This window comes from Lygodium microphyllum, chromosome 15 (genome assembly GCF_053477565.2).
Source record: "Lygodium microphyllum isolate KBCC chromosome 15, Lygodium_microphyllum_v1.1.10, whole genome shotgun sequence".
NCBI lineage: Eukaryota > Viridiplantae > Streptophyta > Polypodiopsida > Schizaeales > Lygodiaceae > Lygodium > Lygodium microphyllum.
In genome coordinates this window covers 64,379,261-64,451,349 of record NC_141149.1, presented here as the reverse complement: position 1 = coordinate 64,451,349, position 72,089 = coordinate 64,379,261, and the positions used below count along the sequence as shown (strand labels likewise).

The following is a 72,089-nucleotide window of genomic DNA, read 5'->3' as shown; positions in this document are numbered from 1 at the left end:
TTCCATGTATCCTGTGAGGTCTCACAGTCATCCACATGGTGGATATGGTTGTCGTCTAGCTCCAGTTTGATAATGGCCTGGGTTCTCTCATCATTCTTTTGCCAAGTAGTTGCAAGGTTGGCATCCTAAGGTTTCTTCTCTTTGCCATTTGTGATGGCCCAGAGACCCTTCTTCATCAAGATGAGCTTGATGCGGGTTTGCCAGGTGTGAAACCCAACTCCCTTGAATCGAGCCGTTGGTGAGTCTTTTTCCATGCTAGAGAGCTGGAGCAGCAGCAAATCAGTTCCAAGATTCTCAGATTTTACAAGTGAAAGAGCAGATTACAGTGTGTCAAGAGACACAAGTAATGGAGTGTGAAAACATAGTATGTCGACTTGATATTAAACTTGAATCTTCAAGTGAGTTGCCTGATCTTCAGGTGGGTGCTTGGATCTTCAAACACGTACTCCAAATCTTTTTCTTGAAGATTTATACTCACTTCAGATCTGAATAATAAGTGCTTCAGTTGATTGGGAAGAAGCAAGATTTAAAATGAGAAGCTTGAGTTAAAGTGGCTTGGTCTTCTCTTGAGTCTTTTCCTTGTTGATTCTTCAATCTTCCCCTCCTCAAATCATGCACGACACTTCAGTGCTCAGTTTTGATTTGAATATAAAAAATGTTAGTGAGTTGGAAGTGGGAAATGAAGTAAATAAGAGCTTGAAAGAAAATAGCTATGGTTGACAGTTTAGGGTTTCAGACAGGGGCCTGTTTTTTTTATATCTGTGGGCTGTATTCTTGATCATCTCCCAAACTTTTTACATGTATAGAAATCTTATGTCATAGCCTTCCAAAGCCCCATGGTTGCAGCCTAGAATCCATCGTGTGCTGATGGCGCAGATGGTACGAACAGGAAGAGGCGCAGGTTTGGCAGCGATAAGGAATTTTCACAATGCTGCTCTCTGATGCGCCCGATGTTGAGGGATGACATGCCACGATGAAGCTCCTTGGAATGTAGAACACTTTTGCAGAAGAAATCGATTTGAGATATGGCCTGTAGATGCAGATCTAGGTCCTCAATCAGAGATGGGTTATCCTATCTATGGCAGACAAGGAGCTTGAGAGAAGTTGGAAGTAAGGGATGAGCTCATTGGCTGGGACCAAGCTGGTGATTTGAGGTTAAGATGAGCTGAGAGAGATCAGAGAAGAACTAAGCCAAGCTGAGCCATGCCGGACTGGGCTCCGATACCATGTGAAACTACATAGATCTAGAGCATGGCTATGGTGGTTCAAAGATGGGAAGAAGACTCATGTAGACATAGACTTAGACACTGACTGTCACACAAGTGAATTAGCTTTCAAGATTGAGACTTGAACTCATAAACACAATCTTGTGTATGTGGACAATGACACTGGCACTTTATTGAAAAGAAAAGAGTACTATCATTGCATTTAGAAAAGGAAGCAAGTACAATGCTTTATAGGAAAGTAGTAAACTGCAATAGGCTCCATTGTGCATATGGGATAGGTAAGCCTACATGTCCTTAGCCCTGAAGCTCCATACAAAGAGGCTGCTTAGTAGGTGTGATTGTCTGAATCTCAATAGGTTCTTTGTAACCCGTCACACTAGCCATATATGCATAATGGTGGGCTAAATAACTAGTGTATGTAAACCTGTCAACTAGTTTTCTAACTCTCTCAGATCTCCGTAATTATGGCTCACTTTGAGATTGCCTCTCATGAGATGGTACATAACGACTCTGCCTTGCTCCAGGTGTCATAACATATTGAATACCCAACTCACTATCCAAACTGTCACTATTAGATGACTCATAACTTGCTGTAAGTGGACCTATCACATCCTCAACCATATTTTATTTTCCATTATCCAATCTTTCTCTTACTAACATATCCGTGTTAGTGGATGTAGGAGTATGACTCCACAAGCATCCTGACCAAGGACTTATTGGAGGTGACCCATCACCTGTAGGACCACTCATAGATGTACTCACTGTAGGTGTATTTTCAGCAATACTAGTGCTGTTGATCCATCAGTAACCACTGTAATAGGATTACCATACCATGATGCCAGCTCATCAAAACAACATCTTTGCTAATTAATGTCTCATGTGTAGATGGTACATAACACTTGTAAGATTTTTGGTCTTGTGCATAACCAAGGAACACACTCTTGAAAGCTTTAGGATCCAATTTCTTCCTCTTTTCATAAGGAATATGCACATATGCAATGCTTCTAAATACCTTCAAGTGTGAAATATTAGGTTTATGACCATACAACCTCTCATATGGAGTTACATCATGAATCCATGTTGTAGGGGCTCTACTCAGTACATAGACATTAGTCACTACTGCTTCAGCCCAATAACCATTTGGCAAACTCTTCTCATTCAGCACAGCTCTTGCTAATTCCATTAGTACCCTACTTTTCCTTTTTGCTACACCATTTTGCTGTGGTGTATAACTGCAAGTTAACTATCTTATGATCCCATATTTAGCAAGGTACCTATCAAAGTAATTAGAGACATATTCTCCACCCCCATCTGATCTAAGATAGGAAATTATATAGCAGCTCAACTCATTTTCAACATGCTTCTTGAAGTCCTTGAATGCATCAAACACTTCATCCTTATGTTTCAGTATGTAAAGCCAAGTATACCTACTAAAATCATCAATGAAAGATACATAGTAACGAGCACCACCAAACGAAGCATTATGAGACGGACCCCATACATCTGAATGTACCAAATCCAAGGGTCGTGAGCTATTCTGTACATGTCTCATAAATAGAAACTGTGCTTGCTTTCCAAGCTGACATGCATCATATACATGTCCAAAGTCATGATACTTGAACTTAGGCAGTCCAAGCACAATCTCCTTCTACTGCATAGATTTTAGCTTTTGTACATTCACATGGCCAAAGCTACTTATGCCATATCTCAGCATCCCATATAGCACCACCATCATGTGCAAACATGGCTGATTTCAATTCTGGAATTGACGCATCAAGAGTAAACATTCTACCATCTCTTCGGCCTCTAGCAATCAATTTGCAGCCATTACCATATTCTTCAACAAAGCATCCATCTCTATTAAACCTCACCTACAGATTCTGTTCTGCCATCTATCCAATTGACAAAATATTCTTGGTTATTGTAGGTACATGTAGTACATCATGCAGGCTCTTTTTCTTGCCATCAAGCATCAACAAAGGTACAACTTCTTTATTGTGAATAGTACGCTGGGTGTCATCCCCAGTACAAACATGTCCATGCAAACCTGCAACCATCTCATCAAACCATTCTCCATGGGGTGTCATATGATTTGAAGCCCCTGAATCAATGTACCATCTCTCATCTCTATTCTGCCTAGATGCATTCTTAGACACATGCTGCATGGCAAACAAGGTGTCACACCGATCATCAGGAACTCCACTAGATGAAGCATAATTTCCATGTTGACTACCCTTGGCTTTTATGTTCGCCTGCTTCTTATGATAATCTTTGGCTATATGCCCATATCTACCACAATAATGATAGTCCTTATCCCTATTGGATTGATCATTTGACTGCCAGGATCCTCCTCTATCTCTAGAGAATCTCCCCCTGCCTTGAAAACCGCTAGATCCATGCCAGTTCTGTGTATTCGTGCCATGCTAGGCATTCTGTTGTTGCTGTCCCATAAGTGTTTTGAGTGTCTCCTTGACCCCAAAAAGAGCCAGAGCCTCTGCCGCCTCTACCACGCTGGCTAGAGTAAAGAACAATGTCTCTACTTTGAGACGTACTAGAACCTATATTTAGCCCAAACTTAACTTCCTCATGCAACAGTAAAGCAATCAACTCATCCCAATTAGGGGATTCATCTCTCACAGAAATAGACATATCAAATGCTTTATACTCTTTGCCAAGTCCATTCAATGTCACTACAATCATATCATCCTCAGACATTGAAGATCCAATGGTGGGAAGCTGATCTGCTATGTTCTTGATCTCTATAGTGTAGGCCTGAATGCTTTGCCATTCCTAGACATGTTATTGAGCTGTTGTTTCAACTAAATCTTTCTTGCATGTGTTACATTTCCATAATTCTTCATGAGTATGTCCCATACATCCTTTGGGGAACTGCATCCAATAATCTGTATAACCATAGCATCTAATATACATAAGAAAAACCAATGTAACACCTTGCATGCTATTTCAGTCCATAGCTTATGAATGCTTTTTTGATCATTTGCCGGATTCCTTTCACGCATTTTAGGTTCAGCCTCATCACCTGTACATAAGTCCCAATAACTTGTGCCAACCAAAAAATTCTTCATACGAAACTTCCATAAAGCAATTTTTTGTTGTCCATCTTTTCTCCCACAATTTGAGTGATATTTTCAGTGCCTTGAGCATTTGCCATAGTTGCAGCTTAGGTATTCTGTGATGTATACAACCTATAAGTATCTGACTCCTTTTCCTATAGTTCAAGACTAGTTTCCTGCTATTCAGGACATTTTCCTGCAATTCAGGATAGTTTCTTGCAATTTAGGACAGTTTCTTGCAATTCAGGACTTCAGGACAACTTCCTATAATTCAGGACAGTTTCTTGCAATTCAAGACTTTAGGACAGTTTCCTGCAATTCAAGACAATTTCCTACAATATTTTTTTGCATCAAAGAAACATGGTATTTCAGCCCTTTACAACCTCAGAAACATCCACAAGCATGTGGGATAACCCGTAGGTATTTTAGTCAATGGATAGACTCTACAAGTACTGTATCTCTATCTCATGTATTCTTACTGCAGTGAAGAGAATATGTAGTCTAAAACTTGCAAACATGGTATTTCAGCCCTTTACAACCTCAGAAACATCCACAAGCATGTGGGATAACCCGTAGGTATTTTAGTCAATGGATAGACTCTACAAGTACTGTATCTCTATCTCATGTATTCTTACTGCAGTGAAGAGAATATGTAGTCTAAAACTTGCAATCTGACATTCAGGCACCTTCCTGACATTCAGGAAATCAACTCGTTTGAGATCCTAAGTGATAAATGATGATATTTTCTTTAGGAGTGTAGAGAGGCAATGTCATACACTGCATTTACTGTAAATGACTAGCCAAGTAGATTTCAAGGCATTTGTTTCATCTCCAGATTTCAATCCTTAATTGCATCTAATGCTCTCTTTAGTCTTCCAAGCATTCAACATACAAATGACAGGAGCTCCAAAATGATATGTAATGCTTCAGTAAGAGACAATGCTTGTTGCCTACATTCAGTGACAGTTTCCAGCCATTAAAAGATTCCAAATTTGAATATTTTTCAGCATAAAATCTTAGCTCCAATGCATGACATCAAGTCCATATGACTTCCTAGCATATACCTATGATTCAATGGTACTCCTTAACAAGTTTGAGAGCTCCAAGCTCATGTCAGAGATGCATACATGCTGTAGGTTTTTTCAATGTAGCAGACCACTATTATTTTAGATCTGTAATCAATTCTTCAAGCTCCCAGATGAGCTCTCAGTCAAGCAATGATGCTTACAACAGCAAGATATTGCTCAGGGATAATCAGCAGTAGGTCGTGTTGATTTGGATGAAGATGAGCACTCAAATGTGCTCAAGAATGCTCCCTGAAGCTCCCTAACAAGTCTCCACCACTGCCATGAAGCATAGAACCTTACACAAGAAAATGCATACCTTTCAAGAATAATGGTTGCCTGCATGTTTCTTGCAATAAACAACCAGTCTGCACAGGTGTGTGTGCTAAATATCTCAAAATCTGTGAGGAATTTGAAAAAACTTTCTTCTACAAAGTTGTAGATCATGTCGAAACGGTCAGGTCTAAGAGCCCGTTTTCTCCAAAAACCATTTTTGTAGCAAGGTATAGCTTCTGCAAAAAAAAAAACAGGCTGCAAGCACAGACTCCTTTGATGATGTTTTCTTCAAATCTGATGTCTTGATGTCAAATGACCACTGGCAAGCCTTCAGGCTTCAGGCATTCAAGCTCTGATACCATGTTGGAAGAGAGGGAGAGAGACAGAGAGGAACAAAAGATGAGCCTCAGCTCATTGTTGTTGTTCTTCCATTATTCTTCCATCATACTCACTGAAAGAGACTTACAAACATAGGTATGACTAACCAAGACTAACTGTGGTTAAGTCACTGACTACACCAACTTATTGAATGTCACACACGTGTACAACTTTATCTAGCTAATATCGCTCACACACAAAAAGATAGACTTACTGAAGAGTAACGGAAGCTTGATATTCTAACACAACAGAAAGGGTATGAGGATCATAAATTAGAAGCAATGGGGCTTCTAGAAAAAACCACCGACTATCATGAGACCATCAACACATTTTCTAGAACTACCACCCTTTGATGATTTCAAAAGCAAGGCCTAGTAAAGAACAAATTGCTACACAAAAAGAGGGCTATGATGTTATGTTAGAAGAGCTTAACACACAACCCCAAAAAGTATGAAACCACCCCATTTTTCCTGAGCTCATGAAGAATGAAGATGAGAGCATCACAACAGAAAATCCAAAGGAGAAACTCTAGAGGTATAGGGCACAGGAAGAATCTAGCAAGCAATGATTTTTTATTTCAAGATCAAAGAGGTCAATAAGTTTAAAGAGGCCCTACCGCCACAAACAATTAGATTCCTTATCCGAGCAGCTAGTAACATAGCAAAGTAATAGATCCACAAGGTGGACCATGATGCCTTCAAAGCATCCTATTAAATCAAGGGAAGTGCAAAAAAATATCTCACTATGAATCCTCAAGAAGCGTGGCCAAGATAGCTAGAATGAAAATACCCAATCCTCGAGTAGGACAAAGTAGCATGGATTGTATTTATCTACTCTAATGAGATTGAACTAGCAAATCCGCTTCTATATCCCTATCCCCATCAACATGGTAGGGAGTATGACAAAAGACATCATGGGAGGTACAATTTCTCAAAGATTCTAAATACAAGGGCCCTTAGGAAGAAGAATATCTATCTATTTCAGCCCCTCGACCTCATTTCCTCATTCATACACTTGGTGAACTACATGGACTCTTCCTTCATCACTATATGTAATTATCTCCACCTACATGCACCCATGGACTGGGTCTCTGCCATCAGCACAGGACACGTCACTCTGTTCTGTACACTGCACGGTAAGGCTCCTTGGCCTTTCTCCTTGCACCTATGCCAAACGAGATTGGACGCACTGATGCACCATCAATTGTGCACCCTGGCATACTCTCTCTGCACCATTCCCTTGTCGATTCCTAAACTGGGTGTGAGCTCTAGGTTTCATCATTATTTCCTCGAGTGATGTTAGTAATGGGGCGAGTGACTGCTCTTTCATTCCCTTTGAGTGATCGTGAGCTGAGTGCAATATCCCTCATCATCGACAAATTTCCTATGATTTCTTCAACCAGCTACCTCCCTGGGTGCTGCTGCGTGGTCCCTGCCATGAAGAACGTATGATGTGAAGACACCTGTTACCTCCTGCAGCCGACAACGATACAAGACGCAACCTCGATAGTTGACATTACTCCTCGACAATATGGGCCAAGTTTTTCTAACCCTACACCTTATGTTTCTCAGTGATGATCATGTCTTAAGTGTGGGGACATTCGTGGTTGGTCTGATGTGTGGTATTAGGTCCTCGATGTTAGTTTACCCTTCCTACTAAGGTTTTAAGTGTGGGGACGCGTCCTTGCGTGTCTATGTTGCATACCCCCAGGCATATACCTTGCTCTGATCATGCATTTACACCATGACTTCATTTCACCCCGATGGGATCCCTTCCCCACTCTTCCATTCTATTTCACCCTATCCTCGGAGTTGTTCCTTGACCATTTGCCTCTATTATTTGTTTTGTGATTTTTTTCATGTGAACGCACCCTATGTTTACTGAGAATCACATCCAACCTTACAGCCGTGTTCATCCCTTTGAACCATCCATTTTTCCTTTTTACCAACCCCTGTTCTGACAAACGGTTCTAAAGTTATTAATTTTTGAAGCAATTTACGTAAATTGGATGGTTTTCCATGTGAATGCATCTTTATTGCTTCGGAACCCTAGTCTGATGTGCCACCCAAGTCATACCCATTCCCCCTGACATTTTCCCTTCTTACTCCATGTCATTCCGATGCACAGTTGATCCGTTATTAATTTTTGCGGGTTTTTCGGGCCTTTTTCGTGCCTATCTTTCATATTTTTCCATCTGGATTTGCCCTCTTTTCACCAGAATTCCAGCTTAATTTGACAATCGTGTCTTGCCAGCCTTTCCCCCACTTTTTCCTTTTTCCTTCCCCCTCTTCTGATTGCTTGTTTTTTAGTTATTAATTTTTTCGAGTGTTTTCGGGTGTGTTTTTCATGTTTTTTCCATGTGAACCCCTCCTAATTTCCCCCAAACTGAGTTTTGATACACCAGCCCTATGCATCCTTTTCTTTTGGACATTTTTCCTTTTTACTGTCCTCTATTCCGGTGCACGGTTCTTCCCATATTAATTTTCGAGTCCATTTTTAGGTCCATTTTTGGGATTTTTCCCATGTGAACACATCCTATCTTGATCAGAATTGTGTTTTGCCATGATAGAGTTGTTGGATACATTATTTTGCATATTTTTCCTTCTTTCCACACTTCGTTTCGATGCGCTAATTTTCCGATATTAATACACGCAAGTGTTTTTGGGCTTGTTTCTTGCGTTTTTTTCATGTGAACACCCTGATTTTTCCCCAGAACCCATGTCGCATTTTTCTATCCTCTTCCCCTCGTCTCGCAACACATTTTTCCTTTTTACGGATTTTTGATTCGACGTACGATTTGCGTTTTATTAATTTTTATTCTTTTTGCCGTGTGACCGCGTTTCTCGTGTCCCACGTGAACGTGCCTGTTTTGGGTTTTATGAGCCTCGGGACACCCCCGTCGCCTCGGTGCCTCACCCTCGTCGCCGTCCCTACCTTGTTTGATACCGTCATTGCAAAACTTTTTACTCCCGCCCCGCGCATGTGCGCGAGACGGGGGTGCATTCCTTTTTCACACCCATAACCGATTTCTTTAAGAAAAAAAAACCAAAGAAACAAAAAAACACAATATTTAATTAAAAATAAACAAACAACAAACAACCACATTCAAATTTACAATTTAAAAACAAAATAAACAAAAAGAAAAGATCAACCACACACACATAACTTTTTAAAAAAAACAAAAATAAAAATAAAACAAAAACATAAAATTAATTTATTTTTTTATAAAAAAACACACACACCAACCACACCAACACACATTAATTCAAACAAATAAAAAATAAATAGAGAAAAAAATTTGAAAACTAAAAAATGAAAAAGACAAGAGAAAAAAAAACAAAACAAAACAAAAGGGGGAAAAATTACCTGTCGGTTGAATGCGCCCTCCCTTTCTCCTTCCCTCTTCCCCGTCCGCGTAGCAACGCCCCTCAACGCTCTCCCTCAGCACTCCGTCTCCGCCCTCTCCCTCAGCGCTCCGTCTGCCGCACCCTGTCTCTACCCTCTCCCGCCCGCCTCTTCTCCTCCCTTCCACCGTCTTCTCCCTTCCCTCCTCTTCTCCACCAAATCCACCTCCTCCCCTCCTCTCCTCCACCTTCTCCCCTCCTCCCCTCCTCTCCTCCATCTCCTCTTCTCCACCACATCCACCTCCTCCCCTCCACCACCTCCTCTCCCCCTTCTCTTCTCCACCTCCGCTTCTCCCTGGTTAGTCTCCCTGGTTACACTCCATTAATCTCATTGACTTAACACACTCCATTAATCTCATTGCCTTAACACACTAACTTACCTTAATTGACTTAATTTACTAACTTAACTTCATTGACTGACCTTACTAACTTCCCCTCATTTACTTACCTTACCAACTTAATCCCCTCGACTTAACTTAGTACCTTTCCCTAATCCATTTAGGTTACTCCACTAACCTCATTACCATTCTTCTAACCATCGTTTTCCCATGTTAGCCCCCGTTTCTGCCCCTTTGCCCCTCTTCCTCCTTTGTTCCTCTGTCGCGTGCACACGTGTCCGGGTGTGGTTCGCGGGCGTTCACGCGCAAGGACGCGCTTCTGGTTTGTTCGTGAGGTGGTGTGTTGCAGTCATCCGTTCACACGCAGTCATCCTCCGCTATTCACACGTAGCTCGGGTACTGCCTTTTAATTTCCAAACCCAAAAAATATATAAAAACACATAAAAATAACCATAAAACACCTAAAACCTTCACAAATTCATTAAAATTCATTTAAAATCCAAAAAAAGCAAAAAATTTCCTTAAAAACTTCTAACATTGTTGAAATCATTTGGAATATTTTCAAAAATGGAAATTCAAGAAAATAAATTGCAAAAAATTCAAAGTTTCAAAATTCCTTCAAAAATACATGTAAAATGAGTAAAATTCATTAAAAATTAGTAAAAATTCAAAAATATTTCCAAAAAAATTCTAATTTTTTTTACAAATCCCCTTGCTTTTTTTGTCAATAATTTCTCAATTAGAAATACTTCCATAAATGGTCAAAGTATTATTTGAAGCCAAAATCCTAAATTTTAATACTTCACCTCAAGAAAATTCACTTTAAATTCTAAAAATCAGCTGGAAAATCATGGATAAATTAAAACACATTGTTGACACTTGTTGGATTGCTGAAATTCCACCCTTACACTTCACAACATATTCATGTGTCCTATATCCTGTTTTAATCATTACAACAAATTTTTAAAAAAACACAAAAATGAAAAAAAAACATACACATAACGTACAAAATAAAAAAACACCTAGAATACAAGTTATTTATTTTTAAAACAAACAAAAGCAAAAAATAAAAATAAACAAATAAAAAAATAAAAATAAAACAACCAACACTAAGGTGCTTTATTTTTTTCCAGTCAGTGATGTTTGTTTGTTTTTACTGGATTCCTTGCATTTGGGGACTACTCAATGCGCCTTCAGTCTATTGCATAGACATCCCTACCAGATATTTATTTTTTGAGCTTTATTCATTTTTATTATCCCTTAATCACAGTTCATTGTTAAAAGGAACTTTATTCAAACACTTTTTCATGCGCACTCGCGCTAAACACACAGTTTCTAATAATTTAAAATCAACCAGTTGTTCACTTTGCACACGCTAAGTGCGCTTAAGAGGCACCTTAATTTTTTTAAAAAAATAAACCAGCCACCACAAAAAAGCACGCGCTTGTAAAAAAGCGCTCCACATCACCATTAATTTCTAATTAATGAATTTGCATTTAGAGACCCCAGTCTGGGAATCGCAGTCCATGTTTTGTTAGAGCACCGTTTCACCCTAATAAATTGTAATTAAATTTTTAAGAAGGAACCGCCATTTTCTTATTAAGGTTTATAACTTAATAAAATGTCACCCATTGTTAATAATTTCTTGAAATGAATCCTTCCTTAAAACCATTTCCCCTCACTACACTTTTTCTCCCTTTTTAATAAACACGCTTCGTGGGATGGGCGCATAAAGTCCTCTTAGCTCAAATTATTGGTCAACGTTATGGTCAGGTCATCCTGATTTAGATTTTTATGGTATTATGGTTTGCTTATATGATACGATTACGGATGTTGTTTGAAGTTTTTCTTTCTTTTTTGCATGATACGGGGTTTTGGGTGCCTGCTTGTTGCATCGCATGAAGTTTTCGGTCGCATATGTGTAGAGGTCATGCCAAATTTTTTTCTAAGATGTGGGTTGTTTGGGGTAGTAAATTGGTTAGTTATGTTTGTGTGTATATCCTTCTTTTGATTAATTTCTTTTTTATAGCTATTTTTGTTGTTTTGCAGGCATTCTTTGTGATTGTCTGTGTTGTGGTGTTTGTGTTTTCCATCTGAATGGTGCCTCACGGTCCTCCTCCTATCCAGTATGTCCTGCTGATCAGTAGGAATTATTCTTCCCTACTGGATTTTGAGCCTATAGCGAAAGTAGGACTTGCGACTTTCATGGTTGCTTCATTCCCATTGATTCCAGATAATCCATCCCTGTGTGATGAGTTTCTTGCATCATACAATAAGAAATCGAGTCTGGTTTGTGGTGCTTCCATGGTATTGACACCCTGAGGGTTAGGGAAGGCTTTGTCTCTTCCCTACAAAGGAGAATCCTTTATTACAGCCTCACAATTATTCTCCAATGATGAGATTCTCAAGCTATTACAGAAGCAGACCAAAGAGATTTTGGATGTTAAGAAAGTGATTAACACTTTAGGAGTATCTTTTTCCATGATCACTGACCCTCTTTGAAAGTTAGTCTGCTAGTTCCTCCGAGACAGGTTTATGCCTGCTAAAACATCATCCCATTATTTGTCCAAAGAGCTCTTCACAGCTTCTAGGATGGTGTTAAAAGGGATTGCTATTGATTGGATTACTTACCTACTTACAAAGATGGACCAACATTTTGTCAAAGTGACTAGAGGGAATGCCACAAATGTCACCTATGGTTCCTACCTATATGCTTTCTTGACATACTCAGACCTTAAGAAGGGTGTGCTACCACCTCCTCCATCTGATCCAGTTCCTCCCCCTCCACCTTCAAAAGAGTCAGAACCTATTGACATAGAGGATCCTGATTCCCCTCCTTCATTGGTCATTCAGTGGAAGCGCTTGAAGCATGTGGCACATAAAACTCCCTTAGTCATTCCTTCAATTACAATTCCTGCTACATCTGGCAGTGACCTCCCTGCCTACCTCACATGTAACAATTTATTTAGGGCACAAAGAGAGGTTTCTTTGGAAATATCAGTCCCTTGAGTGAATAGTTTAGTGTCAGGAGATGCTATTCCATTCCTTTGTAATGACATCTAGAGTTTGATTGAACTCTCAATGACAGCTTGTGTTCAACAGCTATATGCTTCTTTCTATGAAGAACTGATGCAGTCCAAAGACCAGTTGCATAATGCAACCACAGAGTTAGCCTCTGCTAAAGATTGAGACCTAGAGAGAAGAAATATCTTCTTTGAAGATTCAGTTAACAAAGCTCAGTCAGAGGTCACTAGAGTCTTGGAGGAGAAAGAGAGAATGTCCAAAGAAGCTTAAGAGTTTCAGACTCTTTTAGATGCAAAACTGTCAGCTTTACAGACTGCTCATAATATAGTGGAATCACAAGCTTCCCAGATTAAGCAATTGCAAGACCAACTGGCACAATCACGGTCTGTTCCTCCAAGCCCCAATGTTCCTATTATTCCTCCTATCTCTCAGCAGGACTTGGCAATTCTCCAGAGACAGGCCACATTGTGTCCATTGTTTCAAGATAAAGTGGAAAGATTGTAGTCCAAGATGGATTTGTTATGGTCTACATTTGAGCACTTTCAGGAGTATGTTCCTCCGAACCATTCTTTCTTTGTTCACTATCAGTTGCAGTTGGCCTTCTATATGAAGCTTTCAATGATGGATCTCCCTCTTCCAGAGGATGGTTGGAGTGGGGCTTAATCTCCTGATTTGCTGACAAAAGTTGTCCATATGGTCTTTGAAGATTCTGTGATGACGGATACCATGTTGCTGTGTTACATATATCTACGAGGTGATTTGTTGATTTCAGATGATGTAGATCTGGCCTAGTATGTGGGGGATGTGGTTTTGCAAGCTGTTTTGTATGTCAACTATTTGGAGTTGAGGATAGATGACATGTTCCAGTGTTATTTCTCAAAAGTGGCTATTTGCCCTAACAATTCATGGCATTCAATGATTGATTCTGTGGTCCTGAATCAACATCAGAATACAGCTTCTGCTTACTTGCAGAGCACTAACCAACTGAGGGTGGATCTCCTCGCTTATCTTTCCAAAAACCATCCATTTGATTCATCCTTTTTTGATGCCTATCAGAGAAGATCTGTCTTAGGTCCCTCTGTTCCTAGCCTATTATACTACCAACAAATGGCCCATCGTTATGATACTTATCTTTGCCTTTATCAAACCAATTCAGCAGCTATCTTACCTCTTCTTTTCCAACCTCAGGTTTTTCCTCAAATTCCTATATTTACCTATTGTTCTTTCATCGAAGATCAAGTACTCCATCTATCCATATACCTTCTACTTTTCCTGTTTATCAATTGACACATTTCCTAACTGATTCACTAAAATTTTCAACCACTCCTTCTTTAGCCTATTCCTCCTTTTACGATTTTGCCTACCCATCTCTTCATCCTCTTTTACTTATTCCACTTCCATCTCCTACCACTTCTATTTCTCAACCCCCTCAGTTGGTTAGTGGATACAAAGGATTTGATCAGCAAAGAAGAAGAGGATGGAGATCGACTAATTCTCTCATGGGGCCACAGAGTAATTGGTCATTAATTCCAGGGGATTGGACAAGTGCTAGTCAAGCATATTAGAATTACCTCCATTTTGCTCACTAATATTCACAATCTCTAGATCCTTCAGTGAGATTGACAACTCATTTTGCTTGGTATCTAGCATACATGCATAGGCATTCCCATAATGATCAAAAGGCCATTCCAAAGCTTTGTATGAATGTCAATGTGAAAATTTATCCCCAACAATTGGATGTCCTCTATTTTCATGCCCTATGTCTCCCTAGCAGATACCTTGTTTTGCTAGAAAGGATGTGCTGCCTTCAATTCTTTCAAAATCCTCCAAAGATATTTGTGGATGAGTCCTTCTCCATGGATCGTTTTCAAAACCACCAAGCCTTCAAAATGGATCACCTTCATTGATACCTTTGCAATGTATTTTGGATGATTCTTAATGATATATATATCTCTTTTTGGAGGTGTCATTCAGATGGTTGTGTTAGTGTTTAGTGTGTGTGTTGTAATAATTGTATGTGATGAGTTCGTGCTAGTTGAATAATTTGTTTGAGAGCTCTTTTCAAACTATTGATGGTGGATGGAAAGCCTATGGTGAAAAGATGAAGAAAAACCTCTTATATCCTTTACAAATTTGGTATGTCTTTTAAATGATTATTCGATGTGTTAATGAATAATGAAGTTTTTCTTTAGTAGTTTTTTCTAGAAATGCAGGTGATAAGTTGGAGTCGTGGTTTGGCGAGATTATTGAAGATCCTACGGAATATAAAATTGAGCTCTTTAGTGAACTTATATTCTTATTTTCCTTAGGTCGCGAGGACGTTTCCTTTCTAAGTGTGGGGATATATTGAGAGTGGAAAAAGACTGAATTTTTGATTGATTTTTGTTGTTTTTGAGGTCTGAGTGATTGATTTTTGATGGATTTAGAGTGATGTATGGTTGATAATGGAAGTGCTTATAAGTGTTTTGGATGATATTGGTTATGTTTTGGAAGTTCATGATGATTTTTAGTAGAGATATGAATCTCTGTGATGTTTCAATAGGTTCTGTTGAGGTTTTGATTGGTTATGTATACCTTCTGTATAGCTTCTATTTTGTTCTGATTTTCTTCTGTATGAAGCATGGATTGATGATTGATAAAGATTGAAATCTTTTGAAAGCCTATTAAATAGTTTTTGATATTTTGGAATGGTTTTAGTATGAGTTATGAGGTTTTGATGACCTTCTATAACCCTCTCTAAACCTTGTGTAGAGCCTCTGTCTCTGCTTTGTAATTGTTCTATATCTACTCTGGTCCTGCACTGTACTGTTCTGTAGATCTTCTGTAAGTGTTCTGTAGAAAGTATGTGTGACTTTGGGAAAGTTTTCTAACTTTTGGAAAGGATGAATCTAAGTTCAAAAGAGCTAAAATGAATGGAAGAAGCAGCTGCTGAAGACTCGAGAAGACTGGAGTGACAGTGACAGTAGTGAGCTATGAATAGACACTGTAGTGGCTTTGGTGCCTCTTCACATCAGACATACCTCTTGGGAGGTGCATCCACGACCTAAGAAGGATTATTGAGATTCATTATTAGAGTATTGTAGTGAGGAGATGATGTACTATTTTGAGAGAGAGAGAGAGAGAGAGAGAGAGAGAGAGAGAGAGAGCTAGAGATAGTCAATTCTATCAAAACAATGTAACTGTATATGAGAGATCAATATAGAAAACTATGAAAACATTGAATATGAAAACTATGTGATTGATTTCCATTCAAATATGGTGTATTCTTCTATGTTCTTTGTTCTATTGAAGGATTCTATGATGATGTTGAAGATTATGGTTGATTTTATCAAATCCATGGGAGATATCTACTATGATGCTGCGTGAAGATTTGTTGTTTTCTTTGTTTTGGTCATCAAAAGAATGGGATAAAAGCTTGTTAATGTTACAAGATATATTTTCTTGCAATAGAATTCCCTTTTCCTTGGTGTTCCTCTTGGGGCTCCAATCTCTCTTCTTGTGTTCTTGAGTGAGCTTCCTCTTGTGTATACAGTGTGTGTTTGGTGTAGCAGCTTAAGTAAATCCCCCCATCATGCAATTCTTGACAGAAGTAAATAAAATGATATTTGAATCAAATAAGTAACAGGTTGAGAGTGATTAAAATGTGATTAAAAATGAGAAAGATAGCATTTGGAGAGGAGCTGTGACATGGTCTATGTGTTTACAATTTTACACATAGCCTTATAGTGTCACTTAATGAGATACTTAATGACTGTGCTAAAATGCTAAATGGCATTCATATCTTAGACTTGACATTTAGATTTTTGATAAAAATTAGCAAGGAATGTCCAATAGATTGATCAGTAGTGTTTAGGAATACTAATATCCAAGCTTAGCAAAATGCTTGTGTTGGAGTTTGGTTGAATGGCGGGCTTGAGAGTCACCTTTGAATTAAGACACTCTAAGTTTTGAGCCTCTAGACCATCATTGAACTCTCGATATGGTTAATCAGTTATTAGAAACATTGTTAGTGGCAGCGAAGGAATTTTGGCAACCCTTTGAGGTGGAGTTAGCCCTCTCAAGGAGGGGACTACCAAAGCCATGTGGCAGCCACCAAGATTGCACCCTCTAATGGGCATGTAGAGAAAAAAACACACATAATTGCGCCTTTTCATGAGAAAATGAGTAATGTCGCCCTTCTATGCATGAATGTCAGGTCTCTAAAGTGTTGAGCTAGGGCCTAGAGTTGAGGAGCAACTTCTTAGTTTAAGGCTCAGATAGATATGATGTCAATGATCTCCACCAAGCCCCCCAAGCTCAATGGATATGGCTAGATATGGATTTTCAAGCTTGACAATAGAGATGCAAGCACACTCAACTCCCATCACGCAACCAAGCTCTAGATACCATGTGAAGAAAATGAGGATCACTGGGGAAGGAGAGAAATGTGTTGCTTAAGAAGCATGAGAAGGAGAGCTCAAGTACAAGAAAAATATCTTGCTTATTAAGTTTCTCAAAGTACAAAACTGGTACACTCTCTCATTTTCTGCTAATGAGAGTGATCTTTGGCCATGTTTATATAACCTCTAAGTGAGCTAGGGTTAGGGTTTCCCCTGTCCTCTAGTCCATTCACACCTCACCTTCCCTCATGCACCCTTGCTTACATAGGGTTCTCATGCTATACTTCTAACAATTCAATGGAACATCGCTTCGAGACAACATCACGTCATACCTTTATGAGCTACTTGTCTAGCCTCCAGAGCTAGACTTGCTGTGGTTGAACTAGAGTACAATCTGGACTTCTATGACTAGTGGATTCTTGATCCTTCTCCTACTATACATAAACAAAAACCAGTCATTCTTTTGTATATAGCAATAATAATGTAACAAATAAAGCATTAAAGATCTTTCCACTATCGTGCCACTACACGGATACGGTGTGAAAAACTCTGGAGTGCATTATCATCCAACTTCTTCATTGATGTAGAGAGTCAATGTGATCTTAGTCATTAGTGCTAGTGTCCGTGGCATATATGGTCCAAAAATACTAGATTTTTGGACAATTTTAGCCTATTATTTATTGTAAATATAAAAAAAAGCTATAGAAACTTCTAGATTAGGATGCCATGCAAAAAGCAAGTTGCTTTTTCAGCCAGTTTTGGTATTTTCCATAAAAAAGATAGATGGGCAAAATCATGTGTGTCGCAATTGCAATTGACAGGCTGAAAATTGCACTTTGAACTGGAATAAGAAGAAGGGGTGATCTAGGAGATCTTTGATCAGGTGTCCTAGGGTCTTACCCCCTTTCAAAGCCAACTGAGCCATCAGATTTGGGTTTCGAGAAATAGAGAGAAAGTTGTTGTATTGATGCACGTTTTTGGTCTAGGAAGGAGCTCCAAGAGATCTAATGCTTGGAGAGTGCTTTTGAGTAGTGCTAGACAAGGGATTCCAGGTTCTATCAATACTTATTGATTCAATTCATTGTGCTTTGTCTTTGTTTTGTTTACCTCTTATCTATTCTTTTTCTTCTCTTCCATCTGCTATCTCTACCTCCTTCTATCTCCGATCCCCGGTGGATATGACCTTTCAAGAAAAACCCCTCCAACACCATACACACATGATCGCCTCTCCCCAAGCTCAAAAGCTTGTCTCACTTTTGCAAGGGGGAGGGAGACCAATGACCATGCTAATGACCATGTCGATAAACAACCAACAAGCAAATTATCAACAACAACTAACCAAGGCCACCAAACAAGTAACAATTATTGTAATAAGGTGGTAAGAGGTGGGTAAGATGTGATTTTTAGTTGAGCAATGATATGTGGGTATAGAATATTGATGTAGCATTAATTGGCATATAATTATGAAAGCATAATTTGGGATTTTATGAGGTAACTCATGAATTCTTATGTGGCTTTGCAGAAATTTGAAAAACCCAAAATGGAGAACAAGACTATCATTGTCAAAGACCCTCTTAATGAAGACAAGAACATATTCTTCATCTCTAGAACAAACCAAATTTGGCATCAAAGTGAGTAAGAGGTGGGACACATTCAATTCCACAAAGTATAAGCAATTTAGGTAATCTAATAGCACATCACTAGTCATTGGAATGTCTATGTGTCTTAGTGATGTGAGGTGCTCGTATAGTGGAATTGGGAGATGGGCCAAGTCCAAGGAATTTTGTCCCACATTTGAGAACCCAATTTGTGAAAGGTTATGGGTTGTTCCTTCCTCAAGATGACAGGTCTTGCCAAAGCAAGCTTGCGATGTCCTGCCCATGATAGACCCTGAGATTGTTATGCGGGAAATTGGGCTAGGTTTCCCTAGGTGTTGTGAGAGTATCATTTTTGTTTGATTTTTCTCCTTTTTTCCCCCTTTTTTGGTGAATAATTCTAACATGTATTTTTACTACACTCAAGCATTGGCCTAAGTGCATGCTAGAGGCATCCTTTCTTGAGCGTGTTTTCTTTTAGTGACATGCACAGCTGTAGGTATAATTTCGGATAGAGCACATTAGTGCTTAGAGCAAATCTACTATCTACCATATCTGTCAAGAGCTCAATACAATAGGTAAGTAGCAATAGGTCCCGAAGGCAAAGCCATATCATAGCCACTCTATTGATTCCAGCATTTACATCAAAGAAGAGTGGCATAACCCTTTCCTCATAGGGTGCGATGGGTTGTTGCAACCAAATTATGAGGGGGTGGAGATAATTACATATAGTGATGAAGGAAGAGTCCAAGTAGTTAGTGAATTTCTTCACAAAGTGTATGAATGAGGGAATGAGGTCGAGGGCCTGAAATAGATAGATCTTCTTCTTCCCAATGGCCCTTGTATTTAGAATCTTCGAGAAGTTGTACCTCCCATCCTGTATTTTTTCATATTCCCTACCACCTCAATGGGGATATGGACATAGAAGCAAATTTGCTTGTCCAATATCATTAGAGTAGATAAATACAATCCATGCTACTTTGTCCTACTCGAGGATTGGGTATTTTCATTCTAGTTATCCTGGCCATGCTTCTTGAGGATTCATAGTGAGACATTTTCTTGCACTTACCTTGATCTAATAGGATGCTCTGAAGGCATCATGGACCACCTAGTGGGCCTTTTTCTCTAATATGCTACTAGCTGCTCGGATAAGGAGTCTGACTATTTGTGGGGGTAGTGCCTCTTTAAACCTATTGAACTCTTTGACTACCTTGCTAGATTCTCCATGTGCCCTATATACCTCTAGAGTTTTTTGTTTGGCTTTTCATTTGTGATGCTCTCATCTTCATTCTTCATGAGCTCAGGAAAAATGGGGTGATTTGATACTTTTTGGGGTTGTGCCTTAAGCTCTTCTAATGCTTGTTTATAGCCTAGTGAATGCTAACTTTACTTGTTCATGCAGTTGGTAGATGCCTTATATTTCTTTGCTTAACATCTTAGACTTGGCCTAATCTTGTTCTAAGAGTATTGTGAGCTTGAAAACTTTATTCTTGTCTTCTTCATGGCTAGCCTATGCCTCTTTTAGCTATTGTGTACTTTCATGCTTCAATATCATATTGTGTTGCAAAGACTTCCTAGGTAGAGGTCTAGATATTTTCCTGATGTAGAGTCTACTCTTCATCTAGCTAGATTTGAAGATCTTGATTGCCTTGTATTTATCCCTTTTTAGTTCATCATAAAGGCTTTCTAGTGGGGCTACACTTCCAAGAGTGTGGCTTACTTTGGTAGGTTGGTCCAATGAGTTAATGGTTGACTTAGCAAGTCATTTGGTGGAGATATTGCTAGTGCATCTTCTATGATTTTCCTCCTAAGTTAGGTCATCGTGAGCTTGAAAAATTTATTATTGTCTTCTTCATGGCTAGCCTATGCCTCTTTTAGCTATTGTGTACTTTCGTGCTTCAATATCATATTGTGTTGCGAAGACTTCCTAGGTAGAGATCTAGATATTTTCCTGATGTAGAGTCTTCTCTTCATTTAGCTAGATTTGAGATCTTGATTGCCTTGGATTTAACCCTTTTTAGTTCATCATAAAGGCTTTCTAGTGGGGCTACACTTCCAAGAGTGTGGCTTACTTTGGTAGGTTGGTCCAATGAGTTAATGGTTGACTTAGCAATTCGTTTGGTGGAGATATTGTTAGTGCATTTTCTATGATTTTCCTCCTAAGTTAGGTCATCTCTTCCTTTAGCTCCTAAAGGATTTCAAGTAATTGCATACATTCAGTTGGTGTAACCATTGTCGGTGTTGGGTGTCTTTCACAACTTTCTCCTTGCTTTTGTTGGAATGTTCTATTTCATATGCTTTGGAGAATCTCTCTTGGATTGTTATTCCACAAAACCCCTTTGTCTTTTCATGTCCTCCTAATAAGACAACATTAGGGCTACCAATGTGTCTTTGTGCTCTTTAGCAAGAGCTACTTTTCTAACTTCAAATTTTTTTCATGATTCCTCTTGCAACTTTTTACTCTGTTTCTTCCCTAGGATCACTCTTGGTGCTAGAATCTTTGGTCCTTTTATCTTCTTTACATACTCCTTTCTTCTATCTCCTTTTTTTTTCTTGGCTCTTATTTACCTACTCCTTTCTTCTTTATCAAGAGCTACTTCTCTAGCTTCAAAATCTTTTCATGATTACTCTATTACAACTTTGTACTCCACTTCTTTCCTAGGATCACTCTTGGTGTTAGACTCTTTGGTCCTTTTCTCTTCTTTGCCCACTCCTTTCTTCGATCTATTCTTTTTTTCTCAACTCATCTTTACATGCTCCTTTCTTCTATCTCTTCATTTTTTGTAACGTGTCCACCTGTTCCCTTCAAGACACGTCTTAGCAGTCCATTGGAAAGAAGGTCTAGAAAGCTCCGCCGGCACTCCCATGGAATGTCACGGGGTTTGCGATCTAGGACTTTCCACATCTGCCACGTAGCAAAAGTATTCTGGCCATTCCCACTTAGGGACGACCTGAATTAGCGTTTTTTCCCAATGCTCATTTCCTAAACGGCAACTAGCGTTGAACCCCAAGCGAACTACTTTACGCAGAAATGCCAGGGCCGAAGCGGATTCACGCTACACTTGGTTCAAGGAGAATGGTAAAGAGAGGAATGCAAAGCTCAACCTCTCTACCATAAGGCATAGCCCCATTCCGTTCCCCTAAAATAGCGTAAATCGAGATTATTATAACTTAGACTCTAGGTCAGTGCCTTTGCTATTCATTTCCTTTGAGACGATCTTCTTGCTATCCATTATGATTGAGAAAAGTTCCCGGCCAACCGGGACCACCCATTCGTAGGACGGACCCATGGCCACATCCACCACACTTTCCTCAAGTTGTTTTAGTTATCTAATTACCTACCACATTTAGTTAGACATGCATCAACCAGCTTCTTTAATTACTCCGTTAGGCACTGGTTCCTTCGCATGATCTTAGCACTTGACATAGAAAAACAATGTCAAACAAGTTTCTTTTCAACATCTTATCATATTTATCTTTGGAATACATTTATAAAGTCCAGCCCGTAGGCTTATCCATAATCCGCCCGAAGGCTATCCAGCAATCCACAGGGATTACTAATCCAAGATTCCGCCCGTAGACTAGTATGTGGGCCTCAAGATCCAATCCCGCGTCACGTTGGCCTCTTGTGCAGGGCCCAAAAGGCAAGGGATTTAGGGCCAGAGCCCCCCTGGCACCCAAGCGTCCTCCTGCTCCAAGTAGCGCTCAACAGAGAGACCTCACGCGGCGGGTTTGGTCCACCTTCCCAGTGCAGTTCACAACCCCCTTAGTTAGGGTCAGGTAGACAGTCGAGGGTAAATGAGGCTGCCTCTCCCTTCAGGCCTTCAACCTAAAGCATTAGATATATTTTCATCCTTTAGTTCCTTGAGCAAACAATGCAAACAACGCTTTCTAAACTGTTACAAGCACAATTAATTCCAGTGATCGTTTATTTGGCCAACTGCCAAGGAGTGAATTCTTCTCTACGAATGCATCCAGCACTTGATCCGGGATCAATTGCGACTTGGCAAGATCCCCAAGGGTTTGTTTGTTAACCCTTATGTCCTTGGGTTAGGGCCGTACCCTATTAACCCAACTTAACCAATACCTTAAGTTCTATTAGTAGTAAATATGTTATTCCAAATTGCTGATTGGTCTTTTGTTTCCAAGCAATTATCTAATCCACTTATCTTGGTCACCTTTCCCAAGAAAGGTGCTATATCAAGATGATCACTCATCCTCTTGCAAGATAAACTTGCACAAGAATCTGCCAATCTCATTTCGAGGAATTTGCCACTCCCTTGTGGTCAACCCACAAGATCATGCAACTCTGCAACTTGTTGCACAAGTGTCGCATCTAATCCATGGGAATATCTTACCCATCGAATGGCGTCTTCTCATAATGAAATCATGATTAATAGGAAATAGGATTAGGGTGTCTTCATATCAATCCGTTCCTGATTGCACAAGGCCGACATTGTCGGTCCCAGGGTTCCAATTCAAACCGAGTTTCATCCTTTTAGCGAGCGATCCTTAGGGTAAAAACCCTAGATCATTTATCGCAAGTATGTCCTATTGTCGCTACATTCCGTGAATGTGGGCAGGTCTTTAGGGTATGAGAGTTTCAGCTTGGCAATAAGAGTGACTAGGTCACGTCCTCAACGTGCTAAATCCTAGTTAGCACTTGGGATATGTTGCATCTATTTAACCATTCCTAAGCGAGTCCCTCACGGTTTAGGTGTTTAGGGTAAACCAATTTACTTGTCTATTCTTGAATATATTTATGATACCATTCTTGTAATCACATGATTCATTGCCTACGTATGATTAGATTTACAAACCCTAACTTTCCTGGTTAAGATCAAAGTGTAGGTTAAGTTACGGCATAATTTTCATTGATTCATCTAAAACATGCATTCACGATTCATGCTGCTAGGCTTTTGGGGTTTATGTTAAAACGAACCATGCAACCTTTTCCTAATTTCATTTCTGAATGAATTATTCGTATGCTAAATGAGCATTACACAACCTTTCGTAACTACTTACGTAATTGATTGAGATTTATGCCAACTGACTAGATTTTTAATCTACTTCATGCAGCCCTAGAATCATTTCCATGCCTCACAAATTCCTACGGTTGTTAGCAATCTTATTTAATGAATCCTTGCGAAGAAAGAGATGTCTAATAATGCAACATGCGATTTTATCCTTCCATGAATAATCGAAGTGTACTACAATAATTTCGACTTTGAGATGATGGTCATTAGTTGATCTAAAATCGTTACTTTGTAATGCATAAAAACAATTTGTTAAGAATGCATAGACGTCTTATGTCCTTCTTTCGTTTGTTTCTTTGAGAAATACAAATGATCGATTCATCAATTGTGAGTTATTTCCCCTAAGATAGCCAATGTTTTTCAATCGTAAAAGTGCATCTTACTTTCGTGAATTAACCATGCATAATTACAATATTACGACGTAAATCAAAAATAGGAAGAAAACCTGGACTTGTGGTGAAACGTCCACATGGATGTTAGGAGATGATCCTCCTGCGGTTGCACCTTGTGCCTTTTTAGGGGCCATCGCGAATTCAACCTTCTTGCCTTTGCCGCAGACTTATGATCTTGGCCCGTCTCCCTCGCACGTGCAATTCCTTTTGAGATTCGGCTTCCTTGATCGATGCCCCATCTTGTGGAATTGGGCTTTGGAAGACCTTATAGGCTTCCTTCTCAAAGCTTAAGAGGGGAAATAAATTTGGGCTTTCGGAGGGTTCAAAAGGGAAGGGCCTTTTAATTCCATTAGAGAAACTTGGGGGAGATTCAATAGAAAAAATGGTTTTTGAATCCGTCGGTTAGAGTGAACTTAAGGAGAACCAATGAAAAGAGGGTTTAAAACTTGCTAATATGGCTTGAATGGGAATGCCATGGGAGCCTTTAAAGAACTTGTGTGGGGGAAATCCATGGAAGGGTTTAAAAATGGCTTTGTGGAATGCAAGGGGAGGATTTAAAAGGAAACGGGGGTTAACTAGCCTTGTGGAAATGCTATGAAAAGGCCTTAAAAACCCAGGCTAGGTGACTTTTGGGGAAACCAAGCGGGGGAAAAGGGTTTAATTCCCGAAGTAAGGTGAACTTTAAGGGACTTGGGTGGAACCCCAAGGGAAGGGGGTTTAAATGGACCACGGGAAGGGGGGCTTGGGAGGAGGCCCTTAGAAGTTTCAAGAAGCTTCTAAAGCTTCTAAATACTGTCGTGGCAGGGAGATGGGCTATGATGACGGCGGCCAACGTGGCCAGGTGGCAGCGAATTCCAGACGGAGATGGCGGCGGCTCTAGGTACCAATGGCAGCAGCACGGCACATGGTGCCCTCTCACCCCCTCCTCTCACAACACGGCCTGGCGACTGCTTCTTCCTCCTCCACGCCTGATTGCTTTCAATCAGCCTCACGACCCTCACAGCTTCCCCTTTTCTCCTTTACCCCTTAGAGGGGAGTTATATAGTTGAAGGGAGGGGGGGAGCTCCCTCCCACGTGGAGCCCCTCATGGCTCCTCTTCATCCACCTCACGACTTCCCATAATAGCCCCCATCCTCTTCCCTCAGCCACGCTTTGGCTGGGGAGAAGAGGATTAAAAAAAATTTGCAATATTTATATCATTATCCTCTTGACCTCCTCCCAAGAGGAGGTTCATACGAAAATATGCGGGTTTCTTAGCCCTTAGTCTTGATTGGCCAGTGGAGAGTGTACTATTTAAAGACCAAACCATCGTAACCACAATGTCAGCATTGTCATTTGCCTGAGACTCACACGGGCTCGTAATATTTTTCAGCAGAAATATTACATTTTTTCTTAGCTCTTCTTTTTTTTTCCTTGATTGATATTTGTTCTTCCTCTCTTCTTTTGTCTCCATGCTTCTTTTTTAGTTCTTTTATTTTTCACAATCTTTCCGAACGAGGACTCTCTAACCTGTGATCTTCCAGGCCTCTTTTCCCCTTCATCTTAGAGGTGTTTGGGTTACTTCTACTACAACAAGAATCTTCTATAGATGTGTGTGCTTCCTTAGTGGGCTAGGGCTTCTATTTGGGCTCTTGTGGATAGATGGGCCTTTATGAGTTGTTCTGATAGGTGATTGTGCTTTAGGTATATCAAAGGTTGTTTGAATGACCTTAGACAGAGCAATGTTACAATTAATCACCCTTCTTTTGGCATCAACACCTATTAGCCTTTTGGGCTTTTACAATGGCCTTATGGACCACATCAATCCATAAACAATTTAGGCTTTGATTAATAATTCATCCAGCTACTAAGTCTCTCATTAGGATTTTTAGTGATTTGGTTACATAACCATGGCCTTATATTGGTGAACATAGGATTGTGAAACAGTGTTATCTTCAAGCTCAAATAATTATCCAATATGGCATTGAAAAGCAAGGCATCTTGATTTAGATTTAGTTTCTTCCAAGTGTCGAAGATGGTCTGGGATTTTTTGACTTTGTCAAACTTGAGTCGCCTTGCCTTATGCCAAGTGTTTCTTCCACAAGGGTTGATGCGATGGTGATCCTAACTACTCTACACTTGGTTTGAACTAGAAAAAATCCAAACTTGAGGCATGAATTGTAGCTTTTGATGAATTGCTGGCATGCTATAGCACCTTCACATTAGTATTCATGTGACATTGCTCCATCATCCTCTTTACTTTGTCATTACTAGCAATAAATACAAAAAATGTTTTTATTTATAATGTTGCTTCACATGTGGGGGCTACAAGACTACAAGTTTGCTTCAACACTCAACCTTTTGAGGATTCCCATTAATGCATGCTATCTAAAATTCAAAGCAAGAAATTTGTTATATTATTCCCCTTCAAAAACATTGTTCAAGGCTTTCAGAATGATGAAGATTCGATTCATAATTGCTTCATCAGCAATAGTTTGGAGCTTGATTTTCTATCTTTACGAGAAGAATACTCATTGTGCAAGGCTTAAGGAATTCTAACATCATAAAATTTATTTGCTTATTCTATTATCATGATAGATCCTACATCCTCTTCACCATGACTAGAAGCTATGATTTGCCTATGCTTTGCCATGGAGCAACAACTAGATCTTTTAGCTATGCAATTGAAGGAATAGCACATTGAACATTTTTTACTTTTGACTCCAACCACAACTTTTTTCACTCTAAAGATTGTATGAAGATGACTAAAATCAAATAGCTCTTATTGTTGTCTACAACAACTCTTGATGCTCAAGGTTAATGAAAGGATACCAAAATCAACATGTATAATTCTAAATTTTGCACTTTTGATAGTACTAAAGATGGATGTCATGTTCTTTTTTTATTAAGTATGATGATTAATTTGATGATGAGAATTATAATGAGCAAGAGAAGATTAAATACACTTCACGTAAATTTGATGGACAACATTTCTCTATCCTGCAATGTCAATTGCTAGAGTATTAGATTATCTCTTGGGAGAGGTGGCCTTGGGCATTTCATGGGGGAACTTTTTCTTGCAATCAATTATCTAGGGCCACCACTTGCTATATGAGATAGAGATGCATGATACTATCTTCACCATGGGGGACCTTTTTCTCGCAATCGATTATCTAGGGCCACCACTTACTATATGAGATAGAGATGCATGATACTATCTTCACCATTGAGGCAGGCTCATGTGCTATGGAAAGCCTAAAGGCTTTACCCAATTGTTGGTACTAGAGCCTACAATGTCATGATTAGAGGTTTGGGAGGTCTTTCAGAGCCTTAGGATGGCACATTTGAAAGGCATGCTACCAGATGATTTTTAATAGCGAGAGGCTTGTGATGTATGTTCCTTTGATAGAGCTATGGTTGTCCATCATCCACTCACTTCATAGTTATTGGGAGCAACTACTATAGGCTCTCTTTTTACCAATAGGAGTTTCAATAGTAGTGTACTCACATTTGAGGTATCCATGGCCTCTTTTTCACGTTACAAGCATGTTGTCCTTGGTAATGCTACATTCCCTCCATGGCTTCTATCCCATCACTTCCAAACCACCTTGAGAGGCTTGTGTATATGAGAGATTTCTTATATATAGATAGCTCTAGCTAGACTACTAAGCACTTGTATTTCTTTGTAAAATTCTATGAGTAGTATAATTAGCCACACTTTTTCTTTTGTAACAAAAATTATCGGTCTCTTTCTTGTTTGGGAGACCTTTCAATCAAAGATTCTTGAATGCTTCTTATATCATAATTTAAGCTAGCTTCAAGCTCAATGGAAGTGGGGTGTTCTTGCTATCATAGTTAAGAAATAGTTCCTTAATGCATGCATCATTTTAGAGTTCTTTATTACAAGTGACAATGATGGAGAAAGTATTTAAGGATACTTATCAAATTTATATCATGCCCCAATCTTACTCTATGGTTAAATGTAAATATGGTTAAGTCCATTATCTTTGATGATGCGATCTTTTTAGCTCATGATTTTGAATAAAAGAACAACAAGACTCAAAGACCACAAAACAATAACAATCACATGATACTTTTGTTCAAGGTTGTTGTGTACATGTAATTCTTTTAATCATTTTTGAATCCTAGACTTAATCATCGTGAAGTCTTGGCATAAGAATCATAACTATTTGCAAGGAAATAGCAACAATACTGTAAAATCCTCCAATCTACTTAAATTAAATCATATTAAAAATGGGCCAACAACATTGTCCACTTTTTTTGCTTGATATTCCATTATTATTTGTTGATGTACCTCTAATAATAGGTCATATTGCTATCATTTATTGTTTGATGCACTTATAATAATATATCACACAGCTATTAATGTACCTCTAAAAATAAAAGGACACTTCCAACTCAAGTTCATTTGTTAGGATTAGATGATTATGATTATCCAAAATGTATGCTTGATTTTAATGAAGAGGCCCTTGAGTTTGAACTAGTAGTTGTAATAAATCTCAATCCAAATAAACTTTATTGTCATTCTTTACTTGAAATGGATTTCTTAGCAAGATAAGAAAATGTTAATACAACATGACAATGATAGCACACATGACTTTATATATGTGAAGCTATTAGAAAACCAGACCTAGAAATTGCACCTTCTAATTCTAAAGTTAAAATAACATTTTAGGCACCAAAGAAGTTAAAGGATTGAAATTTCATATGAATTTTTATGTTGAAAAAAAAGACATTCTCGTTGCATATTTCTAGTCTAGTTATTCATTTAGGTGAAATAGTTAACACAAATTGATCATGACATGTATACAATAATTGTTATATATAAAAATAATAATAATCTATTTCACTTAAATATAGGAATGGTGGCTCAAATATTAGATACAATCAGTGGAAGTCCCTAAATAATACAATTAAGGATCATGCTGATAATGGACAAGCTTGGAATAAAAAAGTCAATGTTTGGAAAACACTAGACAAAGTATTCTTTTATTCTGATAAAACTGAATGAAATGATTATGATGATCACAAAGAATTCAAAAACCAATTGAACCTTTTTAAAAAGGCAATGACAGAAGCTTGGGGCGATCAAAACTTCACTCACTATATGGTGCAAAGTTGTATGTCTCTTCATTGTTTGACTTATATAAGGCTTTTTTATTAACTTTCTTTATTTGTTAACTATGCAGCATAAAGGTATTAATAAAATATTTTTTCCCATTGATTAGTTACACATAAGCTAATGTGAAATAAGAAAGGGCTCTCAATATTACTTGGTTATAATTAATGAGATTCAAACCAAAGAATGATAAGTAACTCCTGTACAGCAATAATTTCTTAATGAGTTCTCTAATTTTTAAATAATGATCTATCACCTAGTTTACCACAATCTTATTAAATTCTTTCACCATAGCTTAATACTTAATCAAAAAATTGAGAAGACTACAAAGAAATTGAAAGGATAATAGATTTAAAAATGCACGGCACAAGACTATGTACAATCTTCCTCCATGTATGAATGAGCACCTCTCACACATATATTTAGTGTATTGCAAATACTTGTGCTCATGATAGGATATGCATATAGTTTACATTTTTAGATGCCTTACATGAACTCCCTTGCTTTTCTTCATAAATACTAAGTCCTAAATCATGGCTTTGCTTGACAAAATAAATGCCTTGCCATAAGGTTGTTACAAAAATATTAAAAAGTCTTGCGCATAAGTGTGTCAATGAATAATACACCACATTAGTAGAATCCAAACATAATTTACACATATCAAAGCACTTATGGCGTATTCATCTCTTTGATCACTAATAATCTACTCACCAAATATATGAAACATATTAAATTCTCAACCATTGTCTAATATAATGTGATCAATGTTGCATATATACTCTTGCAAAAAGTCAATATTGTGTAATATAAATCTAATAATTACACCTTATTTTTAATAAAAATTAAAATAAATAAATTATCATAACAAGTTTAAACATGAAGATCATACTATAGATTTCATTCCAAATAGTTACTCACCTTATAAATCTTTCCATAAATATTAAAGTAAAAAGAAACTCAAAATCAAGTTGAAGAGTTAATTAATGATTAGCTTATTGAACCTAGTTGTTCAAATTTCGAAGCTCTTGCCCTTTTAGTTTAAAAATAGAATCAAGCTTATCAAATGAATCTAAATAAAAGTGATCTCTTTCAATCTAAAATCAAATATCTAGGTCACTTAAATTTAATAAAAATGCATTAAAGTTTATCATAAGAATATTAAAGTAATTTCAACTTAGTCCAACTCACTTCACCTTTCATAATGTTACTTAAGAAATGAATTTTTTTCATTGGGACAAAAGATTATAAAAAAATTAAATTAATGAAAACATATACTAACCCTCGAAGCTATTTTGCAATTGCTTGATTTTACTAAACTCTCCTTCTTAGTTATTACTAATGCAAATGGTTCTAGTCTTAGAGTTATTTTAATGCAAAAATCATCTAATTGCATTTTCATATTTTACACTTAAATTTATTGACCTTAAGTACAATACTTATGACCTGAAATTTTTGTCTATGATTTATGAATTATGTGAATGAAAAATCATTTTATGAGATTTGATTATATGATCATTAAGACTGCTAGCATAGTTTGAAACATCTTCTCATCCAACCTCAAATATGTGACCATCATATCTAATGTGCTTTAATCTTTTATCCACTCATTCAATATCAACCTCATTGTGATAATGTTGTTGTCGATGCTTGGAGTTTTTACTCTTTTGTATATTATATCTCTATTATCTGATCTACTTCATTCCATCCTATCAAAAAACACATTTCAATGAAAATGATTTTCATGATCCTTAGCATTAAATCTCTAATAACAATTGATTTGCTATTGATAACTTTACATGTCAATAGTTTTTCTCCGAAAAACATATTTATGTAACTTATTATTTTTTCTCTTATTCTTCAACAAGCTCATAACCCTCGTTATACAAAAAATTATGCTATTATTTCAATTTGCATGAAAATGTATATTCATATAATATAGATAGAAACATTAAATATTTACTATGTGATTATCAAATTTGTTAAAGAGTAAAGACATCATGGAAAACAATACAATTGGCCTATATCTCTTTCCATTCCTAATTCACATCGAAAACAAATATTTATAGATTTTATTATTGTTTTTTCATTCTCTTCTCATAATAATTTGATTTAGATAGTTGTTGATTGTTTCATTAAACAAGCTTATTTCTTTCATTGTGAGAAAATATTGACTGCCTCTCGAAGTTGCTCATTTGTTTTGTGAAGCCATTTTTGTAATTATTCGCTGTGATTTCTATTCTTGTAGTAACTTTTCATGACTTACCTCGTTTCCTAATCTCACTACTAAATTTATTTGAAGTTTTGCAATTTTATATAAAACTAATGATTGAATTAGAGCTACTAATAGCACCATCCTTGAGTTTTTGTGTAGATATCCTATTTCATAAGGGAACACTAAAGACACCTATATTCACATTTTTCAATTTGCATCAACAATACACACCACACTACAAGTAAAAACATTGTACTTAACATTATTTGTAGTAAAAGAACACCTAGTAGTGTTGATAATTCTACCAATCAAATACAACTCAAACCAAAAAAAGAGGGAGACTGTGGAATTGAAAGAATATTTTATTTGGATGAAAATTTCAAAGTATCAATTGAAACGTGTAGTGAACAACTCGAATGTCAAATTTACTCCTACATTTTATAACTATTTTGAAACTTTTTCTCTAGAAAAAGTAATGATAATATCTTTAAATTGGGATTTCTCTCCATGGGGATATTCATTCCACCCTCCATATTAGTCTTTTTTAGTCTTTTAAAGAAACCTTGCCTTTGCATACTTACCCTACTTATGACTCTTTCTTGACAAGGAATAAGCTTACAAAAAGTTTAGAACTGATGACTATCATAGATATCCACCATATGACTATCAATATAAACAATACTTGCTATTGTTTATGTTGTTAACTTTAAGAAACATCTAGTTGAAAAAGTAATGATAATATCTTTAAATTGGGATTTCTCTCCATTGGGATATTCATTCCACCTTCCATATTAGTCTTTTTTAGTCTTTTAAAGAAACCTTGCCTTTGCATACTTACCCTATTTATGACTCTTTCTTGATAAGGAATAAGCTTACAAAAAGTTTAAAACCGATGACTATCATAGATATTCACCATATGACTATCAATATAAATAATACTTGCTATTGTTTATGTGGTCAACTTTAAGACTCATCTAATTGAGGGATCTCAATGAATGAAAGCCTATGCGCAAGTCCTATTCAACTCTCTGCACATTTCATCACTATTTCCGCTCCAACACAATATTAATGAGTTTGGGAATCTCCCAATTCCCATTTTTTGAATACTAAAAAGGTGACACTCGGATAACATGCCCATAAGTTTCTCAAAACCATGTGATGTGACCTATCATTGGAAAGTACTTGAAAAATGGAATCTATTGAGCTATAGAGCGCTTGATTTGGAGTTATAGTGTTCAAGTTATGACAAATCCAAAGATTTGACCATGTATCCCAAACTTATGGGAAATTCCCATATTCCCCAATATGGTGTTCTCCAAGGATATGTTGCTAGAACACACTAGTTTTATTGAAAGGGAAGATGACCTTAAATTTTCTCTCCTCTATACATGAAGACTGAAAACATATTCTTAAGGAGATGATGACCTTGCATGATTCTCCCTTGGGTAAAAAGTCCACAGAGATGTTTAACACCAACTTGTGTATGTGAACATTACTACCATCGGGTGATCTCATAATACACATATCAGTGAGTATTAGTGTTTACATGTTAATTGCTATTACCAATCCTTTTTCTCATAGTCGAATAAGTAGTTCATGGAGTATCCCTCGACCATTTATTTTTGTAACCAACCATTTTTTATAAATTGATATCTTAGGGTTAATGAAAATGATTGCATTGAATTGATTCTCATACTAGTTTTATGTATTGTTGACTCAATTGATGTATAGAGGTATGTGAAGGATATGTTAGTACTGCTTGATTGAGCATTTAGTCTATCTTTGACTATTGATTAATGTTTAACCAAGACATTTGTGATATTTTATATGAAGGAGGTGTGAGGAGTGCAGATAGACCAAATGACCAGATGTCCAGGTCCTCCTCCTTGTCCACTTTAATCCTGATGGCAACAGCTAAACAAATCTCTCGTGCCGGTTCTAATAAGTCTTCTTGCATAGGATCATGGTACCTCCCTTACCCCTTTGGCAGCCACCTGCTACGAAGTCATACCAATCCATCTTGAAGGTGCGTGTGTCACCCTCACTCGGCTTGCAGAGCCAATAGATCAAGTCTGTTTCGTCTCATTAATCTGTAGCATACCTCCCTTTCAGTTCCAGTAGAGCCCTCACACATTCCATGAAGCCACCATCTTTCTGGAAACTTACTCATGGTTATGTAGAGTAGGTTTGTCTACGAAAGGGACATTAGCCAACTTCTTGATCGACAATGTCTTCTTAACTTTACTGTGTCAAATATGGCTCCTTTTACCTGTTAGGCTGAATTGTGCCTGTGCCCTTTGCATCTTTATTGTTGTGTTGAGCACTAGCAGTTGGCTCTGAGTTTGGGTCTGTTGCTTCCTGAGCACCTTGTACCTTGCCTGACTTAGCATTGACCATCTCCTTTCTTTGGCCATGCCTTCCACCTGTTTTCTTTACATTGGTGGCAGACATCTGGACGTGGGAGAATTTAACTTCCATTAAGAGCTCAAGCCTATTCACTCTCCCAACGGCTTCTGTCAGCACCCCCAACTCACTGTCAAGCCATTTGGATAGTCCTAAGAAGGAAACTCACGGGGCACTCATGAAGAAGAACACCCTCTACAACTCCATGGCATAATATGGACCAGATCACACTTGTATTCCACTGAAACACCCCAAGAGATTGAGTCCCTCTTGAGGAGAGTGCATGAGCACCAAATAGAAGCTCCGACCCATGAACTGAAACTGCTGGAGGACCGCTAGATCTTGAAACATTTGCAGGAAACAACACTGAGACTCCTCCTCCCAGAGTGGTTCCCATAAAAAAGAAATACTCCTGCCACTGAAAAATCTGCATATCATTGTTTAGTTTGGGTATACAGCTTGGATCCATTCCTTGGACGAATCCCGCAGGAGCGTTTGTAATCAATGGAATGCTTCTCAATGCGTGAAAAATCAACAGCATCACCTATGATAGCTTTGCATTAATCCATTTCCATGTGGTCTCCAGACTTGGGGAGCTTTGCAGGTGGCAGTTAGTGCTCCTCTTAAAGGATTAAACGCAGTTAATGTTCCTCTTAACAGCCACATCTGAAGGTGGAATAGGTTCAGAGTGAACCAGACTCCACTTTTATACAGAATCCAGGGCTTAAAGCTATCTTCCGATATATACAAAGATGGTAATATACAAACGGGGAAACATTTAACATGGACCAAATCTTTTGTATTTAAATCTTTGCCTTTCCTAAGATTGATATGAACAATACAAAAGCGAAAATGAGCTTGATGTAAGAGGATTACATATTATTGACACTTTGTTTTTTGTTACACTATGTTTAGTCAAGTCCAAAGAAATCAAAAGCTCATGTTACTTTTGGATAGTAGGATGGAAAAAACAAAATCATAGGTACAAATGCATTTAGCGAGATGCAATGAAATCAAGGCTCATAACAGTTCACATCTGTCAGAGAGAGAACTAGGGAGAGAGAAAGAGGAGAGAGAAGACTGCAGAAGAGAGAGAAATACTGCAGGAAGAGAGAAAAGAAGAGTGACGAGGAGAGAGAAAGACTAGATTTAGAGAGAGAAAGACAGGAAAGGAGGGGAAGCCATAGAAGCTGTGAGCAAGATGGGAGAGAAAGACTGTAATTGTATTAATGTGTCAAAAAGATGTGTAAATTTACATGTCCTCTCCTTTTATACCAATGTCTGTGTGACATGGCATAATGTCAATGTTGTTTACACTAAATCCTTATTCTCAGCTTTTTACAATCCATCCCTTCCCAAAAGTTTTTGTCCTCAAAAACAAACCTGAAAGATTAGAAAAGGATAGATGAAACAGAGTACTACTCTGATACAAGGGCTACAAAAATAGGAAAAGCACTAGTTTGTACTAAGTAATGGAGAGGATCATAAGTGGGAAAGGTGAATAGGCCATATGAACATCCATTTTGAAATGATAAAGTTGAAAACTAAACCATCATAACTCCAAGAAAGGACACCTGCAAGAAATAGACAGCTTGTTGTCTACTACAAAACCTGCTGTAGTAAAATGGAGATATCTTGTGATGGGCATATCTAAATCAAGTGTGCTATGATTCAAAAGGAAACTCATTAGACATACTTGAAACCCATATAGATATCTTTCTTTTGTAATCAAACCAGAATTGCAGCTGAACCAAAACAGTAAGCTGTCCAGAAACTGTTTGCAGTGGAACTAGAGATAAATGGACTAATTTTCAGCCAAATAAGCCTCTCAAAGATGAAAATTCTGAACCCCAATATGGACGTTGGCCTAATGAAGGTGCAAAATCCTGCTCAAAACCTCCTGGATCAAGAGGTATTCCGTCATAATGATTGTCCAAGAGAATAGAATGCCCCTTAACCACATACTCCAATCCACCCGGATCAAATGGATACGATGAAATATCCCCATAATCAAGATCACATCCATAATCTCCTGGATCATAGGGAAGCACAATGCCATCTTCATATTCATGTATGCCCAAATCATGTATTATATCATCATCAGACATGTGCCAGTCATCATAACCATGATCAAGGTACTCATTATCAAATGCGTTCAATGGCTGTTGTAGACCTTGATTAAGTGTAAACTGATGCCCAAAAATATCATCATGAGGTTTCTCTAAGAGTCTAAAACCTTCAGCATAACTATCTACATCTGCAAGTGTTTTATGTGATTCATCAACAAAGATGCCATCAGCTTGCATATCTTGCTCATCTACAAGTGCCTCATGTAACTCATCAACGAAGATGCCATCAACTTGTACATCTTGCTCTTCATTGTTCCCTTCTTGTACATCTTCTTGGGCTTGTACATCTTCTTGGTCTTCTTGCTCATCCTCTTGTTGATCATGTTGTTCATTATCCAAATCTTGTTGTTCAACTTGCTCATTATTCTCTTCTTCATCATCAGCACTTGGAAAAGAACTCATCATTACATTTGGGTAATCATGAGCTATGAACTGATTGGGATATGGGGTACCATGGTAGTTATGGACTTGCTATTGATCAAAGCTAGGAGAGTACTGATAAGCATAACCATAACTGTCACATCCATAAGAACTGGGCTGCCCAACTAAGAGAGCTTCACAAGTATAATCATAACTATGTTGCTGAAGAGGTGGATGCTCATAAGCATAAGCATGTTGTCCATAATAGCCATTCTGCTGCCAAGGTTCAATGGAATGATACTCTGCATTATGATATGATGCATCATATTTATAAGCATTAACATGCTGTCCAGATGTACTTGCATATTGCTCATATTCATTTGCATATTGTTGCTGTTCATATTCATAAGATGCATGTAGATCATAGTGTGTACCATCAGCTTATACATATTGTCCATGAGCATAAGCATTTGATTCAAGTGTACCATCAACATATAAATGTTGGCCATAAGCATAAGCATTTGATTCATGTCTTGCTCTTTTTTCTATAACCGCCTTCATAAGAGCAATACACCGATCAGCTAAAACTCCAAGTTTGTCAATATTAGCTTGTGTTTGAAGCCAACCTTGTCCAAGTTTGTCAATATTAGCCTGTGTTTGAAGCCAACCTTGTTCACTAGAGTTGGAGCTATTGTTCTCAGCTGCCATTGTAGTCAAGTTGCTGTGCCGGTGAATTTTAGTACATATCAATGCTGCAACTCCACACAAAGCATTGGTTGTTTCTAGTAGACAACTACAAAGGCTTCATATCCATCACAAGCATACATTACTCCTCCATATTCTTCGCATACATTTGCAAACAACACTGATCAGTGAACAGCATCTGCTGACATCTGTCAGTCCCAACTTGTAATGCCTACAAAGTAGACTTCCCTGTCCTCTTTGCTTCTTTACTCGTCCAGTGGTAGGGATCTGAAGTTTTGGAGATTGTGATGAAGTCCAAGTGGCTCTGACTTTGGCAGCCACAGCTTCACAAAAGGCTGCTTCCCCTCAAATATCTCAAACACATGTGTATGGTCTTATGGTTCCATTCCATATTGCTACTATCAAGAGTGTTACCAGCCAGCAAGATGGCGGCCATTCATTCATTCGAATCATCTTCAATGTCCCTGGAGTTGGATACTCTATCATCACTGACCTGGCATCACAAAAATTCCCTGGTGCAATCTATCTGAAGGAGGTATCATTTAGATCCAGTGATGTGAGGCACACTAACCAGGTAGTTTAGCTGATCAAGACGTTGAGGTGCCAGGTTGCACAAAAGAAATCAAAGAAGGCGAGAGGGCCAGGACCAAAGACAACAATCTGCTTGGCAAATTCGAGCTATCTAGCATACCCCCCCTGTGGCGTCCCCTTTTCAAAAGAATTAATCAGACAAAATTGTCGTTAATCAGACAACAACCAAAGCATCTCTGATTCAAATGCTTGTTATTGTGTTCAGACGAATGGAAGCAGACTCTTCAACTGTGCCTGTTCAGCCAATTGTGGCAGCAGATCACCACTGTACATGCTATGACATGGCAGCTTGTAATGCCTGACTTCCCTTACAAATGCAGCAGCCTCAGAACTCCCAATTGCAATGCTTTGCTCATCCACAGCAACTACATATTTACAGTCACTTCCCTGAAGCTAAGTCTTCCATAGTAGTGGGTGCTAGGTCAATGAATCTGCAAGTCACCACTTCCTCCGCAAACTTGGTGATGTGCAACCGAGCCTTTCCATGAGCAGCCAGCCTGATGACTCTACTCATTGTATACCATTAGAGCGACCTACTACTTTTGACACAACTGCTACAAAGTTGACTGATGCACATCTCATGTGCAGGGAAAATGCAGCAATCTATCACAATCCCTAGTCACAATACATGTACTATGGCTAACAGCAACAACGAACAGCCATTATCAGCAGCAGGTGATGGACATTGTGAGCCAGAGCAAAGAGAAGGCAATATTGCAAGTGGGGAAGGTCAACATGGCAGCAAATTTAAGGATGCAGAAGGTACTACTACGAGCCATGGAAACCATAAGTAGGAAGAAGACCTTGGGGATGGAGAATTCTCTGAAGAGTGGACAGCTAATGATGTTTCAGATTCAAATGATAATGACAAGGCCACACACAGGAGACAATTTCTCAAACCTCAATTTCTTTACCTCAAATGATAATGACAAAGCCACACACAGGAGACAATTTCTCAAACCTCAATTTCTTTGCCTATCAAAAAGATTTCAGGAGATTTACTCCCAGCTACACCAGTCCTGCAATCACACTATTATCAGTTCTTGGATTTGTTGATGGAAAGGACCTTGTTGTGAATCTCCTGCCTGTGATTCAGAATGTTGAATCCGCCCTTAGATCCCTCCTCATCATCATCATTTCCAAGAGCAAGCAACCAGATACTTCTGGACTGCAAAATCTACTGAAACTGCTTGGTGACGTTCTGACAAAAGTATCAGCCTTGACAGAAGGCAAAAGAACTGATGCGTACAATCATCTTAAAGTAATTGCAGAGAGCTAGTCAGCACTCACATGGGTTGCTTTTACTCGAAAAGCTGTCGGATGTGATGTGTTTCCTCCTTTGTGACATCCCCAAGCCTTATCATGGCAAACATAGTGAAGCTTATTGATAAATGCAACGGCTATGTCTTTTCAAAGCCTGAGAAGAGTGCAAGTACATGGTTTGGATTGCTGACAGTGGCTTGGGTAACAGTCTGATCTCCATAGTCTCAGTATTTGTTTATGCTCTGTTAACCAGACGTGTGCTGCTTCTTGATCCAAGGACAGACTTGGATGAGCTCTTATGCGAGCCGTTTACTAGCAGCACATCCTGGATTTTACCTTGAGATTTCGTCCACCTTGCTCCCATGTCTTTCAATCAGTCCTCACCTCATGCAGTAGGCCAGCTTCTTCAACAAGGTGGTACTCTTGTCCCCTTCAAGCGCCATCCGAAAAAAGAAGGCATCTTCAACGTGACACCTTCTTTGCCGAGTTCCCACCCTCCTTATTATGTCCAGCTAGATGTTACTCATGGATACAATTTTTATGACAAATTACTTTTCTGTCAAGAAGAACAAGCTTCTCTTCGTGATATTCCTTGGCTCTTCCTCAAGTCCACCAACCAGTATTTCATCCCTTCCTTGTACCTATACCTCCCTGAATTCCATCAAGAGCTGGATTCCCTCTTTCCCCAAAGGGATGCCATCTTTCATCACATTGCCCGTTACCTCTTTTTCCCTACAAACCCTGTGTGGAGCTGGATAACACGGTACTACAATGCATATCTTGCCAAAGCCGCCCAAATTGTTGGAATACAGGTGCGATCTTTGATTTGGCCACCTCCTTGCTCTTAGATGTCTCTGAACATTTGAGGGTGCTTTATAGAGACCATGCCACAGAGACCAGGGAAGTTGTGAGTGTCCATCAACCAAGCCACGGGGAACATCAAAACACAGCAAAGTACGGGCATAACCTGATGGCTTAGGCTGATATGTGCCTTCTTTCCTTCACTGACAAACTCATTACAAGCCCTGTGTCAACATTTGGATATGTAGCCCAAGGTTTGGCAAGCATCAAGCCATGGATTCTGACCCACGTTGAGAATGCAACGGCTATGTCTTTTCTAGAATTGAAGGTAACATAAACGAGTTTATGAAGCTGGCCGCTAGGGACCTGGATTGGGACTACTACAGAACAGCTGCTGTTCAGGAGAAATATAAGGCATACAGCTTCCCAGCCCTCCCTCTGCGTGAACTGTGCTGTTTCTGCATCTCTCCCATTCGGAATTCCCCCTCTCCTATTCGTTGTGCCGGTTCTGGAACAACTTTTCCTACCTAAAAGCAGCACCCTCCTTTTAGCCCTTTCGCTCCCCGTGCTATATGCGTGTGATTTCACCTGCGGTTCTGTGAGGAAGTGGGCAAATCTTGGACTTCTTTGAACTCCTAATCCAGTGTGCCAGCAACTGGAGGTGGAGCAGCTGAACGTACTGGGTCTGAAAATGCTTACTATTCTTGGCCAAGATGGAACCTGAAACTGTGGATCTGGTCTCCACGATTGTTACAATACTCTCCAAACTGTTTAAGTATGCCAATGTGTATAAGTGTACTAGAACTCCACGCAAAGCATTTGGCTTCTTCCATTTTTGCCTCTAGCTTCTAAAAAATCTTCACTGCTACCTGCTGTCTTTAGGGTTTCAAAAAGACAAAATACTTGTGAAGAGAGGTTGTTGAAAACACCATAGATGCTGGAAGGAATCCTTGAAGAAGGAGAAAAAGAAGAAAAGTTTGCTCTCTAAAGCCTCTTCAAAGCCTTCAATAATGATGCTCCACTTGTTAAAAATGAAGAGTAAAGAAAGTTTTCAGCATGAAATACCTGTAAAAACCTCATGGCTGAAAGCTAGGAGAAGATCTATGCTGCAAACTCCATGAAAGCTTGGCAAAAGCTTGGAGAAAGAGAAAAGGAAGACCTCTTTTGAAAAGTAACCACAGTTTAACCCCAAACTAAGTCCGGTTAACCATCCTTTACCCTAGTTACCTCCATTTTTGCATGAATGAAGACTTGTCATTTAAGCCATTCTCCGCCATATTTGACCTTGGATATCTCCAGATATAGTCTCTTACTAACTGTAGATGATCTGCAGCACTTCACTAGTCACTGTCTTATACAATTTTTGTTTGAAATTGATTTTGATAGAGGAAAATATGACTGAAAATAGAAGAAAATAATGGATCAAAGACCAATGCTCTGATACCACTTGTCAGAGAGAAAAATAGGGAGAGAGAAAGAGGAGAGAGAAGACTGCAAAAGAGAGAAAAATACTGTAGAAAGAGAGAAAAGAAGAGTGAGGAGGAGAGAGAAAGACTAGATTTAGAGAGAGAGAGACAGGAAAGAAGGGAAGCCATAGAAGCTATGAGCAAGATGGGAGAGAAAGGCTGTAATTGTATTAATGTGTCAAAAAGATGTGTAAAATTACATGTCCTCTCCTTTTATACCAATGTCAGTGTGACATGGCATAATGTCAATGTTATTTACACTAAATCCTTATTCTCAGCTTCTTACAACATCATAAAATGAAGAGCACCAATTAGGTTGACATTGAAGGCTTCAGTTGGTTGATCACCTACTACTATACAGGCCTATTCTCCGCAGGAGTTTGTGTCTAGCTCTGGAATCGCCCAAGTCCCAGGAAACTCTATAAGGCACCCAGTCCTCAAAATTTAGAGAGGACTAAAAAACCACGTAACCCCACTTGACACACCTCCCTTTCCCCCACACCCCAAAAAAGAAAAAAAAAAGAGCGATCACCAATCCCTGGTACTGAGACATTATACATTGGGAAATCTGAAAGCTCTCAGGTGGACTTAGTAACAATCAAAGGCCTGCATTGCCCTCTTACTTGGTCAATTCCCATCAAACCACATTGACATCCAAGGCCTTAGTTGGTGTTTCATCCCGAGCTCTATCAATTTTAGCAGTGGGTAGTTGAGTACACAAATATAAAGAGTTTAGTAATCCTTTCTGATACCTGTAAATTAGCCTCAAGAAAACCAAAAGAAGTGGTTACAGTAAAACCCCATAGCTTCATTGGGCTAATTTATATTTGTCAACCCCCCTTCTGCACATCAATGGTCAACTGTTATTTTCAAGAGTACATGCCACAACTGCTTTGGGTCATTCCAATACTACCACAAATCTGTCCCTTTGGATCATGGTCAATGCAAGAAAGCGATGACAATATAATTATTATCCATGGGGTGTGGCATCTCAAGAAAAACCATCAGAAATACCTACAGCTGAAGCTTCAGAAAGTGGCTCATCCTTCACAAGAGGTAAGGTCCTCATGACCTGCACTTGTAACTCTTCCATGGGTTTTGTCCGTGTAATCAAAGAGATTCACATCTTGAATTGAAAACTTCAATGCTGCTCATATAAAATTCATTAATTATTTTTAAAACTATGCATATGGCTTTTGCATGCTGTTGCCCAGAAAGCCGTTTGTGAATTTAAATAGGAGAAGGATTGGCATCAATTTAGCCAAGCTGTCAATTGTGATGAGGTTTCCAGAACAACTCATGGTTGAACAGTGATATAGCAGTGAGCATGAGACATCGTGCACTCTGCAGTGTTTTGTGAGAGAAAGAGAGACAAAAATAAAGTCTACAAATACTATGGTCTATATACAATTCAAATACTATGGGTGAGGGTGGGCACTGGGCATCCTTGCTTTACTCCTATGGGTTTGTCAATCCTATCAGATAGCGCCAAGTGCTTGTACATGGCCTGTCATTCTCTCATATAATGCATAAATGCCCCAGTGCATACCCTTTGGTACTCCAATATCTTGCAATGTTTGCATGATACATGTCCGATATAGTATCCTGAAATCCCATATCTGCTTGACCAAAACAGAATGGCCGTTTTAGACAGAAACGAAAACTCCCAAACGTCGTTTTGGCTGGAACATCCTGTGGTACATACCAGTTGATCCATACAGCTTTTTGCCTACTGCCCACATCGCATTTTCTTGGATTGCTACCTGTGTTTCTGCTGGTCTCTCTTGCTCTCTCACCATCTTGCCCATTCTCTCTCTCTCTCGTGTGTGCGCACCATCGTAACTCTCCTTGCCGCCTCCGTTTCCTTCTTCTTCTTCTTTTTCTTCTTCTTCTGCCTTGAAGCTTCAAGCTTTCAACTTTGAAAAACAGGCCCATGGTGTATACTTAGTGCTAGTATGTCTTGCCATGGTGTATACTTAGTGCTAGTATGTCTTTTAAGGTTTCTAATATCTTGGTCAATGCTCATTGTTTGTAACTCAATGCTTTATGTTCTTCAATCTTGTGATGATCATGTATGATGCAAGATGTTCATTTGATATGAAGGCTTGAAGTTTTTTTGTGAAATTTTAGTAAATGGTATTGTGTGCATTGATATATTAAAGTACCTATGCATGGATTTAATGCTAAAATCTGAAACTTTTTTTTTCCCCGAGAAAAGAAATTTCTATTAATAACACCTCAGCGAATAACCTGAGGTAAAATACAAAGTACAAGGAACTCTGTGAAGAGTAACTAACTATATCACAAATAAAATGGTTGCGTGAACAACCAATCCAGTAGGCTATAATGCCAAACCATGAGGGACAATGTGGAAAAAAAATGCCCAAATCCCATGTCCATAGAAAAGTCTCTCTTCTCTTTCTTCCTCATCCTCTTAGAGCTACCTTGCATCCTCTCCCATCTCCCACAAATTGTGAATGATCTCTATCCAGATCCTTAATAGAGTCTCTGTTGTGGATACATCTAGAAGGTCCGTAGCATGGTTGCATCTAGCAATCCAAATATACCAGGTTATGATATTGGCAATCAGCTCCCATCTACGACAATGTCGTTGAATGCACTTTGCCTATGAGAAATCTGGAGTGGGAATGCTACTTAGATGTTGTCCAATGATGAGGAAAGAGTAGTCCCTCTGAACATCCTTATAGCCACATGTTGGGCCTCTATTTGTGCCCCATGCTACAAACCCCTAGGTGACTACCATGGTCTTGTCAAAAATGACTAACAAAAGAAGGCTTTGATATCATGTCAAAAAATTGACAAAGAGACCAGAGAGACAGTAGGGTTTGCGGGAGAAACACAAAGTGTGTACAGCAAATACTTTGAGAGAAGAGAAAATCAGAAACAAAAGAAGGACCCAGCGATGATGCATTGAATCATGTAATGAGAAGAAAGACTGATACAGTAGAGCCAAAGCTCAAAAGATAATTGCATTGTCTTGTTTGAATCAGGCGGTAGCACCTGTGGGAATTTGCACAATGAAGGGAGAGAAATGCAATCCTTCAAAAGTGGGCTATCGAAGTAATCACTCGAAGGTGAAGGACAATTGTTGAGGGAGCAAATCACAATCCTATGATGACATTAAAGATGAAGAAGATGATCACCGTCTATCAAGGGAGCGAACCGTAGTCCTTTGATGCCAGGGAGTGAGCCAAGATGCAAAACACAAATGTTAGATGTCTCCTAACTACCAAACGCAAAGATAGATGTTGACATCAACAAGTGAAGACTAATGCATGTGTAGGAAACTTGATGCCAACCTGGAGAATGATGACACTAAGATGTGTGAACCCCTCCAAACTATCAAACGTAGATATTAGAGTGACGTTTGATGGGAAGAAGATGACGACTGCTAGTGGAGATGCAAAATGCATGAAGTTGTCACCAGATGTGTGAGAGATGACACCAGTCAAGAGATGGTGGAAGAAGGCCACAAATTGCGATGTCCTCCGATAGGGGTGTAAGCAATAGGAGTGTGGGGAGAGAGGAGTGTTCTCCGATAGGGGTATAGGCAACAATGGTGTGGGGAGAGGAGTGTCAAAGGGACATAATAAGAGGGGTAAAGAATGATTGAAGTGGATATGTTAATGAATGAAGTGACTACCTATTTATAGGCATAAGCTATCTAGGGTGGCACACCCTTATGTGGGCACCCATTGAAGACACCAACCCTTTTTGGGGCTGTCAGTGCTAAACCCTGAATGAAGTGTGCAAAATGAAAAAGTGGTCTCTCAACACCCCCTCGCTGGCCCAAAAAGGGATGAGAAAAGAGGAGTAAAGAGAGACACAAAGAAGATGAAGAGGACCTAAAAGGTAACTTGTAGTAAGGAACAATAAAGGGGGTGAGCTGTAGAACCTAACTCCACCTTGGGAGAGAAGGCACTAGCTCTGTGACTCCATGCTGGAAGGAATTCCAAGGTCTTGTCACCAAGTCACGGCTGAACTTCATGATGAGGAGCCCTGAAATAGTAAAGGGTGAGTGACACGAACTCCATCTTGGGTATTAATAGGAGAAATGATTGCTTGAAGCCAGCCATCCCAAAAGAGTAAAGGGTGGGTGATGAACTTTGTGATGAGGAGGTGGCCCCCCTGAGGGTGGAGGTGGAGGGGCCCCCTTTGAAGCCGAAGAAATAGAAACCCCCATCTGAGGGCAAAGAGAAGTCATTCTCCTTTGAATCCCCCTCTACGAGAGATGGGAAATCTAAAAACTCATGGACCATGAACTCTGAATCATCTAATGATAAAGGAAGTGCCATTTGTCACGTAGAAAAAGGTATCTGGGGTATCAAAGATGTCGAAGAACTCCCAGAGGTGGCCTCTCAAACCTGAATAGTCAAGGGTGAGGAAAGTTGAGGCTCATGCTAAGTTGGCAACAATCATTGTCTCTCAATGGAGCGAAGTGCAAAGCTAAAGTAATGGAAGGTTCAAACAATCACCATCTCTTGAAGGGGCAAACGATTGAAGGGACGGTGTCCAACAATCATCGTCTCTCGAGGGATCGAACTGCATAACCTTGTCAAGGAAGCATTCTTGAAACCCTGCAATAAGTAGAAGCAACCTCCATAGCACATCGTGGTCGTTGCAAGCAGGCAATGTAGAAGGTGATCCTCTTATGGCTTGAAAGGGCTTAGTACACATGGGATGCATCTTATGGCCTTCAACATAAAAATCCGAAAGCCAGTGCAGAATAAACTTTGTGGCCCAGAAGGGACAAATGGCACAATGAGTGCCTAGGGGAAGACGCATATACTTCGACAGGGTAGGGAGCAAAGGTCCATGTTGGCAAGCATCAGTGGTGGGTCTGTCCATCTGCCTATGGAGAAGCCATAGCACCAGATTTTGAACCTATAAAAGGAAGGCTGGGTACGAGAAGAAGAGAAGGGTATCTCTGTCTCTTGGTGATGCAATGAAAATGAAGGGGAAAATTAGTGGATGATACTAAATCTGCAACTTGTCTTTTCCTTCTCTAATGCAAAGGATCTTCAGGGTTCACTAAGCACCTTTGGCTCTGATACCATGTCAAAAATGACTAATAGAAGAAGGCTCTGATATCATGTCAAAAAAATGACAAAGAGACCAGAAAGATGGTAGGGTTTGAGAAACACAGTGTGTACGGAAAACACTGAGAGAGAAGAGAAACTCAGAAACACAAGAACACGATGATGATGCACTGAATCATTCTATGAGAAGAAACGCTGATACAATGGAGCCAAAGCTCAAATAATAACTGCATTGTTCTATCTAAATCAAGCTGCAACACCCATGGGAATCTGCACATTGCTCTAGGGCAGTCCCATAGGAAATGACTTTGTGCCTCCATTGGATCATCGCATCTTGCTCATGCTATTGGGTCCGTGCCATATCCAAGCCATGTGCCAACTAATAAGCTATGTGATTCCCTCTTTATGCCAATGGGAGGAGGCTATTGGCAGTGCTCTAATCCTGCCCATCTATATTCTTCTCCCCAACTTGGTAGTATAGCCAAAGAAGGCCATATCTGCCCCCTATTTCCAAAATTGATTGAGCTTTGAACTTTGAAACTTTGAAACTCTGAAACTTTGTTTTTTGCCATTTAGTTTCCCCTATTTTTGAAAGTCAGTGGTACTATGGTGTTCAAGGTATTGTATCAAATGCTTTGTAGGAATCCACAAAGCAAACATTAAATCCTCCTATCTCGGGCTCGCTCCTTCTCAATGATCACCCTAGATGTGAAGATATAGTCTAGTGTGGTATTTTTGCGTTTAAATCCTAACTATCCCTATGCTCTCTTTCCCTACATCTCAACCCATGCACTAAGCTCATGCTCCAAGATAGACCCATAAATTGTAATGTCCCCATTACTTAGTTTATTTTAAGGTGCGTATACATGGTGTTGCACGTATACACATAGAAAAACTACAGAATCTCGACAGGATTGGTTTACTAGAATAGTTTGAAATATCATGTTTAAATGACTTAAATTCCCACTTTAGATGGATCCAAATATATACTATGACTTATTTTGAAGGGAATAAGTCGTCCAAGACAAAAGATGGATAAAAATAACATGTTTTGTAAAAATTGTCATTTTGCCTATTTTTAATGGATTTCACAATTCTGTCTGTGCTGGCTTGTCGATCAAATGGGTTTCAATCGTTTTGAGTACCAGAACAACTATATTTGGAGTTCATATGACAAAGTTATGATCCAAACGATATACAGGGTAGAAAAAACGAAAATAGTGGGAAAAAAAAAGCATAAGATCCTAACTTTGTCATAGAACGCTTTCTTTTAGCGTCATAGAATGCTTTCTTTGTCATAGAACACTTTCTTTTAGCGTCATAGAACACTTTCTTTTAGCGCTTAGCTTTAAAGCTTATGCTCCTTTTTTTTTCACTATTTTCGTTTTTTCTACCCTGCAACTCATTTGGATCATAACTTCGTCATATGAACTCCAAATATAGTCGTTTCAGTACTCAAAACGATTGGAACATATTTGGTCGACAAGCTAATGTGGACACAATTGCAAAAATCAAAAAATTGGCAAAAGTGATAATTTTCGCAAATCACATTATTTTTATCTAAAGTCATGGTATATATTTGGATTCATCTAAAGTGGGAATTTAAGTCATCTAAACATGATACTAGAGATTTCAAACTATTCTAGTAAACCAATCTTGCTTCCTGTAAACCCTGTAGAGATTCTGTAGTTTTTCCCCACCTTTGATTACGTGACGAGTAATGTTTTAGTAGTCGTCCAGAGTTTACCTTCCAACCGTCGCCATCCGTACTCTAATCCGTACTCTAACCATAATGATTGGATTTTGTCTGACTGATTAACCCTAGGTCTACCCCGCAAGCGAAGCATCGTGCCATTACCCATGGAGGACCGACCGAAAGATTCCTAATTGATCTAACAGTAACCTATCAACAACTAGCTCACATTCGGAGGTGTCCTTCGAGAGGCTTCTTGTCTGGAAGGAGCGACTGCCATTACCCTTGGTTCATGGAGTACAACACTTTTTTCCAACAGTAGACTAAGGATTTATGAAATCCCTCGCAATGCTCTAGCATAGCCGCCATACCTTTCACCTAATATAATTTACAGTTCGGGTTCTGAGACCAAACCCTAGGTAAGTCGGCGAATCGGCCCTTCCTTCCTAGAGTTTCTTCCTAGCATTTGGTTTTGGAAAAACCTCTCGGCTAATCGAGACCACCCTACCATAGGACTGGATTCTTTGGGAATCCATCCACCTGCTTCCCTCTATGGAAGTTCTTAGTTATCTAATTACCTACCACAATACGTGAAACATATAAAAACAGCTTCATTATTTAAAATCTTTTTTTGCACAATTGTTCATTTACGTAATTTACTCACGGTCATACAATTAGAATAAAACAACTTCATTGATTATATTCCATAATGTGTGTTCTCCCGCCCATACAAGAGAAAAATTACAATTTCACATGTTGCCTCATCCGGTGCATCTGCACGTCACTAAGATCAAATCCACCTATAGCTAGTGTTTATAGGTGTCCCAAGTAGAACTCGGGCCATACAGGGGACCAAGTAGTTCCTAGGTGCAAAAAGGGATTTACTAGCCAGAGCCCCCCTGGCACCCTATCCATCTCCTACTTAATACGATCCGTGTTGGGAAACCTCTCGCCATCAGAGCTGGTCCATGCTTCCACGGCGGTAAAAAAACATCCCCTCTTGGTATGGGGATTCATTACCTATCCTTGGGGGAAGTATAGGGCTCCTCAATTTTTATCTGTTCCAATATTTAATTCAATCAGGATCTAATCTAGAATATTACAAACAAGATTGATGTTTGCAAGCAGCTATGACTTCAATCAATCATGCAACTTTCAAGTGATGCTTGATTCTAGTAGCAATCGATACTTGAGTTTCACATAATGAAATCTTCCCCTTGGAATTTAACTAGGGGTATCTAGATTTTGGGGTCTCTAACTTCCCAGTTCTTGTAATCAAGTTTCTTGGCCTTAAGTCAGTATTTCTCAAGAGACTTATCTTATTTCTATTGAATTTGGATATAACTTTTTTAGAAAAACCTGTGCTATCGCGGTTGGTAAAGGGTTGTTATTTGCACCCATGACACCGTTTAGTGACTCCCGTGCTCGCAACTCCAACTATTGCTTCCACGTTAGTAGGGTCATTTGCAATTTTTGCTTCTAAATTATTTTTCTTCGGGGCCATGATGAAATAGAGAGGAGAGTAGAGGTATGATAGAATAGGATAGAGTTCTTCAGTGTCTTCTCTTCTTGGATCAGGGTAGAAGAGGATGAGAGCCCTTCAGTGTATCCCCTTCCTTGGGTTGAACGGAATGATGTCTCTTCATCTTGTGGAATAGAGTCTCCTCCTTCTCGATTAGCGTCGCATCCTCGTCAAGATTACTCGTGTCACTCTTTTTGGTCATCCCCAAGCCCTCAATTTATAGTTGAGAGGATGCTTGTTTTTTTTTTGCGTTTTTCCATGACATCATCGATGACAAAGAGAGAGTGCTTTCTTTTAGCATTTTTTGACAACATCATTGATGACGTCAGGGAGGGACTCCATTTTTGTAGCGTAAAGATAAAAATTGACGGGTTTATCCGTACACATGACTCTGTTAGTGACTCCCGTGCTCGCAACTCCAATTGTTGCTTCCACGTTAGTAGGGTCATTTTCGATTTCCACTTCTGAATTCTTTTTCTTCGGCACCATGACGAAATAGAAATGAGAGTAGAGGTATGATAGAATAGGATAGAGTTCTTCAATGTCTTTTCTTCTTGGATCAAGGTAGAAGAGGATGAGAGTCCTTGAGCGTATCCCCTTCCTTGGGTTGAACGGAATGATGTCTCTTCGACTCGTGGAATAGAGTCTCCTCCTTCTCAATTAGCATCTCGTCCTTGTCAAGATTGTCGTGTCACTCTTTTTGGTCATCCCCAAGCCTAGCAATCCTATCATCGAGCTAGCCAAGGAGAAGGCGAATAATGATCCCAAATATCAAAAAATGCTGAAGGAAATTCAGAATAAAGAACAAAATTCTAAGCTTAAGACAAAGTATCTTAACTTCTTTGTTGACGAAGGGCTTGTCTACTTCATGAGAAGATGATGTATTCCTTCAAGTCAAGATCTTAAGAAGAATATACTATAGGAAGCTCATGATTCCCCATTTTCAGGACATCTTGGCTATGCCAAAACTCTCAATGTAGTAGTGGTTATGAAGGTTGGGTCTAGGCACATGAAGAGAAATCCTCGAGGAAGCGGTTAATAGAAGGGCGCAAGTCCCTACTCTAAAGGTCATGCATTCCTCGGGAGTTGCTACATTGACATTGTAGATCTTCAGAAAGTCATACTTGCCATGCACCCCCTATCGTAATCCACTTCGTGTCTGTGAGGGTAGGGCATGTAGGCGGGATCATTCCGTTCTTCCTGTAGCGTGCTGCAGAAGGCCATCCATGCATCAAAATTGGTGTCCCAAATCCTCCTCTGCCACTTGGGTTGCACCTTGTAGCCTTGGATAGTTTTGGGAACTTGATAGACCTTATCTTCTAGTAGTCCATGGGCTCCCACCTCCATTGTGTGATGATGATGCTCCGTTCCTCAACCCATCAGTTTGCTAGGGTATTGCCCAAAGTAATGATTCCTTCCACTACTTCTAGGGATAAGACTCGGTTCAAGGCCTATGGGTATAGGAAGGAGAACTCGAAGGGTCAAGATTGGAGCTCTTGTTGTTGCCAGATAGTCAACTCCTGCGACAAGTTAATGGGGTTGTGATCCTCACGTGGCGGCATGGGCTCGTTAGGAAATTGTTGTGGCCGTGCATGCTCCCTCTGTTGGGCTTGCTCCACAAGTTTCCCTCTTCCACTTCTTGCAGCAATAACACGCTCGGGAACCTGGGTACCCTCCAGCTCTTTTGGGGGTAGATTAGGTAAGGGCGAACTAACCTCTCTCATTTGCGGTTCTTCTTCGAATGCTTACTCAAAGTCAGGCCCTTCTTCGATGTCTTGTTGGATTGGGGGTGGGTGGGGCTGCTCTTGTTCCTCAAATCCAAGTTCCCTAAGCTCATTGGTGGAGAGACCGGCTTGTCACAAGTAGCTATGTTGCTACTCCTTGGTTATGCCCATGTTGGTTGAAGTGTGTGCTCTTGCAGGCCATATCTTAAATCTCTAGTTGTTAGTTCTAGCTTCCTCCTCATTCTCTCCATCGAGTTCTGGGTAACATGAAGCACAATGCTCAAAAAGGCTTGCCTCTGTGTGTTGGAGCATGCTTCAGCGGCCTTAGCTTTGGACTTTCTGACCGCCCTCTCACATTCTGATACTACTAGGTGCTCTATCAATCCCTGCACTCTTTCAAGGTTGCGTTTCTCCCACTGTTGTGCCTTTTCTTCTATGTTTTCCTTACCCCTCTCCATCTCCTAAGACAACATCATTACCACCTGTTGCTACTCGCTCCACATTTCCATCATCTGGGTCTTCTCTTTATTTGGATGGTCAGCTACTCCTCGGCTATCCTCCTACATCGCTCAACCATAGAGTATTGTTGGTAGGATTCTACAATCCAACTGTTCTGATAGATCTTCAGTAGTGTGTGCGCAACTTTCAAGCTCTGCTCGGTGCAGCTTCCTTTTAGTCATGGCCATGGCCATTAGTTCCTCCACCTCCTCTTGAGTGTTCTTCAGGTCGTCTTGTAGGCTTCTTGTGGCTTTGTTGATGGCCTTATCCCTGATTTCTAATATGGCTTCTATTTCTCTCTCCAGCCTTTCTTACTCTTCTATTGTCGACCACAACTGGAATACCAGGGCATCCTCCTGCTCTTCGTCTCGTTATTTTGGTGCCTAGTCTCCTTCTTGCTGGCTTTCTTGTAGTTCTGCATGCATAGCTTCCACCCGTGCCATTCGCTACTGGAGCTCAGCATATTATTGGATGAGCCACTTGTGGTTCCGCTGCTTCGCCACCAAGTCTTGGGCTTCATCCTCCAGTCTTTGCCTTAGGTGATCTTCATTTTCTTGAGGCTTAGTTTCTTGGGCATTGAGTTGCTCTCTCAAGCTCCGAATTTCTTTTTGATGCTCAGAGGCTTGTCGTGTTATCTCTAGTCACAAAGCCACAGCAACCTCTCTTTCAGCCTCTAGCTCCACAACAGCGGCCTTCTTCTCTTCCTTGGCCCTCTCTAGTTGGGCTAGGAGTTCAACCACATAGGCGTCATAGTCTGCCACACCGGGGGCATCGTTGGCAGTGCTGTGGTGGATGCTTCCAGCTTTTGCCACTTTGGGTCTTGCTTGACAATCTTTTGGCTCCTGCCCCTGGTGCCATTTCTTATACTTTTGTGACCAAGAACTGCATCATGGACATGAGCTGAGTGGTGTCCATGGTAGACGCTAGCTCCTGTGTGGTGGAGGTGATGGTTTGAGGTGTGAGGGTTGAAGGGAGGGGGTGTAATGGGGCCTTGCCCTTCCCTACAACGACTGGGGCCACTTCAGTGCTGCCGCTGGGTTTGCCTTCGTGCCATGAGCTCAAGGTGGTCATTCCTCTGGAACCATAGGTCTCTACAGACTTGTGCATGGCCTCCTCCATGTCTTCATCTTCCTTTCTCCTTAGCTCTTCTACCTCTTTCTCGGCTCTTCTCTTTCTCTCATCTTTGGCCCTCTCGGACTCCTTTTGGGCCTTCCTCAGCTCGACCCATTCCTCCCTCGTCATCATTTCTTTTTTCTCCTTCTGTAGCTTTGATGGGGTTCCCTTCATCTGTGCCTTCGGCTTTCCTTGGCTAGACTGCGTCTCCTGCTCTTCCTTATCACTTAGAGTCCTTTCGCTTAACTACATCTATTCATGGTGAGGCAGTCGGTCAGGGGTTTCCCCTACTCCCTCTCCACCTTCCTCTATGTCCTTCAAGGCCTCCTAGATGATGGCCATTAGGATTCCACCGAAACTGATGGTGGATGCTTTAGAGGAGGACTTCTTTCGAGCTGATCTTGCTGTGGAGGTCAAGGATTCTCCTCCTACCCCCATTCTACTAGTGGTAAAAACTTTCACTGAGCTTTCAATAGTTTTGCACACAAAGGCATTCCAATCTATTTCATCTGGGGATCTTGCTGCGATGCTCTCCAACAACGGCACCCTGATTCTGTTCATAAGGGCATTGTACCTTTGACTGGAAAAGAGAGTATGGACCATCTTTGTGTGCAGCTTGATCTCAAGGTTTGGAATATCCGCTAAACTTATCCCATCCACTGTGCATAGTACGACAGCCTTATTCATCCCTAGCATGCTATACACATCCTGCTTTAGGTGTTGCTTGGTCCTGCTAGTTAAGCCTTGGGCCTTCTCCACCATTGCAAGGCTCAATTCCACCTCCACTTGGTGGGATTCTTCCCCTTTCTTGATTGTCACCATGCCACAGTTCCTTTCGGTATTGAAGCTCCTCAAAAATTCTGTGCACTTTTCGTAGTTGACCAACCCTCTCTATGTACTTCTATAGGCTGCGCTGGTCCATGAGTTGTTTTATGGGCGGCTCCTCCATGATGGCATCTTCTAAGTTTATGGCGGGCTTGAATGTAAACTGGATGTAGCCCCTCGTTTCTACCGTCAAGCCATTTTTAGCTTGCTCCTCCTCGGTGAATGGAAGCTTGCTACTTTTATCTTGCCCTGCCATTTTAGGTTCTTGTCATATGTCATGGTTCACCATTAGTACTCTTAAGACATTTTCTTGGAGGATAAACGTGGATTGATCATGCTTTTATAGAAAGAAGAACATAAGAGAAAATTTCTTCAAGCATTTCTATTCATTTATGGGATTTTATGATACTTTTCCTTGATTTTACCTTACATCCTCCCCCCTTGGGAATGAGAAGAATCCTTCCTAAGATTAGACATTGGGCCATGGTATGGTGCTATCTACTTTGTCATAAGCCAATCGTAGAAATTAGGACTGTATTCCAAGTGGGCATGACAATAATGATTGTAAGGACTAATGCATACTTGGGTAAATTTGTAAGTTAGGACATCGGTTAGAAGATTGCCCAAGTTGATGCGGCTAGCCACATGTAGCTCCTCTTTTGTAAGGATGCGATCAATGTAAGGATGGGCCAAGGCCTAGTCATCTAGGTGCTTGTTTTGAGTGATGGCCAAGACCCTGAAAGAGGTTCATGCTATGTGAGTCAGGTCATACTGAGTTGTTTTGATGGCCTATCATTGCTCAACATTAGTCATTATTTGGCAACCCCGTTTCTCCCATTGGAGACATAGGTTACACCATTTTTGTAGGAACAAGGAGTCAGAGTGAGCCAGGTGAGTGATTTCCTCAAGCTCAATGGTTGGATGCAGGTCTTTGGGGCTTGAGATATGATGTTATTAGTCACCTGATGAGATCACTTGCTGTTTTGAGATTTCACCATGATCAATCAACTCCTTTGAGACTTTGGGGGCCGTTATGGTCATAAAATCGTATTCTTCCCAAGTGCAGGATAAGGAACAGAATGTTAGCGGCAAGGGGTTTGTCAAGCAAGCCGAGGTCAAGTCTTTTGTAGCTCCTTGCGAATGTAGTAAAGGTGTTATCCAAGAGCTTGATGCAAGTCATTAAGTCATCTCCCGTATTCTCAGCAAGGTTTTTGGCAACTGATAGAAATGATCGTCGCTCATAGGAGGGCCTAAGACCTACTGGCGGGGCTGGAGTGGACTTGAGCTAGACACTAATGGTTCGAGGGGCGGAGGACGAGGTAGTGAATTAGATAGACTAAGGATAACTCCATAGTTTGATACATGTATCTAGCGCTGCTTTGGGGTATTGATGGTGGCTCTAGTGGCATGGACGGTGCATTGCTTCCCTCTTGTGTAGCCACCTTGGGGTGCCAAGTTCTCTAGACTTAGATGATTCTGGGATATTGAGCTGTTGTTTTAGTTGATATATTAGTTGGGGTTTTTTGACTACAACCGTCACGGGTTCTATGGGCCTTGCAGCTCGGGTTTCCTGGGTGTTCCTTGCCTTAGCAAGAGTGGGACTTCCTAGAGATGGGGTGGCAGTCAATGGCCATGGTTGGGCTTGCTTCTAGGATCACTCATCTCTTGGGCACCCATATCTAGGTGTTGCCTTGGTAGTATCCTTGGGCTTGCAACAGATCTTTTGGAATCCAGCGCGGGTTGATTGTGTGTCTATGTCGATAGCCTCAGATTGGTTGCTTAGGTTTTGAATGATAGCTGTTGGCCCTATGGGGCCATGTTTGCTTGTTGTGCGTAGGCCATTTTTGGTGCCTTGGCACCCATTTAAGTGTGGCCTCTGCGACCTTGGGGACGGCCTTAGTTGGCGGTGGTTTTCTGGTCTAGGTGGGTTGTGATAACTCACGACCCTCCTCCTTAGTCTTGGTCCTAGGTGGCTCTATCAGTTGGCAAAGCCTTGCTGCCCTGGTTGGAAGTTGTCACAATTCAAATGTTGCTAATGGAAAGATGAATCCGCTGCAGATCGTAGTCCACGTTATAGTGTGCTTGCTTTTTGAAAGTGTGTCCTAATAGCCATTCTTGACTTGCATCCTTCATATTTGGCAATACATGGAAGATGACTGGTAGGCTCTCAGACTCGATAGAGATTGTGATCTTGCACTTCCCTAGGAGTGCATATGACTTGCCCCCGAATGGGCTAAGTTTAGCATTGATTTGCTGTAATTGTGGCTAACCAAAGAGAGTCCAAGGAGCATAGGTCAAGACATTGAAGTCAGCTCCCTCATCGATCAAGGCATCAAAAGTGTGTGTGCGCCAAGCAGTGGTAGCGATGTGCAAGTATGCTGGTACTACAATCTCCTCATCCTTGTCCTCTAGTTCGGTGATGGTGGCTACACGGACATCGACATGGGCTTCCAGCATAGGGGGCTCATATAGTGGGTGTGTTGGAGGATAGTACTTCTTTATGCAACTGCCATTAAATAAGCCTATGCCCTTGCCTTCAGTGTCGTATTCTACGGTGTCTACTTCCTCCCCGGTCTCCTCACTACTGGAATAGCAGTCCTTGTACTCATCATCAAAATCAACTTCTCCTCTTTACTTGCAGACTCTTGTCTCTAGCATGTCCTTCGTTGATAACTAAGGCTCAATTGTCATCAAGTTTAGGTCATGCACCTTAGTCCATCTCCACCTAGGAGCGTTCAGGAGGTCTTTGAGGGGCTTGAGATTGACAGCACGATTGCCAGTCAATCTGCCCACCAGATATTTGAGGGTATCGTGCAGTTCTAGACTATTGTTAGGAACATGGAAGGAGATAGGTCGAGGTCGGCTACTTGAGCTCCTGACCATCATACAAAGTGGCACTGCGAGCTCCCTCCTTGACACACTTGCATTTTTTGCAGCGTGTTTGTACATCTCCTCCTCATTTGAGAATGGGAAATCGATGGTTGCTTGGATGTGCATCCAATCTCACTCATCCTTAGGACAAGGGATGTATTTGGTTAGAGGTTTGTGAGACTTCCTCATTGGTACAGCACCCCACACTATGGCAGGAACTGAAACACTGGGTAGAAGAACTGATGGACCATACTGCCACTGACTTGCAAGATCATGATGCAGTCACGCAAATACCCAGCTTGACACTGCACTCAGTGCCAAAGTCACTACACGTGAATGCTTTTTGGGAAGGCACTAAGATGCATGCAATTTTGCCTATCCTAGCCCTAGGAGATGCAACACGGAAGGGAATCGTGAATACCGGAGTGGGAGTGAGTGTGTTGGGCCATATTGTGCTCCAGGCTTGGGGAAACCTACCTGTTGAAATTGCTAGGTTCAACGTCACACACTCACTCCCTCACACTCTCACACTTCCTCTCGCACAAGTTCAAGCAAGCAAGCAAGAAGAAGAAGAAGAAGAAGAAGAAGAAGAAGAAGAAGAGAGCTACTTTTGGCCACACACAAGAATGAGCACTCATTCATCTTTTAAACGTTATATACAAAGCCCTAAATCCCATTTGGGTGGTCATCCCCTTTTTACATGGCCGGCCATAGCCTAGCTCTTTTTTTTCATTGTTTTGCTATCTTCCTAACTTCCTTCCTACCACCTCTCTACATTTACAATTTGCACAAGTCAGAGCCCGGTGCTCTTAAAATAAATCATGATGCACTTTGTGCTCTTTTCAAAAGTATTGACTTGTGCTTTTTCTTGAGATCCTCTCCTCGATTTAGGACTTTTTCACACTTCTTGTGATTCCTAATTTTTCTTGTCGTGCTTTCATTCTCCATTCTGCTTTTGCCTTGGCTTTGTCTTCTACTTTAGATTTTCTAGATTTTCCACCTTGTTCCTTTGAGGGTTAACAGACCTAATGCTTATAAATTGCAACTTCTTGAAACCTTAAAAGTTCATGATGTATTCCATGTAAGCCTCTTGAAGCCATATGTACTTAATCTTGATCATATTCTTGATGATCAGCAAGTTGTAATGCCGAGCCAAGGGTTACTTGAACTTCAACACCTGATAGAATCTTGGATGTAAAAGAAAGAATCCTTATGAATAGGACCCTTAGAGAATATCTAATCCAATGGAAGGATTATCCTAAAGAGGATGCCACATGGGTCGATGAGGTAACCCTTATGAAATAATACCCCTAGTTTCTCTCGAGATGAGGACATCTCGATTTCTCTAAGGAGGGAAGAATGTAATGTCCCCATTACTTAGTTTATTTTTAAGGTGCGTATACATGGTGTTGAATCTCTACAGGATTTACAAGAAGAAGGACTGGTTTACTAGAATAGTCTGAAATCTCTAGTATCATGTTTAGATGACTTAAATTCCCACTTTAGATGAATCCAAATATATACTATGACTTATTTTGAAGGGAATAAGTCGTCCAAGACAAAAGATAGATAAAAATAAAGCGTTTTGCAAAAATTATCATTTTCGCCTTTTTTTAATGGATTTTCGCAATTCCGTCCATGTTGACTTGTCGACCACATGTGTTCCAATTGTTTTGAGTATCGAAAAGACTATATTTGGAGTTCATATGATGAAGTTATGATCCAAAGGAGTTGCTCATAGGGGATCCCTCACATATTGCTCTCTTATATATACATGTCAATATAGATGCTAATGTGTGACAAGAATATGAGAGTGCTTTGTCACTAGTCGGTCCTCATCCTATGCTCTCCCATTTTACAATTTGTAGATTGCATCTTTGAATATGTTCCAAATGAATAAAGACTATTGTGTAGGCTTGCACGCTTGTGGGGGCTACATGGTGGCTATCTTGGCACGTCATAAAGTTGTTCCCAACAGTCAAGCCAAGCATCTAGTGATGTGATCCATATGGGGGTTGCCTCTTATGAAACTCTTCCATTCTCTTTGTTGAGCTAAAAAATGCATTACATGCTGATTAGCCTCTTAAATAGTCCCAAATCATGCTTATCTAATGAAAAACCCTAAAAAGGGGTGTAGTATGAGAGAGTTTTTGTGAAACCCTAATTTGGGAGGGTCTATCCACATCTATAAATAGATAGGCTGCCCCAATTCAATCGTGATCCCTTGTGCAAATTTTTCGACCCTTGTGTGAAGATTTTTAGCCATCCATCTTTCATGGCTAGTGCCTCTATCATTAAGTGCTCCAATTGCTGGCGACTTCTTCCACTGTTGTTGTCCTCTGTCTGGCACCTCCATCACTACTACGTTTGGTAGTTTTAGCCATTTCTAGCCTTTAGAAAGCCTTTCACTCTTGCATTTGATGCTCCATTAACCAAGCATCAATCTAATATGCCCATGTGGTGACCCTTTGCTCCTTGCATTTGGTATCATCTCACTAGGCAACAATGGGCTGATCTTCACATAAGCAAGTGCCACCTTCCTCCTCCAACATCTCTACTATTGAGGTCAAGTGTTCCAATAGCCTTTGGCATCTATGTTTGATAGTTTTCCTCACTCCAACACTTTGACAGGTGGTCATAGTACTTAGGATTTGTCTTTGGTGAACATCACTCTCCAACACCACTGGTCTGTCCATAGGCACTTCATATACTCTTACATTCATTTACAATATTCATTCATTTCAAAGTTGTGTTCTTTCTCTCTTCCTCTTCTTGTGTTTGTTTCTGTGCTTGAGTTTTGAGCTTTACTTTTAGGGTTTGATTTTTGCACCTTTGTGCTTGTATCATTGCGTTTTTGTTATGGTCGTATACTCTGTGTTTCCTCAATGCAAACCCTAGCAACTATTCCACAATTTTCTTAGCATGGTATTAGAGTCGGTGCTCCATTTGGACCAGTCAATGAGGTTGGCCACCTCTCTGATCATGAAGGACATAGGACATTTGGGACAATTGGCAGCCCATCTTCTTCATCTCAGTCAAGCCCAATGTCAACCCCTTTCAGTTGTATAAATCAAAAACCTCTCTTGTTTCTCCTTTTGTGTGAAAGATCCAGATGATTTTTTGTCTAAATAGAGGGGACTCTCAAAGCAGACATCCTTCATCAGGTATACCTATATTTACTATTTCATTTGAGCCTGTCAACCACTCTTCTCAAATCCCTCCCATCCCACCCTCTTCTAGCCCACACCTGAATTTTCGCTTCTTCATTCCAAAACCTTAGATTAGACTCCACATCCACATCCCCCACACTAGGAGTTGAAACCTCCATTTTTTCTCCTAGCACATTCTCATTCTCCATTCCATACTTGCACTCCACTCTAAAAAGAAGTGAAGGAGAAGATCCATGGTGGACCCCTCACAATCACTCAGACGTAACACCCTATAAAAGAGAGTCATGACAATGACAATGACACGTGGACTTTTTACCAAAACTACTCATTAAGGCACAAGCACTGCATGGCTTTGGCCTCCTCTGTCTCATGCTCATCCCACTCATTCCACAGAGAGGACATCACTGTGTGGCGTGGGCCGCACCTCATAAAGGCACTCTAGCAATAACCACATGTAAGAAAAGTGAGTTGAAGAAGGCTTCTTCAACTCTAGTGTGCTATGCTCACGATACATCGCAAGAACTTTTACCTTCACCGTGAAGAAGGTGACAATTAATGTAGCTTTGCAAACCACCCTCTTCACCCACTTGTGCTTCCCAATGTCCTCCATGAGCAAGTCCAAACAACGACTTACACATGGAGTCCATACAATCATGAGAAACTTGGCGTCAAGCAAACGGTCCATGAGTCAATAATTCGATGCATTGCCGATAACAACTTGCACCACAATCGAGGGGCCCACCTACAACCACAATTTACAAATTACAAGTATACTAACAAATTAACAATACTTGGAGGTTAGAGAGAGAAGGAGAGAGTTGAGCCTTTCAAGTTTCAACTTTTAAGATTCAAGAATGAAGAGAGATGGGGTTTGGGGGCCTTGGGGCCTAGGGGGAAAAAGAGAATTGAGATAGATATTAGAGAGAAATTAGAATAGGGAGATAGATAGTTATGCATAAATCAATTATCATAATGAAAGAAAGTAAAACAATTTAAAAGGCAATGTATACCTCAATGATAGCTTGTTGAATGTGGTAGTAGATGAATGCATATGTTATTTTCCTCCTCTTGCCAGTATCTAAGGCCCACAAAAAGTAAGTGCTGGGTGGACATGAGATGAGTATGTTGATGATGCCCCGCTTCTTAAGACCACTCCATCCGTTAGTGAGAATAGAGTAACCATATTTTATCCATGTAGCCTGAATAGGATCAAGGACTCTATCAATCCTCTCTTTCTCTTCATCAATCTTTTTCATCCTCATGTCATTGTATGTGACACCGGTCCATCCTTCACATGGACCCACATTGGCAATGGATTTTACCATCTTCTTCCTTTGCTCTTGCTTTAGGACATTGAATGCAAGATTGCACTCAATTAGCGTGCATGCAATTTCAATGTCCACAAGTCGTTGCCTTTCTCTAAGAAAGTTAACCGATCCACATACATGATTGAGAGCTTGAGAGAGAGAGGATTGTCTCTCTGGCACTACATGAGCCTCCCCTCTTTGTCTTTTACCAGAGCTGGATGCAAATGTGGAGCCCCCACCACCAATGTTAGAGGTCTCTCCTGCATCGGTTGAAGTTACACCCACATTCGATGCTTCCTCGTTAGTAGGCATAGAAGCTGATGCTGACAAGCCACTTCCTCCTCCTCTTGTGGATCCCCCTCTCATCTTGGTGAGAATATTTTTTGAGGAATCTCCTTGCATGGAGCAACTTGCCCCCGTGTCTTGAGAAGCCCTGTTGCACCACTTGTATAGCACTTCCCACAATACTTGCATGTCCAATGGTGGGAGTTGGACTTCTTTGTGTCCCTCTCCACATGGGATCACATGCAAATTGAAGGCCTCGTGCTTCTCACAAGTCATGGTGCCGATGACAGATAAACATGCCTAGGAGAGAGAGAGAGAGAGAGAGAGAGAGAGATATATATATATATATATATATATATATATATATATATATATATATATATATACTTGAGTCTCGACTCTTGAAACTTGAGTCTTGAAAATTGAAAGAGAGGGAGATTCGAGAGGCTTGAGGGTTGGGGTAAAGTTGAAAGAGCAAGAGTGAGAGAGAGGGGATGGGAGGTGAGAATGACAAATGCTTTGATAGGGTGTAGGATAGAGAGGATGGGAGATGAGATTTGAGAATGGAAAATGCTTTAATAGGGTGTGTGAAAGAGGGGATGGGATATGAGAATGACAAATCACAAGTCCATTCAAGATCCAAGAGAGGAAGATGAGAATGGTAAATGCTTGCTGAATTGGTGTGGAAGCATGGAGGAGAGGAGCACCTTTTGTAGATGAGAGAAGGGTCAAAGTTCAAACAGTCAAACTTCAAAGAGGGATCAATAGTCAAAGAGGGTTGTCAGATGGATGGAATCCAAGGAGGGTTGGGGGGCCTTTGTGGGGGGGTGCATAGCTAGAAAAGGGGGTGGGATGAGGTATCCAAGGCTTCCCATCCCCCCCAAAAAGTGCCACACAGACAAGTGAAACGTGCGGGAGTAAAGGCAAGGCCATATGCGGAATGTGCAGGCGAGGTGGCCAAAAAGGGCCCAATTTAACATACCAATATGTACCGTATAGATTGTATTGTACAAACAGTACAGTACGTCATATGGAGACAACTATGAACATCTCTATTGATGCTATCATGGTAATGACTTCTATCTTGTTCTTCCAATTGGGATGCTTCCTCACTTCATGATTCTCGGCACCTCATGAAGATCGACGATTGGCTCCTTTTCTTCCTTTGGCATCCACATCCAAGGTTGAGAGGGGATTGCTTCCCTTCTTAGTATTCTATAGTTTTCAACACTTGTCTTCTCGACATCGAACTTTCCCCCTTGTTGTACCTTCTCCTTTTTCATTGCATGATTTCATCATCTTTGTAAAGGGTACTTGGGTACACTAACAATTTCCCCATGAGGGACACTATCCAAGTGGCATATATTGCATGAGCATTCCACAACATGTAGCATACTCATTGTGCAAAGCACCACTAGACAGATCCTAAGCTGTTTTCATCGGCGGTATGTCCCCCTCCCTACCCCCCCAACCATTACTCCATCATCCTTCTCTCATCATTAACACCCTTGAGTGGATGGATGCTTGTTTGTTTTGTGATGGATTGGACCTAACCATGTGTTCTCATTATCTTCTATGGTATAGTAAGTTAATTGATTGCAAACCATCTCCCAAAAAGACATTTTTTAAATAAAAAACAAAGTTCAATGTGGTTCCATCCACCTTTGCAGGACTTGGAAGGCTATTGGGCAACCACCATGCACCCTTTGTTTGATGCCCTAGCTGCTTTGGGGTGGGACACCTTGGGCAAAACTAGGACTTCCTTGAGAGGGGATGTTGAGCTTAAAAATGCATTACATGCTGATTACCCTCTTAAACAGCCCCAAAATAGAATTATTTAATGAAAAACACTAAAATAAGGCATGCATTGAGAGAGTTTATGTGAAACCCTAATTTGAGAGGGTCCACCCACATCTATAAATAGACAAGCTATCCCCATTCAGTCATGATCCATTGTGCAGATTTTTTGGCCCTTGTGTGAAAATTTTCTACCATTAGCCTTTCTCCACATGGTTTTCCAGCCTTCGTGACTACTGCCACTCCATCATCAAGAGTTCGTTGCTGGTGACTTCTTACACTACTGGTGCCCTTTGTTTGGTGCCTCCATCACTATTGCATTTGGCAGTTTTTGCCATCACCAGCCTTCAGGCAACCTTTTGCTGCTTGTGTTTGATGCTCCATCACTGTGCCCATCCTCCGTATAGGGACCCTTTGCTCCTTGTGTTTGGCATTATTTGTCCCAGCCAATAGTGGGATCACCTTCACATCAGCAGGTGACTCCTCCCCAACTTGCACTTGTAGCTTTCTGGTGCCACCTACATCCTCCAACATCTCTACTAATGATGTTTCAGTAGCATTTGGCATCTGCGTTTGACAATTTTCCTCACTTCGACACTCTGAATAGTGGTCATAGTACTTGGGATCCATCTCCAGTGGGGGTGTTGCTCTCCAACATTATTAATTTGTCCTTGGGTACTCTATACACTCTTAGATTCATTTACAGTATTCATTCACTTCAAAGTTATGTTCTTTCTCTCTCTTGTTGCTTGTGTTTGTTTTTGTGTTTGAGTTTTGAGTTTTTCTTTTAGGGTTTGTTTTGCACATCCATGTTTGTATTGTTGTGTTTCTCTTGTGGTCATGCACTTTGTGTTTCCTCAGTGCAAACCCTAGCAGCTACTCCACAATTTTCTTCACACCCTCTTGCTATCTCATCCCAAGAATAGTTTGGGTATACCTTTGCTTTTGCATTTGCAAAGTAGTCTTGCTTCTTGCTTTGCACAAGGTGTTTGAAGAGCATATTTGATGGACAATGCATCCAAGTGCCCAACTCAATCTCTCTCTAGACAAGTGCAAGTGGCCCTATATCATAATACTAGCCATTTTGGGGAGCAATAGAGTGTGGGAGTCTAGATGGGGGAGAAGTATGTACATGAGGTGTCCTTTGTAAAGTGGTGTTTGGGGTGCTAGGGGGACATGGTGATGCATCTCTTCTATCAACAAGACTCCATAAAAGTCAAGATGGCATGGTCCACTACTATACTAATTGATCTCCTAGATACCCCAAAGCTTTTGACATTTGGTATCAATGATGGCAACCTATGAAGTAGTCCATTATACTTGCTCCTTGCTTATAATTTCAACATGTCAGAGCATATCATCTTAGCCAATGTGAGAGACCATTAAAAATGGCCAATTTACATGTACTCTTCAAATCCAATAGGCGTGTCCCATAAGTAGCTCTCTATCCTAGGCCATCCCGGGCAAGCCTACCTTATCTATATCAATATTTTTTAACATGGCATCCTCATGCATATAAAAGTCACTTTGTTTGTCCCTACTATATGCATTGAAGATTCCCACCAACAATATATCTTTAATGATAGCATATCTGTTAATATCCTTCTAAATTACATCAAAGGGTATCCATCTCATGCAACATAACCTCAATTCAAGGGAGGAAAGTAGAATATTGCAATAAAGATATCATGTAGTCTATTTGTGTGAATCCTGGCTCATATGCATCATCATTTTTATGCATAACTATCACAACATCTTTGACTCCCTCTCAAAGAAGTATAGCCATATCCCTAGAGCCCCTACTACCCCCAACTTCATAGCCAATTGATGGAATTCACTTTCCCATTTGTACCCCCATACATCAAGCAATTGAATCCCTTTGCATTAAAGTGTCTTTGTAAACATGGCTATATCCATAATCTGAATGCCATCTTCAAAGTATATAGTATCCAAACATAATATCTGCCTTTTGTGCCAGTGTGAGCATCTTGTATGCTTGATCGACATTGAGCAGGAGGTTTATGCTATTCGAGCATTTTGGAGATACTTGAGACTTCAGGATCTCTTACACTTAAATGTTGCATGGTTCATGCGCTGATATCTTGGAGTTGCTTTTGCCTGTGGATTGTTTATAATAGTCTTGAAACATTGTGTTTAGCCACCACCAACCAATACCTAATCCCAAAGGATCAATGCCAAGCATCAATACATGTGCAAAAGGCCTGAAATGGAGCCCCAAACAAGTGCTTAATGCCAAGCTGGAGATGGGGCTGGAGTTCCACACTAACATCTTAAATCTTGTAGGCCTCACCATGTTGCACAAGTCCCTTTTTTATAATGATTGCACATCCATATTTGTAAACAACCCAATTTTCCTCTTTGCAGGCTTTTAATACCTTAGATATGTGCTTCTTATGATGGGCTATTTGTGCTTGAGCAAGGTCCTTGTCTAGGTATATCTCCTCACCTTTAAGAGCCCTTGTCTTGGAGAGAGGCCTTCTTCTTCTCCATGTCTTCAAACCAAAGGATCAAAGCCTACAATTGGGAGTCCTCTTTTTCCACCCTCCAAGCACTAGTAATATGTATGTCCAAGTTTTCAATTTTGGTGACAAGAGACTTAGCATTTTCTTGTGGCCTACTTTTTTCATCCCACCCTACTACATGTACGTCCTTAGCTCTCCTCTTGGCATCCTCTTCCCCGGTGGCATTCACTACTTCCACTTTATTCATTGGCACTACCTTGTTCTTTTTAACCACCTCAATCCATGGATTATCGTGCTCTATTTACTTTTAAGCTTCCTTTGCCAATTTCACCCATGAACGGACTTGTCTTCCAAAGGCTGAATGCATCTCACGTTTCTAGTTCCTCTTGTACATTTACTTCTTGTTTCTTATATGTACTTAGCTCCTCTTTCAATCCTAGGATTTCCACTTTGGATACATTTATGGTTTTTTGTATTTCAGTTCTCATCTTGTCCAATTCAGACGATATCTATACTTGCATTCCATTCTTGATTTTCCCATCTATTTCCTACTTGTCTACATTCATTTACGGTAATATTTAACCATGAACCCTATCTTGTATTTTTCTACTCCCATCTCTTGTCTCATGATTCCCTATTTTGTGCGAATCATGAGATGCACCTATTCATACTATCTTTCATTATTAGTATGGGAGGTCTTTCCAAGTATGCTAAATCCTAGAGAGAGAGTCCAATCCCAAACTCTATGGTGAGAGATCTTGTATATTGTATTCTTGGAAGGGGTGTGGTACATTGCTCCAATTGCTAGTTGTCTACAAAAGGCCAAGATGGCCTATAAGATTCAAGCATGTAATACAAGTGTGATGAGATTATAAGATATATAAATGTTTAAAATGGTTTATATCTAAAGGGCATTATGAAAATACGTAAACCGTTATCAAAAAGTGAAATGAAAGTGAAATCTAAAGCTATGAAGCAAAGTAATCACCAAGGAGTAAAATGATCTAATATAATTGTCTCTCAAGGATTAAACAATTGCATCGCAACATTGGCCTAAGCCCTCTAGTATTTGTCTCATGGGCTATTGCAATATCTGCTCTACCGAGGTGAGGCGTCTTTGTGGGCTCCTATGGTGGGTGAGGATAGCCTGGATCTATTGATGATAAGGGTGATGTGGTCTTCTCCTAAGGGTTTGGAGCATCTCACCCTACAAAGAGCAATGGATCGCTCCATGGTAACACCTCACAAGAAAGATCTCATTTGGCATAGGGGTAACACTACTCATGGAAGAGCATCTCTCTATGTTGCTGAAGCTCCAATAGAAATCAATGTATAAGAGCAAGCCACCTATGTTGCAGGGTATCGTAGAGTGCCTTGTGGACTTTGGGGAGCCAAAGGAAGCTCTGGTTGAAGGCAGTGACTAGGACTCATTGTTCAAGATTGACATGGCATCTATTCCCTCTTGGTATGCGGCGATAACACATAATTTGTCGAGGGGAGAGACTGGAGCTGGTCTATCGAAGTCAGAAAAGCAAAAGATCAAGCAAAAGGCTTTAAAATTCACAATAATTGTAGGCACGTTGTATCGGTAAGGGGTAGATAATATTTACCGCTGATGCGTAATGCTTGACGAGGTCCCTTTCATCTTAGAAGAGTGCCATGACTCTACTTGCAGATGTCATTTTGCTGGGCAACTAACTGCGCAAAAAGCCTTGAGGACAGGATATTGGTGGCTGGCCATCTTCCACGATACATTCGAGTACGTTAAAAGATGCGACATCTATCAATGACATTATAGCCAAGAGAATAGGAAGCAACCACTCACTCCTATTATGGCGATCCTTCCATTCGAGAAGTGGGGGATCGACTTTGTGGGCCCTATTACTCCATCTTCCACTGCACAAAAAAGATATATTATCGTAGCGACTGATTATTTTACTAAGTGGTCGGAAGCATGTGCAACATGGAAAGACGATGCAAAGGAAACTACCAGTTTCCTATTAGAGCAAATAGTATGTCGATTTGGTATGCCAAAAGAAATAGTATCGAACCGGGGACACATTTTTTGAACAAATTGATAAAAATCCTGACTGAGGCTTGGCACATCAAGCACAATAAAACAACCCCCTACAACCCACAAGACAATGGGCAAGTTGAGAGTACCAACAAGCAGCTTGTGGGCATTCTGTCTAAGGTAGTATCAGAAAAGAAACAAGTTTGGGACAAAAAGTTATAAGTGGTAGTGTGGGCATACAATACGACATTCAAACGAGCTACTGGTCACACCCCATTCAAGTTAGTATATGGAGAGGAGTGTGTCCTACCTCTAGAGATCGAGCTGTCAATGATAAGATTTGTGATCAATCATTCTTTGGGTGATGGGGATGCCCTCTTAGAATTCTTTACGACTCTGGCACACCTCGATGAGATTAAATTGCACAGCTTACTACATCAGGAGGTGACCAAGCGTCGGATGAAGCAACTCCATGACCTAAAAGAAAAGAAATATACTTTTAAGAAAGGACAGCTCTAGTGTTGTACTATGATGCATGTAGAGAATTATTTCGAGGAAAGTTGGAGCCCAAATGGGACAGTCCTTATATGATTGTCAGGATCGGGAAGAATAAATCCACATCATTATTGGCAGATCTTAAGGGTGTGGAGTTTAAGAATAAGGTTAATCTTAATAATATTAAACCTTATTATTTTTGACTGCGCTAATGACATAAGTGCCTTGCAGGTCTATGCACGATTGATTAGACATCTACAAGGAAACAACGATAGATGTTGATGGGTCCACTGATTCCTTATTTGGAGCACCCATACTTAGAGCAGTGATATCAGCACAGGGAAAGCTAATATGGTGGAGTAAAGGCTATAAAGTGACTGAGCAAGATGATGGGACATTCGTTTTGGGAGATTAAGGTCTTCTGCCATCACTATTTGTAGATTTTGACGAGCGTCCCTGTAGTCTTTAATGATGAAGGTTGGATGGAGGCGTGAGTTCATCCTCTCAATATTTTGAATTTTGACTATCATAATTATGAATAGGGGAGGTCTAGATGGCTAGTTGTGTAAACCCATTGTGGACGTATACATTATATTTTGATGGGGCGTCCAGGGGCCCTAATAAAAAAGGGAGTATTGGAGTAGTTATCCGATATTCCCAATGTAGAGTTACAATGAAACTAGCTGCTTATCTCGGGGTAGGATTCACTAACAATATGGCGGAGTATAAAGCCTTGATTATGGGACTGAATATTGCCAAGAAAGGTGGTATTCGGTAGTTGTTAGTAAAAGGGGATTCCCAACTGATCTTAAATTAACTCAATGAGACATATACAGTCTAGAATCCTATCCTTCGTATGTATCATCGAACTGTTATAACCCTACTTGATGAATTTGAGAGTGTATCTCTTCAGCTGATTCCAGGTTCTTAGAATCAGTTTCTGGATTCACTAGCTAATTTTGCTTATGAAGAGGACCTCTTCTTCAACTGTGGTCCTAATTCAAATGTTGCTCTTGATAATGAGATAGTACCTGGTCATTTGTGGGGAATGTTATCAGACCACACATTATATGGTAGGCGATGGTTGACATGGGTAATGCAAAGAGTAGCCGAGACCCATCTACTACTATTATCCTGGACCCATAGGTTGGTTATACGACATTTTATGCATACACCTCTTACTGTATATGCAAGAGGTATGGGTCACAACTTAATGCATTTAATTTAGGGGTGAGAGCCCTATTTTTCCCCTTGGAATAGAGAGTATTTTTGTATATATGTCTTCTTCCAAGGAGGGATCTATATGAACTGGTTTGTTTGATTTCTTTAGGCCAAGAGGGCTAGTTGTTTTAAGGTTTTAATGTTTGATTTCTTTAGGCCAAGAGGGTCAGTTATTTTGCAGTACAAATGTGCTATTTCTTTAGGCCAAGAGGGCCCTACGTCTATTTGTTTGGTGCAGGTACGTTTAGTGTTTGTTGTTTTAGTGATTGCATCATACAAGTTGATGAAGTTGATGGAGGGAGCCTTTGCTGTGGAGGAGCTTCTTGTGGCCATTCCAAGTGGTTTCATCCCCTTTCTGAGTGTTTTTTTCCCCTTAAGAAAATAACAATACATGTGTAAGGGGGTACTTTATTTTTGGTTCTTGGGGACCGGCAATCAAGGCATGAAGTCCAATGTTTAGGTTATGTATGTTTGTGGGAGGTCTGAGTAGTCTTTGCCTCTCGTAAAGGCATTGTCATGCACTGAAAAATTCCGAATTTTAGGGAAAAAATAGACTTCATCGAAGGCGGCAGCTGCAATTAGTACGATTTTAAGCGACAATGCCCAAAAGTGCTTTAAAGACCCACTAAGCAGCGGTTGGGGAATTTCCATAATTTTTCTGACGGTTAGACGAGACTTCTAGAGATATGCCCCGTAATGGGGGACTTCGAGAATAATGCCCAAAATTTGTCAGTGGCCAAAATTTTTCAATGACCAAATCCCAGGCTAGATGCAGGAGATAGGCCGGACGGGAGGCCAAGGACCAAGAACCAAGTGGAAATAGACTTTAGAAAGTCCAAACGGGTGTGACCTTTGGGGCTCCCCTTGGAGCCCCCAACTAAAATTGATTTCATGAGGGGGGGTGTTTCTTTCGACGACTGCAGCATGAAGAAGACGCCATGAATGGCAACGATTTCTTGGAGAGCTTCAAAGCACCCCTCCAACTGATTGCATAGGTGATCTTCCTCCTGTCTACGCTTCCTATCGCCAATATCCATGGTGTGGAATGGCTGCCTAAAGATAGAGAACAAAAATCAGTCTTTCTCTCTCCTCCCTCTCTCTCTTCCAAGAGGCAATTCATATGGGAAGAACCAATAAGAGAACCGGTTGAAGGATGCTTGTCCGGCATAGTACCGAATCACTCTTGGATCGATGGAGGGCTAGAGTTGGCTATTAGGAGATGGGCTAAGCCTTGAATGAGCCTTGAACGAGGGCTGATCTACAGTCCCGCATCAGTTTTTAAAACCCGCAAAGAAGGAAAAAACTGGTAGTTCTATTTTACAAAGAAAATTTGCTTGTTTTTTATATTTGATTGAGCCAATGTTGTTCTTATGGAGTGAAAACTGGTAGACATGCGGTTTACTGTTTGTTCTATGATTGCATAGTGAAAAAATAATAAATAAATAAATTTAAAATGTTGGAAATAATTTTTAGAAACCCGTAAAACATGGTTTTTATGAGAAAATGGAGTTTTTGGAGTTTTCGGGAGGGATAAACCAATACACATGGGATAGAAAGCCAATAAAATCTATATTTTTGCTATTCTAAGAATCAAGAGCCAAAGCTCTGAAAATATATCAATTTTTTATTAGAAAAAAATGGGAGAAAATAAGAGAAAAATAGAAATATGCCTTGGAAAAATACAGAAAAATATAATAAGTGATTGTGGATGTACTATAGTGGAAAATCATGAGGTTTGGCCTTAGTTTGCCCTATCTTTTTGTTATAGTGTGTGATTTATTAATTTTTATATATTAAACCATGACAAAACAACCTATATACACCTATGCGACGAAGCAAAACTTAAACGGTGAGGGGGAGTAGGATTTTGTGCAATAGTTTGAGGGCTGAAATAATACAACTTCTGATTGTTTTTTCTATGCATAGCATTTAGGAAATGGCCTATTTGGAAATAACGAATCTAGTAGCACAAGGTTCACCTTGGTGCTAGATTCTTGCAACGAAGTATGTACACATTTGTCGGAATTCATGAAAAGAGTGTTTGCATACTATCACAATATAGGCTGATTTCGAAACATAACTATTTGTTCACAATGAGACATCCACTATTGCATTGATCATACATGTGTTATCAACTCCTGGAAATTCATAACAATTGTTTGAATTATAGTTGACCCACGCTTGAGAGGGTGAGATTCCCCTTGCCATAGGTTAGCCATTTGTTTCTTGGGGGAAATTATTGGTCAGAGGAAACATGGTGTCTCCTGGATCTCATTGAAAAAGAGAGGAGTCTTGTGCGAATGTGTTTATATGTGAAAGCACCGCATCTAGGGACCAATCCCCAAGATGTAAGAGAGCTACAGTGGGGCCACAAAAATTAAGCGATGGGGTGCCTCCTATGTCTATGATATGTGGCACTTATTGCCAATATGTGTGGGATACCCCCTTTGAGGGGTTTTGGGGAAGGTGTTGTTGGACTCTTATCCAACTACAAATGCAATATTAGATGTATCTAGTGTGCATTTAGTTATTACAGATGCTCTTGGCCCATGAGGCCGTGTGGTGGTGGAGTTGTTTGTTGTGTGCATGAGGTCCGGCTAGTGCCATAGCCAGTGCCGGCCCATTTTTGGTCCCATAATCTACAAAAAAATATTTATACTCCTTTAAGAAACTCATTTGATCCTTGTTTATATTTGAGATAGACTCTTCAATTCTAGACTCTTTGTTAATATATTTGATAAAAATCAAGTATGAGAAAATAGTCTTTTTCATTACT

At 40.1% G+C, this 72,089-nt stretch overlaps 1 long non-coding RNA gene and 1 pseudogene across 1 annotated transcript; one reads left to right on the top strand and one right to left on the bottom strand.

Annotated features, from left to right (window-relative positions):
- The first annotated feature begins 37,490 nt into the window (after positions 1 to 37,490).
- Positions 37,491 to 40,106, top strand: LOC148024617 (putative fucosyltransferase 9; annotated as a pseudogene).
- A 2,031-nt stretch (positions 40,107 to 42,137) lies between these two features.
- LOC148024616 (uncharacterized) lies at positions 42,138 to 43,156 on the bottom strand. Its single transcript, XR_015693251.1, has 3 exons — positions 42,941 to 43,156; positions 42,785 to 42,854; positions 42,138 to 42,339 (listed from the first exon to the last, which is right to left on the bottom strand). It is a non-coding gene; the product is annotated as an uncharacterized LOC148024616 (long non-coding RNA).
- Positions 43,157 to 72,089: the final 28,933 nt, after the last annotated feature.